Source organism: Sceloporus undulatus, chromosome 5 (assembly GCF_019175285.1).
Source record: "Sceloporus undulatus isolate JIND9_A2432 ecotype Alabama chromosome 5, SceUnd_v1.1, whole genome shotgun sequence".
Taxonomy (NCBI): Eukaryota; Metazoa; Chordata; class Lepidosauria; order Squamata; family Phrynosomatidae; genus Sceloporus; species Sceloporus undulatus.
The window spans coordinates 56188155-56257002 of NC_056526.1; the positions used below are offsets into that span (position 1 = coordinate 56188155).

At 39.2% G+C, this 68848-nt stretch overlaps 1 protein-coding gene across 2 annotated transcripts; it reads left to right on the forward strand.

The window, feature by feature from the left end:
• Positions 1-22444: 22444 nt before the first annotated feature.
• Positions 22445-54216, forward strand: TSPAN8 (tetraspanin 8). Of its 2 annotated transcripts, XM_042470650.1 has the most exons (8): positions 22449-22658; positions 33446-33508; positions 34861-34989; positions 35669-35743; positions 36179-36286; positions 47624-47740; positions 50029-50112; positions 53983-54216. In XM_042470650.1, exons 1-8 carry the CDS (start codon positions 22599-22601, stop codon positions 54034-54036), a joined length of 690 nt encoding a protein of 229 aa, XP_042326584.1. In that variant the 5' UTR covers positions 22449-22598; the 3' UTR covers positions 54037-54216. The 2 variants fall into 2 exon arrangements, with proteins under 2 accessions (XP_042326585.1, XP_042326584.1); XM_042470651.1 differs by lacking the exon at positions 50029-50112 and having other exon boundaries at positions 22445-22658.
• The last annotated feature ends 14632 nt before the right edge of the window (positions 54217-68848 follow it).

Below are 68848 nucleotides of genomic sequence, written 5' to 3' on the forward strand. Positions count from 1 at the left end.
CAGTGCATCACTCACTCTGAGGTCAGAATGAGATGCCCAGCAATAAGCACATGGCTGTGTGCTTCATTTGGACCTCAGAGCAAATGACTCACTGTGTTGGCAGTCAGACCGGGCTGCACAGAAGGAAGAACAGCCAAACAGCTGCCCAGTTTCACAACTGAGGGCTCTGGATCTTAAATTTTTAAAGGTTTTTTTTAAAATTGGGTTTTTAAAATCCATCCCAATGGTATTATGCCCAGGGTTTGGTGCTGAATTGGCTGGGCATAATCTGAACTGTTCACACCAGATTTGGGGTTGGGCCCTGTGCCATCTGGATTCCCCACCCAGAGGACAGGGTGGTGGATGTTTTGCTTGGCCCACACAGACAGGACCCTAGATGTAACTGGATCAAATGTTAAGGAAGTTCAGTTTTTTGTCAGGCAAAGTGGAATTAGTAGTTTTGAAAGCTATCTTGATGAATAGGGAAGATGAAAAGCCCTGTCGGGATGACCCAGTATTAAAATTAAAGGAGAAGACATGCAAGTGGTTGTGGTTAGTGGTTTCAATATATTTCAAAGTGCCAATGAATGGTGAGAAAAAGGAAATATGCGCATACTTTTAAAAAGGCATATGAGGAGAAAGCTCTAATAGCATTTATGAGCTACATTTACTGTGGTAGAGATAGTGTGGGGAGGATAACAGTGGGCAAGCACAGAGGAGTGTTTGTGTGTGCGTGCACACATGTTTGTGTGTTACTGGAAAAGCAGAAGACAGGAAAGAATATTAAAGGAAGAAGCAGAGGGAGATTTGGAAAGGTCATGATGATCTGATGAGTTCTTTCTTTGTACAAGTTTACAAGATTCTCCCCACAGTACAAAATGGAGGCAGAAGTTGGAGATACTGGTGATCTGTACTAAAACAGCAAAAACAATCTGAATTTTTTACAAGAGATCTCTGGCACCCACCTTTTGAAAAACTGGGTAGTAAATTTAATATCTTGTCATAATAAGTAAGATCTTGAATTTTCTCAGCTGCATTTTATAACAGTGCTGGTTTATATGTCACAATAAATGTCAGCAGGCTGAATAATGATATTACCGGTAGTACTTACCACCCCTAAGTTGGGGTCAGGGGAAGGCTAGTTACCTACAAAACTCAAGGCCAAGTGGGTACTTTTCTCATGACCAAAATCCAAACTTTATCTGCATTTTTAATCCTACAAAAATCAATGATGATACCATGACAAGTTGGTAAGTAAATATCTATAGAAAGTTACTTGACACAAGAAACTGTTATTGCCTCTCAATTTGCCTCAACAACCTTACAGAACCGGCTTGTAACACCAGCAGTTGACAAGTAATAATGCATTCCATGCAGTTCTTGGGTCAAGTTGATTGGGGACTCTGTGATCTGTAGTCCAAAAGGGTATCTTTTTCAAGGTCTATGAATTCAACAGAAAGACTGATCATAATGAGGCACAACAATCCTTTATTTTGATTTCAAGCATACCACACAACAATTTTATCAGGGTATCTCTTACCCTAGAGTTAGGACACATAATAAACAATTTTCATTACTTCTTTTCCTGCTGAATTCCTTTTCCCTCCAGTACTCAGAAGAAGGAAGTGGCAAAAACACTTCTTTATAATTTGCAATAATAAAGCAGTGCAGATTAGGCTAAATGTCTACCCCAAATTAAAAGAAATATGGACTTATATCAAACTATGAGCAATTTATTCTTGATGGTTCCTGGCAAGTCATGGCAATGGTTTGTCTAGAAATGACAGTGGTAAGAAATAAACATTTTACATCTCATTTTACCCTGGTGGCAAAGAAATTGCAGCAAGTATTTTGTATGTTCAACATTATTAACCATGTTATTACAAGGAAACCAAACCAGTCAGACTCGTTTTATAGCAATCCTTTCCCAGAGAAGTAAACCTCATACTCTGGCTTTGCAATTTAGTTGGGGAGTACACAATGCACCTGTAGGGCATATGTTAATGTATAAAACCCACACATGTTCACTTGAAAAGACACTATTAAGTTATTTAAGATCTTTTGTTTTTTCATTGCTACTATTTAATATACCCCCTTGGAAGGTTAAAAATACTTTTCCTTATTCATTTTCCCTCCTTTCCTTTCCTTTCCTTTCCTTTCCTTTCAAAGAAAAGTAAAAACTCACTTTAAAGCAAATTAAATCAAAACCTATCAAGGGTTAAATTAGGAATCTTTTCCAACTCTTTCTGGAAAGAATTCTTTAAGTGCAAGTAAAATTAACACCCAACATGGTTTGACAATAGGCAAGCAACTTATGCACTATGTTCATACCATGGCAATGTAGAAATCTTTTCATTTTACACTCCCACTATGCCTTTAACACATATGGTGGGCAGTATAGGTTGAGAGGCACCATTTTAAGCTCCCTGTGATGGATCCAGTCTCCATCCACCCACTTCCCATTTCTGGTAACAGAAATACTTAAACATTCCCAGACATGTTAAGCTACTGGACAACCCAGCACCTGCATTTCTGTAACCTTTATAGAGTGATCCAGATTCACAGAAGACATTCAGTGGATGTCTGACCATTTCATCCAAAAGAACTGATTGTAGATTTGATTTTACCTTTTCAGAGCAACCAGGTCCTGCTCTAATAAAGAATATTCTTAGATATAAACTAGGGCGGGTTACAAACCGCCTTTAGGGACGTCCTGAGGACGTCCCAGTTTGAAAAGGGGGCATCTCTTCTAGACACCCCTTACCCTATCACGGACTCAGTCCGTATAAAACGGCGGCGCCCTGTTCATACAGGCACTGCCATTTTGACGTAGCGGACGCTCTGCGTCCACATGTGGCGCACCGGAAGTGATGCCACGAGTGCGCCCTTTGGCACTCGCAGCGCCTCTTCCGGGGCCTGAGAAGGAGCGCGATTTCTGCGCTCCTTCTCTGCAGCGTTCGGGATCCACGCCGTTTAAAGGCTGCAGTTCCCGGACGCTGCAAGCGGAGGCAGAGCCAGACCGCTGCTTCTCAGTGGTCTGTTACACGCCTAGATTTCCTTTGTTCCTAATAGGACAATGGCAAAACTGTCACAACATTTCAACCACGGGGCCCTCCTTCCCTTAAATGCTGTTTTGGGAATGATAGGTTTGCCTTAGGGTTGCCATATGTTGCTATTTGCCTTCCAGTCGCCTCTGACTTATGGTAATAAAAAGTAATACAAATTTATTTATATCCTGCCCCTTTGAGGTCAATCGGGGTGGCTAACAGTAATAAAATACAATACATTATACATCAAAATCTACTTCCCTCCCCCCCTTAAAAAGTTATTAAATCAATTATAATTAAAACCAACAAATTAAAACAACATCAACACATACACATTATTACAAAACAAAACAGTAAGCTGCGGTAGCATTCTACTTAAATTTCCAGGGAGGACCTTGGGGACTCTCATGAGAAGAAGGTTCCTGAGGCCGGGATTATCTATCCAGAAAAGGCCTGCCGGAAGAGATCCATCTTGACAGCCTTTTTAAAGCTGTCTAAAGATGTCAATTGACGGATCTCATCTGGCAGGTCATTCCATAGTCTGGGGGCGACAACAGAAAAAGCCTTCTGGGAGGTAGCCGAAAGCCTAGCTCTTTGAGGTTGCAGCAAATTCCTCCCAGAGGACTGGAGTGTGCGGGGAGGATTATATGGGAAGAGGCGGTCCCTGAGATAGTTTGGACCCAAGCCATTTAGGGCTTTAAAGGAGATAACCAACACCTTGTACTGGGCCCGGAAACTAATAGGCAGCCAATGGAGGGACTTTAATACCGGAGTAATATGGTCCCTCCTCGATGTTCTTGACACTACTCTGGCCGCCATATTCTGCACTAATTGCAGTTTCCGAATCAAGCACGAGGGTAGCCCCATGTAGAGCGCATTACAGAAATCTTGACGTGAGGTTACCAGCGCGTGTACAACAGTCTTGAGATCCCTTACTTCCAGAAAAGGGCGCAGTTGGCGTATCAGCTGAAGCTGATAACAGGTGCTCTTGACTGTCGCATTTACCTGATTTGTCATCAGGAGCGACGAGTCAAGGAGCACACCCAGACTGCGAACACAGTCACTAGAGGAGAGTGTGACCCCATCCAGGACTGGAGGTTACAACCCAATTCTTGGTTTCGGGGCTGCTACCGTGAGCAGTTTCAATCTGTTTTTCCTGTTTATCTGTTATAGTGATCTTGTTACAGGGTTTTCTTGGCGAGATCTCTTCAGGGGAGGTTTGCCATTGACTTTCTTTCAGTGTAGCTTGTCCAGCCTGGGTTCTTGTATAACTGTGAGGGTTATTAATCTATATATGACAGTGATGCTATTTCTGAGTAATAGAGAAAAAGTATTTTCCAGCTTGTGCTATGTTGAAGGGTTGGAAACACAAACACACAGATTTTCCAGATCACCCCATGTTCAGCATTTGTTTAGACATTTATATTTGCTTATAGCATGCAATTTGACCCTATTGCCTTTGGTGTCTGTAGTGGACCTACTTTTGGACTTTAGCATATCATAGACTGGATTGTGTGGGATGGCCTGTGAGGAAGCACTAGATGTCCCTGTATTGTCAAAAGGGCCTGGACTCCAAGCATATGCACAGCACTGTGAATTTTATATGTCAAACTGCTGCTAACCAGACATAGTGTTATAGGCACAATAGTTTTACAGGCACAAGCACAGTGCTAGTCACTTGTCTTTTCCATTCCCTGGAGCACAGCTAAGAAGAGTGTGTGCCTTGGGGGTGGGGAGAAGTATGAAAAGATCTGCCTGGATTGAATGGGGGGATCAACAGATGGCAAATAAGCATTGCCATGTATGCAAAGAAATAATAGGTACCTGTTTTGGAACACATTGCAGCATATGGTGTACATGCACTAGGAACGCCCCTTTCATTCAATCCATAAGAGGAATACTGATTGGGCTCACCAAAATGTCACAAAATTGTGTGCATGTTAAAGGACATGGAGTCCATGTTAAATTGCAGCAGGGATGGGGGGAAATGTAGTCCTCCACTTTTTCTTAGACTGCAACTTTCATCATCAGTTATCATTGGCTGTGGCTTGCGAGAGTTGGACCTCATGGAGGTAGTTTTAAGACAGAATATAAGAGAAGGTAGCTGACATTCAGATTACACCATGCTAGGTGTCATGATAGCTTCAATTTGCACCCAGGGTTTTTCTTAAGGTTCTTTAGGTTATCATTGATCCTCCATTTATGAAATATAAATTCCAGAAATTAGTCAGATCTGTTTCCAACCTTAAGTGAAACACACAGAGTTCAATGTGTGTAGACAGTTGCAACAAAGGGAGACAAGATATTTCTGGAGATTATTTTGACTGGTGTACTAGGCTAAAAAAAATTCAAAAGGAGCTGAAGTGGGTAGCTTTGCCTAGTACTTAGAAGGGATGTATTTTCAGAGAATACAGTCCCATTTTCAGACAGTATAATGTATTTCAATGTAGGAAACCCAAGCCAGCATGGTCAATGGACAGAGTCTGGGACATGAATTCCAAACCATCTGGAATACCAAGGGTCAGAAATCACTGGCCTAGGTTGAAAGAGTTTGGGAAAGTCTGAAAGCTTATATGGCATTTCTGTACTTTTAGAAATGCTAATAAATATATCATACCACCATAAAACCCTGGATATACCCTATCTTTTCTGCTTTCAGAAGCTAAGCAAAGTCCACCATAGAATGTGCATGGGAAACTATCTGGGAGGGTGGTACCAGGAATCCCCATTTAAGGCTAAAAAAGAATCCTGGCTCAACTCTGGGAAACCATTGTCAGAGTTATGTTACTAGACTAAATGGACAGCTGGTCTGATATAAGGCAGCTTCTTATGATCCCTATAGTGTGCCTCCACCCCCCAATGATCTGCATGTCTACCATCACTTTTGGAGACCATTGGCATAGGCCCTCTGATTTAAGTCCATTGAGTTTATGTAAAAACACAGAGGCATCATATTTATTTTATGCAAAAACACAGATCCAGGAGCACTTCCTATTCCTTTAAGAGCTGCCCAAAGGCATCTGAAGCAGTGCGAGACCTCCTGGAATTTTGGCATTTAAGCAAGTCTTAATGGTAAAGGGAGTCTCTAAAGTCTTGGATCATTCACCCTTGGAATGAATGTTTTTTCCCCTCCATTACGTATTTTGCAGTTAATGGGTCTGAGGATAAAAAATACCAAATAGATAGCCTAAAATATTGATTTTAAGTGCAAGTGCACAGACTAAGCCCCTTTAGTCCTCTGACGGAAAGACACCACACTTTATAAGAATGTTGTAGAAAGCAACTGATCAGGAACAGCTGCTGCATCTCTCCTTGCTACTTTGTTTCCTGGTAGCCATCAAACACCTGTTCTGTTAACAACACCCCTTTTTGTGTTTTCTTCTGCCATCTACTGCATTGTAGCAGTACTGTGGATCAGTGAATAAGGTTAAAAGGCTACCTCAAACCAAAACCTGTTAATATTTGTTTGGTGTAGAGTTTGGGAATATTATTGGATTGTAATATGCATCAGATCTAGTCAGCATTGCCAGTGATGAGAAATGATGGGAACTGGAGTTCAACAACATGTAGAGCACCACACATTCCCCAACCTGATTTATTGCTATAGCCATACATTCATGTGCTAGCAATTCCTGCACAGTATCCTTTGTGTTCAGACTTCTGGTATGTAAAGCAGAGTTTAAAATACTTTAATGCCAAAAGGGACAGCAATTCTGTGTTTCTTAAGAGCCCTGAGGGAGATTCAGGCACAGTAAGGACCAGATGTACCATTAGCAGAGTTAGAGGAAAGAAGTGTCAGTGTGTTGAAAGAAAGAGCTTGTTGAGCCATGTGGCCTGCCCTGAACCTACTTAGCCAGCCTGCTGATTTTGGGGGTGGTGAGAGTTACCAGGGGAGAGCAACCGTTGCCCATTGCTTCAGGCAGTAGGATGTTTTGGACAGTGACAGGATAATGGAAATGATGCTATCTTCAGAATGCTATGCTTATTAGCAACTCTTACAGGTTCAAAAGCCTTTCCCCCCTCTGGTCTATGAGCTCTGAAGGTACCATTTCTTTGCAGTACAGTTACGTAACCTTTGAATCAGGTACCCAGAGTCACAGTTAGTTGACAAGACAGGAATAAGCAATGGTAGCCTTCCAAATGTTGGGGTTGGCTACAACTCCAACAATACTTCTTCATTGACTACATTGGCTGCAGGTGGTGTGGGTCAAAACACACCTGCCCAGCCTTGGAGGTTCACACCTGCCCATCTGACACAGAGGTAATTTGAGGGAGGTTGATCTCATTCAGAGAAGGAGAGAGAGATTGATTTCATGTGATTTTCCTGTGCAGCTCCTATGCAGGGAAACCTGAGAGACCCTAACTTGTCTGGATAGTGTTCTGTCTCTTGGCCCCTCCTCCAGGAAGGGGCTAAATAACTGTATGCATTTAATTTAACAGACAACAGTGCATCAACAATAAATTAGTCATACCAAAAACTGTAAAAAAAAAAATCCCTGTGTTCAGATCTTCTCCTCTCCCCTCAAGGTTTTTCAAGTGCTGACAAAACTCTCTTCCTTACAGAGAAGGATGCAAGTTAGTGATGCAACATCTAAGGATGTTGCAACATATACTGTTTCAACAGATGAAAGGAGAGATTTGGTGCATTGCAAGACTTTAACCATCTGGTGACAGCAAAAAGCTCTTGGAGCAACTTTTGCTTTCTCTAGCTTTAGCCAATAACTTTTGTAAAGCCAGATCTAAGCTGCAGAGTTTCTTGAAAATGTCTCATTCTAAATAATGATTTCATCTATTAAGAATAAGCACACTTTCTGTGATTTCGCAAATAGAGAATGCTGCAAAGTGCTCTGTTTCATAGTGTTCAGTACAAGGATACCATAAATTGACAGCAACCATTCAATTATTTAATCTTCATTCAAACAAAAAGGAAAGAATGATTTACTGTTTCCAATTCTCTTTCTCATCCCATTAGACTTGCCAGGTCTCAGGGTGTGTCCTTGAATTCCAAGGACTGTCTCTCTGGTTCTCAGGTGGGAGGAATTTCAGAGTGACAGCATCAACTTGATAATCACATAACTATCACTAGTTGTGAGTAATGGGTCTCCTTTGGCTGCATTGGTGCTGCTGCTATAGACTGTTTTTGATTCAAAGTGGAACATAGAAAAACTTGCTTTGACCAGATTACAGGCCCCATGTAGCACTTGCAAAAACAAAGGTGAGATTGCTGTTTCAATGCTGAGCTTGGAAAACATAATTTTAACAAGAAAATGTGCATTCTTTTGTTAGACTTAATGCTTATTGATTGAAATTATGTTGTTCTGAGTAACCGTAGTTGGTGCTTTAATGTAATCACCTGCAACCACCCCTTGTGATAGTAAACAGATATCTCTCTAGGACTCAGATTATGGCCCTGGTGTGCTCTTGACCTGCAACTCTATTCCCAGTGACACATATCAAGGTGACTGAGCACCCAGATGCTTACTCAGCAAAGAAGCTGAGTAAAAGAGACACAAAATCCCTAATCACCTATCTGTTCTGTAACATACTGCAAAAATTATTATGCAAAGGGATCTTGTAGTACCTTTGAGACTAATTGCTACAAGGCCCCTTTGTATACTGACATTCCAGACTAATACAACGCTGTTTCTGAATTTTACCCCCCCCCCATGCAAAAGTTATTGCTAAACATATTGTGCAATTCTACCCCAAACAGGCTCCCTTACAATGATGAATCTTGGATTCGCTTACTATTATAACACATGACAAGGCTCTGCCACTTGGTGTCTTAAGTGTCTACCAATTCTTATTTTAAACCAGGCCATGATAATAACAAGAAAATGTGATGGAATTCCAATATGGAATACACTGCCTAGAATAACAGATTAATCATGTGTCCTACAGCACTAGCAAACCATTTTGTTTAAATTTACTACCTGTTCCATCTCTTTTGGAACTTCTGTCACCTTCTGAGCTGACTGGTATTTTTTTATTTGCTTGATTCTTACACTCTCAAATATAACCACCATTTGCAGTGGGCACTTTGTTCAGTTCCCCACAATTAGTACTTTCCAATTCCAATGAACTTGTTTTGAGGAGGTTTTGAGGAATGGATGTGGGCTGCAGAGCTTGTGGTATATCTCTGAGAGATTTTCAGTGTGATAAAAGTTTTCCATCAAATGCCTTAACTTTCTACTCTCACCACAATAGTTTAGTTAAGCAGGAAACAGACATTTTTTCCAGCTGACTCAGGATTATTTTTATTTGTTGTTGCACATACCCAATCAACAGTTATATTTGGCAAAGCTGCTCTTGTCATAAATATGGAGACCATGCAAACTAAACAATCAATCACTGACTAAACAAAGTGTGTGGGGGGCGAATGTCATTTATGCAAGCTCATTTTGAATGGCAATTATTTTTCTCATTACTTGAAAATGTTCAACTTGTGAGGCTCATTCCTTCACATACGTAAACCATTGGTTGTGAAGTGTTTGTTATTTGTGTGTGTGTGGCATCTTTGGGCACAGGTTTAAGGCAGCTAATCTGTTTGTATGATAAATAGCCTGTGATTCACAAATGTGTGAACTTGGAGTGATTTTGCTGTGAGGTGACTTACGGGCCAGTTCATTCTTTTGTGAGATTGGCCAACATGATGAACAATGGGCATATATACCCATATGGTCACATCCAGTCATTGTGATGTTGCTGTCCTCATTGCATGCTGCACCATAGATTTATCAGTAGCCATAAATCCTGAAGGCTATATGTGACCTGAATATAATTATTTCAGGCATAATTAAATGTAAGTAGCTGAGGTAGAATCCTTGCACATACTTTGATAAATAGGTTCCATGTCTTCCATCAGAATATATGTGTGTGTATGGACAGGCTAAGTGCAGTCCAGTGAAACAAAGGACCAGCTTGTTCCTGCTTTAGGAAGAAAGATTAAATGGCTGCTAGGTTCTGCTGAGCCTCCATGCTCATAGGTGACTATGGAGCTGGTTCATCTAAATGTTTTTGCACTGCAACTATCATGAGCCCTAGACAGCATAACTAGTGGCAAAGAAAGCTAACAAACCCAATTCAGCAACATCTGTGGGACTATGCATCACAGTATCACTCTCCATGGTACTACAGCGGGCCCTTGGTAACACTTGGAATTTGGTTTCAGAACTGCCTGTGGATACCAAAATATTTCATTAAATGCAATGGCACAATAAGATCATGTCCCTTGTATAAAATGGCAAAATCAGTATTTGCCTTTTAGAATTTATATATTTTAAAAAATATTTTCAAACAATGGATGCTTGAATCTATAGATAAAAAAAACCAATGGATAAGGAGGACTGACTGTATATAGCTTCATTGTATTATATAGCTTCTTCAGCTGCCCCTAAACTATGAAATGACCTGCCAAAAGAGATTTGACAGCTGAATATGCTGTTTAAACTTAAATATTAAAGATCAGTCTCTTCCAGCATGCGTATCCAGATGATTCTAAATTGTAAATATTAAATGATGAATTTTAAATGTGGAATGTTTTAATATGTGATGTCGAAGGCTTTTGCAGCTACCATCCATAGTTTTTTGTGGGTTTTGGGGGCTATGTGGCCATTTTCTGGAAGAGTTTTTCTTCTCAACTAGGGCCCATTACAAACGGACCTATAGTACGGACTGGGTCCATATTAGGGTTAGAAAGGGGCATCCCTTCCAGACGGCCCTAACCCTAATACGGACTGAGTCCGTACAAAATGGCGGCACCCATTCCACACGAGGGCTGCCATCTTTATGTAGCAGACGCACTGTGTCCGCACGTTGCGCAGCACATATGATGCTGCGAGTGCGCCATTGGCGTCATATCCGCGCCGCAAAGAGAAGTGCCATTTTGGCGCTTCTTATTTGCAGCACGGAGGAGCCTCGCGGTTTGGGTGCTGGGGCTCCTCTGTGCTGCAAATGAAGGCGGTGGCAGACCACCCCTTCTGGGCAGTCTGTAACGCGCCTAAGGGTCGCACAATGTATACACCCTACTCACTTCCATGTCAGAATTCTCTGAAGATGCCAGTCACAGATGCTAGCAACGTCAGGAATAAACTCTTCCAGAACACAGCCACATAGTCCAGAAAACCCACAAAAACTGTTTTAATATGCCTATGTCTTGACTGTTCTTTTGATATGTGTTTTTAACTGATGTCATATATTTGTTGGTCTGCTGTTTTTACCTGCTTTGATCCATGGTAGTAGTAGTTGTTACTTTGCCAATTTCCCTGAGATGTGAGCCAGCTCTTTGATCCAATAGCTCCAGTGCAACAAAGTCCACTTAAATCCAGTGCCTCTGGATTTAAATCTAAATCCAGTGGGTTAATTGATTTGTCTCATTAGGAACACACTGCATCCTCAGCAGCCCTGGATCACGACAAAGGACCTGGATCACAGAAGGGCCTGCTCAGATTAATGGATGTTGGTGGAGATGGGGCTGATACTCAACCCCAGATTCTGACACATTGAAAGGTACTATGCACATGTGTATCAGAGTTCTTTCACACTACACAATTGCAGCCCTATTGCTCCATTTTAACCACCCAGGGTGCATCCTAAGGAATCCTACTGTTTGTATGCTTGCTGAGGCACTGGGGTGTTTTGGCTGAGAATTCTGAATACACCTCCCTAAACTGCACATTCCAGGATTACATAGAATGGAACAATGGCAGTTAAAAACAAATCATAGCACCATAGTATGAAAGGTTCCCAACACAAATGTGGGCTTCCTTATGCCTCATCTCATACCTTCAGTTTTTTACTACACTGGATTGTCTGTATGAGCATAAATTGGTTTAGGCATAGAAATGTAATGTCAGTGGACACCAGATTCTGGAATGTACAAAATTTGGGAGTGGGGCCTGAGGATGTAAGCTTTGTTGGAAATAAGAGGGCATCAATGCATGTGTGAAGTGGGCAGTAGATGATCACTGGGAAGAGACAGTGGGCAGAGAGCAAGTCACTGATGTTTCCCCCTTTGCCTGAGATCTGTGTTGTTTGTTTCCTTCCTACTTGTTAATGTTACTTCTCTCTCTGTCAGGGAAGAGAACCAGAATCTTGTTCCTTTTGTCTGAGAAGGAAGCAACCACAAGGGGGCATTAATCCCAGTTACTAGTTTATTTTCATATAAAAGAGCCTGTTTTAGGGATACTTGCAATCAAGGGTAGTTTAACTCCTTTTGTTAATGTCCATTCCGACTCTTGGATGGATTTCCTGAGACAATACATGTATTTTCTCTTTTTACCTTGCTGGAGTAACCAAAGTAACTGCTTCTGTTTTCTACCATAAGCTTAATTGAACTAGGTTGTTAGAATCTGCTAACATAAATACTAATTTTTCCACAACCTTGACTCTAACTCCCTTCATATACACACTCACTGAATGAGCAGGAAATCTGGCAAGACTAGTGACAGAATAGCTCAGGGAGGGGTTATTTGTCAGGACTGAAGCATGTGGAAAGGATTAAACTCCATCCTTACACACTGCAGTACTGATCGACACCTGCCCCCTTTAGGTGTATGTGTGTGTTTTCAGAAAAAAATACATGGATTGTGTGATTGCTTTACACCAAAATGAAACACATCTTTCATATATTGTCTGGTTGATCCCCAAATTCCTCCCCAAAATGAGCCTACTACTCAAAAATTGTGTGTGTGTGTGGGGGGGGGAAATGCATGATGCCTTTACTACTACTCCTTTCAAAATTTTCACAGGTTAGTTCCTGGTTTAGTTATAGTTAGAAGAGACACACTGATGTCAGCCATGACTAACTGATTGCAGTGGGTCTAAGTATGAGAGAGTCTGGATCCAACCCAATGCAAATAAGGATCTTTCTCCTACATAGTTGTAAAGAACTAAAATTGCATTTAACTTATCAATATATACATTTCTCATATGGTAATGTTTAACTCAAAATTAATCCAGTATGCAGAACACATGTAAAGATATGGTAAATTAGCTACTCAAATAAATGGACAGAGTTCCTTTATGGATTTCTAACATGGGTGGCCTGAAGCTTATGATTGCAAGGGTGAAGGCGTGGTTCTGCAGACACACCTACATTCAAAACGGAAGATGCATTAACATCAAAGACAAAAGTGGAGTTGGGACAATGAATAGACTTCTCTGTACCTGTAGTAAACCTCTTTGTACTTATGAATCATATCAAGCTGTTCAGGAAGTGATTCAGTTCTTCCACTTCTTCTTTTGCCACAGCAGTCCAGGAACCCTGGACACCATATCATCATCATCACCATCCTTGGGGCTACACCTAGCCTCAGGGTTCCACTTTGCCTCCACCAGCCCTGGCTCCAGGATGACTATTATCAGCAATAATTCAGTAAATGTTAATAATGCAATCGTCACTGCTGGGACTATCTATGTTCCTTCTTACTTCACTCTCTACAATCCCAGTCCCAACCGTGTATACGCTATATGTATTTCTGTCTAAAATTTTGGACAGCACTCTGTGCATCTATTAAAATACATGGCCTATAGTGCAAAAACAATTCTGCTACAGTTAATGTGTGAATCTCCAGCATTCCTCAGAGCTCTTTGTCATTTTGATGCAACATACTGGCTTCTGAAAACTATTTACCTCTCTCCACCTCCCTTTTCTTTTCTTTCTTTTGCTTGTTTTGTTTGTTACTCCAGTAGTAGCAGCAGAACAGAGAAACTGAGAGAGAGCCCTCCTTCATCTCATCCCACTCTCTTGCATCTTGCATCTGGCACACTGATGTGGCTAAAATCCAGTGGCAGGGCCATGGTTTTTCTGGCAGCATGGCTACATTTCCAAAGCTTCAGGGAATTCGTTATTGTGATACTGTTTCCTTATCACTTCTGTGCCAAGTGCTGAAGGACACACATTCACAGTTCATAGCACTGAGGTGTGGTTGCAGATAATACGTAGTGATTGTTTGTGTATATGTGGTCAGGGTGTGACAAAAAGTGGTTGGAACATGGGTAAATGAAGCCTCTGAGTCTTTAGCTGCAGAAAGAGAAAGATTTGACCCTAATTATAACAAAGAATATTTTGTTTAAATATCTAAGCCTTACCTTCCAAATACTGCACATACTGACCGCACAATGCAACTGTGTTTTTTCACCGAGCTGAGCTGAATACTCAGAGCCTTTAAAAAGTTACTTTTTCCAACTATAAGAGTGGATATGCTCATGGCAATTGTAGTCCAAAAAGTAGCTTTCCTCAAGTGCTTTGAAAATCCATGCACTGAAATGTGATAGAATTGAGGGAGGGAGGTAATTACAGCTACTTTTATCTCCTCCTTCTAGTTTCCCTCTTTTTAAACAACAACAACAACAACAACAACAACAACTGGATTTATAACTGTCCTTGACTTTGGGCTCCGGAATCAGGCAGGATCAAATCTTTTTCCCCAGCAGACCAGGGGGGATGTGAAAACCTGTCCATTTTGTTTGTTTGTTTGTTTGTTTGTTTTTGTGGCGGGGAGGTATTTTTCACAATCCCACTAACATTCTTTGGACTTTCTCACACAAGGTTATAAAAGCATAATTTTAACAGGATAAAAATGATCTTTGGATAGGATGTTATGTCTGCTTTGCATTCCACTTGTTAATTTAGTGTACCTTTTCACTGATGAGTAAAACCCATCAATAGTCTCTCAATCTTGCTGCTATTCCATTACTGTTTTGGTGTGATAGGTCCTTTACGCTGCAGTCATATGGTGTGAGTGGCCATGATTCTGATTTCTTCTCCCGTTCCCCCTCACAGCAACTGCAGCTACCAACACTGTACCCTTCCTTTCCCAAAACATGGGTTTGCTGTGTGAATGTGCACACAGCAGCCCTTTACTTCAGGAGCAGAGAGAAGCAGCCTTCTTTACACAGCAGTCTGCTTTGGGAGGTGGTTGGTAGCTGTAATCACTTCTCCCAGATCCATCTGAAGCACAGGCCTACTGTGTGAATGTGTACAGAACAGCCCCATGCTTGGGCCCTCACAAATGGTTTCACATGCCAGAGAGGGCATGCATGCCATAGGTGTTCCACCACAGTCCGAGGATGTCTAATTTGGTGAAGTATTCAGCCTGGTCTGTCAGAGACCTCTGGTGCCTCACCAAACTACAAATCCCAGGATTCCACAGGATAGAGTCATGGCAGTTAAAATGGTGTCACACTGCTTTAGTTCTGCAGCATGACTACAGCCTCCATGATGTCTTTGGGGGCTGCTATAGAATAAAGACATCATCAAGAGCGTGAAAAAGAAGGCCATGCTGTAAGCAGAAGTCAAATCTTGAAAAAAATCTTTTAAAAAAGAGTTACAGTTAAAATTCTATGGTTCTCCAGATGTCATTAGCTGCTTTTGCTCTTGCAGATTTAAAAAGTATTGCTTCCCATTTCCCAAAGGTTTAGTTTTTGTTACTATAAAAATTCATCTAAATGCTAACCCATGGTAAAACAGACACTAGTGGGTAACCGTTAAAGGGATGAGCATGTATTGGAGGCTTGGAGGGGAGGGGGATTCAGGGCTCCACAGGACACCTTGGAGGACCACATCCCCTTGTACTCCACACAAAAATATAGAGTTGGCTATTGGTATCTGCTGGGGTTTTGTTTCTTCATCTCATCCCACTCTCTCACATCTTGGACACCTCCTTGGACACCAAGATTCGTTAATGTTCAAGTCCCATTAAATGCAATAGATAGTAAAATTGTGTTCCTTATATAAAATGGCAAAATCAAGTTTTGCCTTTGGGAATTTTATATATTTTTAAAAAAGATTTTCAAGCTGTGGTTGCTTGACTCCATAGATAAAGAGTCTGTGGATAGGGAAGGCCAACTGAATCAAAATTATTTTGCCCCAGAATGCCCCCAAACACCATGGAGGGCAGGCCATTTTAGGCTTAGGCCCAGGATAGCCTTTAGAATCATAGAATCATAGAGTTGGAAGAGACCGCAAGGGCCATCCAGTCCAACCCCCTGCCATGCAGGAAATCCAGATCAAAGCATCCCCGACAGATGGCCATCCAGCCTCTGCTTGAAGACCTCCAAGGAAGGAGACTCCACTACACTTCGAGGGAGTTTGTTCCACTGTCGAACAGCCCTTACTCTCAGGAAGTTCCTCCTAATGTTGAGGTGGAATCTCTTTTCCTGCAGTTTGCATCCATTGCTTCGGGTCCTGTTCTCTGGAGCAGCAGAAAACAAGCTTGCTCCCTCCTCAATATGACATCCCTTCAAATATTTAAACAGGGCTATCATATCACCTCTTAATCTTCTCTTCTCCAGGCTAAACATCCCCAGCTCCCTAAGTCGTTCCTCGTAGGGCATGGTTTCCAGACCTTTCACCATTTTAGTCGCCCTCCTTTGGACACGCTCCAGTTTCTCAATGTCTTTCTTTACAATAGGAAGTGAACAGGCAGTTACCTCATGTTTACTTCTTGTTCTAGAAATGTCTTATCCTAGGGCTAAAATGGCTGTGGAGAGCAAAGCTATGACAAACAGCTTGCACTTTGCCAACCCTGCTGCAGGCACATCATTACTTCAAAACCTGCAAAAGAGCTCAAACCAGGATGTGAATAATAATAATAATAATAAAATACTCCTCCACTTTTTGTGATGCAGCTACAAAAAGTAATGCTATTCTTGTTTAGGTGCAATTGTAATGTGATGTTGTTATACCTTCATTACAGGAGAGATGAACTAAATACAGGTAACTAGATGTTTGTAACAGCCGCTTTTAAGTGCCAAAAGTAAATCTTGTATGTCAAGGAAGGTATGTCTATGCAAAGGTGGCCTTCATCTTCAGTGTTTCTTTTCTATGACTTCCCACCCCATGACTCACACTTTTTTATTGCAGGCGTAAACAATCACTTGTGAAGGAGTACAATAAGTGGATTAATATTTATTCAGGGTTTTCGTTTTGCCACTCCCATAATAGGTGAATAACTTCTTTGGTGGCTGCTATAGGAGGTCAGCATGACATAGTGGTGTGAGTATTGGACTAGGACTCTAGAAGACAGGCTTCAAAACCCCATTTAACCATGGAAATCCCCTTGACAACCCTAGGCAAGACACTCACGCTCAGTCTGGGATTATGGCAATGACAAACCTCCCTTGAATAACAAAACCTTCCAAGAAAATTCTATGATAGGATCTCCATAAACTGGAGTGAAAATGAAGACACAACAACAACAAAAATTATTGCCTTTGATGTATTTAAATTCCATAGTGGAAAAACAAATAAAAATGAGTCTGTCATTAGAAGATAATATTCTGCTCTGTAGGGATAGAAAAGAAACTTGTAACCACCATTGTTGTTTTTAAAATAACTAATACATTCGGTCTTTGAGACTATCAGGAAAAAAAATGCATGTCTTGAGTTCTTGTTATCAAGAGGAAACCACAGTATGACATTCTCTTTCCTTTTTAAATTGTAAACAAGTTAATACACATGACTAAATGAACATATTTGGGGAAAATGTGTACAAAAGTATTGGTGATGGGAAAATATGTAAAAATACATATATTAAAAAGCATAGTCCAAAATATGTATAAATGGCTGTGTGTAAAAAGGAAAAAAAAATGTCTTGCAATGCTGTATGCTACATTTCAGAGGAAGGTACTGGTAAAACCATCTCTGAGTATTCATGGCCTAGGAAAATCCTATGAAATTCATGGTACTGCCATAACTCAATAAGTGACTTGTAGTGGTGTCAAACTGCTTTATTTCTACAGTGTGTATACATCCAGAATAATAGAATCATAGAATTAAAAAGGGGCCTCTGGTCTATCAAATCTAGTGTTATCCCAAGGTCCCTTCAACCCATTTTCCTGATTTGATTTTTTACTGATTGTCTGATCATTCCTAACTTCCCCTCCCAATCTTCCCTCCTGGAAAATCCACTCTAATCCCAAATTCTGCCCTGGGATAGGTTTTGCAACATAAATATACCCACTTGGACACCAAAAATTTGGTCTTGCTTGAGGTCAGATAAACCCTTTTCATCTGCATCTTGCTTGACTCATGCCACAAACGTCAGGCAGCTTGCTGAACTATTTCCATGGTGTCTTCTCAATTGGAGTGCTACTTCTGGAAGCAGTATAGTATTGCACTCTACACCCTTTAATTCACTGCCTGCTACCACTATATCATTAGTTCTTGAATGTATGTGTGTGAGAGAGTATTTTTGTGTGGATAGTGACTTCTTTCTGATTAATAAATAAAATTAATTTGGACCTCCTACTCTGGAGTTCTATTTTGAGAACCAGTAGACACAGGCTGGATCCTCGCTTCAGTTGCGCTAATAAAATTTGCACAATGTATATTAACTGTGGGTTCCCTCTCAGGATCCTAGCATTTGGGTAATGCCAGCTTTCTGCTTAATGCAAGATCTTCAGCTAAAGCATCCCCAGCAGGTCTCTTTTTGAAGATATCCAGAGTAGGAGACACCACCACTTCCCTAGGCACTTGGTTCCATTGTTGAACTGATCTCATTATTAAGAAGTTTCTTCTAATGTTCAGTCCCCCTACTATGGGAGTAGCTAAATGAAAACTCGAACAAATATTTTAATTTATTATTTTGCAAAATAATTCAGCAAGGGTTACATTAGTGTATGGCGAGGAACAGTAAAACAACATTCAGCTGAAGGGCAATGTGTTGCCACAGGGAGTGTCACCTTTTGTCTCTTAAAAGAAAGGCTACTTTGTCTTTACACAGCACCTAATTCAGGTGTGGGTTAATCATTGAGCTGAGAAGCCTAGAAATAACTAGAAGAATCAAAATTATATGCTGTGCTGCATGCTGATGGGTGGCCTTCCTCCCAGCTCACTATGGAAAGGGTTTAGACTTTTTACGCACTTTCTCCTAAGATAATTCCTGGGGAAAGAAGGCAGGTTTTTCCAACTTTTGTTACAAACATTTGGGGAAAGCAAACAAGACAGCTACTTCCAAGCCCTTCCTGCTCAGCTCCCCTTAGGAAGCTAAGGGATCAGACCCAGCCTACCTTTGCAAAAGAGAAAAAAAGAAGAAAGCTGTCAATATGCTTCCAGTTCAAGGTGCTGGTGGTGAATTTAAAACCTTAACAGCTTAAGACCTTGATAGCTGAAGGAGTCTCTCTCACGATGTATGTCAGTCCAAGGACTAAGGTATCCTAGAGGGACTCTCTTAATGTCTCACCAGTGGAGCTAATGCAGCTCAGATGGATGTGAAACAGGGCCTTCTCTGCTGTGACACCCTAGTTGTGGAAAGGCTTTCTCCTCAATACATAATTGGAGCTGATTGTCTTCATTCTAGTGCCAAGTTAAAACACATCTTGTTATTAATTCCTTTTTGGGTCTAAAGACTGTGACAAAATTTGTAAGGATACATCACTCCTATTCTCCAACTGTCCATTTTGGAAGCTACAGTATCTATTAATTCTTTGTCATCCCATTTTATCAACTGCTTTTAAAATGCTCCAATTTCTCTCTCCTCCTCCTGTGTTCCCCCTTTGTCATCAGCTTACTTCCACTAGTGCAAACTGAGCTAAAAGTACAAAAGCAGTTTGCATTCAACAGCAGGGGAAGGAAATAGGAGGGCATGATAGCTTGCCCTTCTCAGCAAACTCATGCAAAAGCAAACTGCTGCAGCTTCCCCTGGCTTACCTGCTGTTCCTCGCCATCTTGAATACAGCTTGATGTTGTTTGGCCACATGTCTCCCAATTTTCATCTGTGAAATTTTTAATAGTTTGACAGTTTTGAAGAAATTCAGTATGGTGTAACAGTTTGTGTGTTGGACTACAACTCTGGAGACCAGGTTTGAATCTCTGCTTGGCCATGGAAACCCACTGGATGACCCTGGGCAAGTTACACTTTCTCAGCCTCAGAGGAAGGCAAAGGCAAATTGCCTCTAGACAAACCTTGCAAAGAAAAGCCTGTGATAAGTTTGTCTTAGGGTCGCCACAAATTGGAAACAACTTGAAGGCACATAACAACAAGAACAACATCAAGGCTTTGAACTTTTTAAATATGTTTTGATTGTTAAACTGTGTAATTATATTTTACACTTTTAAAATTATTCTGTTTTAAATTCTTTCTAATTGAGCCTCTTTCTTGTTGTTGTCTTTCAGTTGATCCTGACCCATGGTGGCCCTATGAATGAGAGACCTCCGAGTTTAAAAGGAGTTGAAAAAGTGAGATGATAGTGGATTAATCAGAACTGCCCCTACCAAATCTGAACAGTGGGAGGGTGTGCTGTAAGTGGGAAGAGGTGGTGCCAGCCATATTCACAACAGACTGACCTGGGGCATTTGGTATGCAACAAAATGACCTCAGGCAATGCTAAGTCTGCTGTGAATGTGGATGGGGTCCACTCATCCTGCTCTCAGCTCTCATGGCCTAGGCAGCTTCAGGTGAATGGCATGTGAGATGAAAGTTGGTTTTGCTCTGCCTAACTGGCTAGGGGGAAAAAAAGATGAATGCTGCCACACCAGCTCTAATTCCAGCAGGGGTACCACAGCATTTAGTATGTTATGCCTGACTGCTGTATACCAGATGCTCAGATTGGGACTGTGGATGGATCCCATTCTCAGCAAGTATAGGAGTGTCCTGCACTGCCCTGATATAGGACCAGGATGTAGGACTTTCTGTACAAAATGGAACATTTGGGAACTTTAGCTGTACACAACAAGGCTCATAAAAGTAGTGTTGATGTTTCTTGAGCATACTGGGCAGTGTCATTTTCTGTGCTGGCTGCATGGAAACTATCAATGGTTCTGGATTCAGTGAACTGCCCTGAGAAATACAAAAAACTGCAAGCCCCATGTTGTTTCTTCCTCTGAGCATGCTAAAGTACACCATCCTGAATCAATCAATCAATCAATCAATCAATCAATCAATCAAACCTACCTCTGCCTGTTCCCCACATCCATTTTTTTCAAGGGTAACTTTTGGTTGCTAAGGAGTAAGCCAGAGGTGAGAAACTTTAAGCTTTCCAGATGTTTTAGAACACCACCCCTACAATCCCTTATCATGCAACATGTCTGAAGAGCCTTATGGGACTTGTAGCCCAGAGTCTTTGGGCAGCCAAAGGTTATCCATGCTAGGAATATGTAGGAAGGGCTGGGGATCAGTTGATCCCATTATAGCCCTCATCCAAGCTTGGACCCAGCTCATCAAGTGGTCTGGATATCTGATTGCTCACTTCATGACAAGCATAACTCTTGCATAGCATTTCATTTAATTTCATTTTATTGAACATATGGATAAGGGGAGCAGGAGTGCACCTGTTGGGTACAAGTCACACATCTGTGAGCCAGATACCCTCTCTGTGCAAACACTCTAAATGGGGACTCCCATGTGCAAAATCCATTTATTCTCTTACACTGTACACTTGGAGGGGAAGGTCAGCATAACAACCCAATCCACTCTTCATACTTTCAGTTACATAGGAGACATTCCCTTTGTCACCAGATTTAGCTATTTTAGTGGGAAATGTATCTGGGAAATGTATCTATGTGCATAACAGGTGGTACAGGGCCCATATCTCCATCATAGTCTGACCTAAGGTGAGTCACACTAGAATGCACTACAATTGTAGACATACACTGGGGGCGGGGGGGGGGGGAATCAGAGCTTGCTGGTTCCCAGATCTAAAAAAAAAGCCTACCATTTTGGGAAATGTAAGGATAAAGAAAGTGGTCACCTGGCACCATTATACTTAGATTTCAATACAATCCATTGTTGTGGTATATCAAATAAAAAAGTACCACTCAGACCATCATCCAGTGCTCTTCTGGAAATAAATCTCTCACCAACTCATTTCTTCCATATGACAAAACTCTCCAATACATAAGAATGTCTGTGGTGCTGTTCAGCAACCATGAAGGAGGTAGTTAAAGACAGGATAAACACAGAGCACAAACATTTCATTTTCTCTCCTTGGTTTGCTTTTATGTATAAAGAGTAGCGGTGCTTCAGAGAGGAGCTGACAAGGAATGAAGACTGCAACAGAAACACAAAGACCAGGTTGTTGCTTTTAACTCCATTCCTCCCGAGAAAAGTATACATCACCATTACCGAAACTAAATGTCAGACATAATAGGAAATATTGCAAAAACACCAAATGGAGTTTAAAAGAGGAATTCTGAAAGCTGCTGTAGGTTCTTACAACACATTTACTGGTCTGAACACACCAGTTCTCTGGCATTCTGGACTATTTATTTTTAGTCACCACTTAGTTTCACCATAATTGTTTAGCTTGAGGGTGTTTTACAAACAGCTGTACAGTACACTTGTAAAGTATACTGGTACCGTAAACTGAAAGAACATGCAGAGACAGAATTGAAGATAGTTCTAACTGGTGCTTTTCAAAAGGCATGGTTAATCATTAGCTGCAGGATATGCATGGTTTGGATTGATACATATTTTCTCCTCAGAACTTCCGCTTCTGTTATCAGGGGAAAGGAAGTGGCCCTAAGCTTCCTTAAAGAGTCTGGGACAGAAATAGTTGGAAGGAAACCCTTCTGAGAGGTTTTGCTTCTATTCGGCTGTTTGGGGGCTTGGTTGGATCAAATCAGGAAAAATGGCAGGCGTGAGCAGCTGCATGAAGTACTCGATGTTCATTTTCAACTTCTTGTTCTGGGTAAGTATTGAGTTTTTGCAAATTATCATCTTACGAACTAAAGCCAGTTCAGCTATCAGCAAATCTGTTGCTTTAATAATTATATGTTTTGTAAAGGCAAAGTGAGATTTTAAGAGACAGACCTTCAAAATCAAGTTGAATAAGCACTTTGGATTTAAGTTACTTTAAGACCTCTTGAAGCATTGCGGATCAAATCCCTGTACTTAGGTATAGAAGAGACTGGGACTGGACTGCATATTGATGGGATGCTGTGTGTGGTGGGGAGGAATATGTTTCCTCCTCCCTTTTTTGCAAAGGACAAGTGGTCAGGACAGAGAAGCAGCAGGGTGTAGTCGGGTTTGACTAGGAATCTGCAAAAGCTGGGCTCAGGTCCCCACTCAACCCTCAAAATTCACGAACCTTAGGGAAGTCATGCTCTCTCCGCCTCAAAAAAAGACAATGAAAAACCTCCTCTGAATAAAACTTGGGAATAATTTAGTAATGATTTGACTGAAAATGTTCAAATTTCTCTGTAAATTTGATAGAAAGTTCATAGAATATGTAGTTGTCTAAATCAGAGGTGGGCCACTTATGTCCTTCCAGATGTTGTCTTCTATCAGTCCTATGTCCTATCATTCCTCACTACTGACTATGCTGAGTTGAATTAATACTGCTGAAGTCCAACAACATCCAGAGGGCTGTGAGTTGCCTCGCCTTGGTCGATATGCTGAAAATGTATCTGTCTGTCTTTCTTTCTCCTTGGACCTTTTACATTATATTGTAATGTTTAGCAAATTGTTCACATCTCCCCACTCTGCATAAATGTTAAATCAAGTCTGAACATTTTTAGATGGTAGGATATGGAGAATTTAAGGAAGAAATGTAGGTCATCTGGTATAAATTTTGTATTCTGCTGAAATTTGTTATGAAGAATTTGTGTTTGAGGCAAACACTGAGGTAATTAAAATGTCTGTGGTCTCTGTTTAGTTTGAAAATTGACTGAGAACTTTGTATCTATAAAGAATTATTCAACTGTTTGTTTGCAGAAATGGTTGAATTTTGCATTCACCAACATTTGAGGTTTTTTTTAAAAAAATCTCTTTCCATTGTGTTTATGAAGATGTTGGTGAACTCATATAAAAAAATAAAGTTAGCAAGATTCTTGACTACTTACACTGGCCAAATTTGCCCAGTAGAGATATATCCAGGATGCAAAGGATAATGTTGTGCTAGTATGAAGCCTGTTAGAACAAAAGTGATGGCAGTTTGCTTAGAAACAAAGCATGTAGCTAAGATCTGACAGAAAAGCCAAAAAGAAATGAAGAGATGGGGAGGTGAAGAGCAGTGATACACCAGATCCAAAGGTCCTCCAGCTGAGGGACACACCTACCGGTGGGGGTCACTAGATGGTATGTGGGGTGTGGACTACCCTGGGTGTCACAGGAGTGCCTGGTGCACTGGTGGGAAGGAGCTGCCTTCTGAGTCAGGTGGCTCTGCTGATTGGGCAGGAAAGCAAGGTTCTTCCCTTGCCTACCTGGCCAGCATCTCTACTAGACTCAGAAAAAATGATGAAGAGAGTAGGAGGGGTATTAAAAATGATCTGCTCCTGGTGTAAAATATACTAAGTATGCCACTGACACCTACTGTGATGGCACAAAGTTAGGCTAGGTCCTCGGTAGTCCTAAATCCTCTACTTAGGATGAGCAGGGTTTGAATTCAGTGCAGCCCTATGTCATCTTGGTCAGTCAGGAATGTCTTCTAAACACTCATTGTTCTCCGATGTTCTCTGCAGGGGCCTGATGGTGGAGTCTATCAATTCTGCTTTCTCTCATATTATTTTTTAAATTAAATTATTGCTATCAAATTTATAGAGAAATTTGAAATTTTTAGAAAGTTTTTGTAAAAACCAACAAAATTGTGTAGTTTGCTTAGGATATATAGATCAACTGACAAGTTTGTGGGGAAATGTGTGGTAATTTTGCCGCAAGTCCAGGTTAGCCTGAACATGCACAACACACATTCTTAGCATAGTCTTCAAATTGTCCTTTATATTTGTGGAAGCAAACCTAGATGTGTATACACTCAACAAGGAGTGTAGCCAATAGTGTCTCTTTGGTTGTCAGATAGTAGTTCTTTGGATATGATAGATTGCTAAAAAGACCAGTGAATGAGTCCTACAGCAAATCAGGCCTGAACTCTCACTAGAATCCAAGATTATTAAACTTAGGCTGTTGTACTTTGGACATAGCATCAGATAACCTGATTTATGGGGGAAAGATGATAATGCTTGCTGAAATGGAAGGCAGTAGGAAAAGCAGAAGACAGGTGGATAGACTTAAGCAAAGAGAATACAGCTCTGAGTTTCCAAGACAAGACCTGAGAAGGAAAGTTGATTATTTGGGCTCTTAGATATCTCTCTTCAGTTGCATTGTCATAAGACGAAATCAACTTGACAGCAAATAGCAACATGGTGGGGGTGTTTCCAAACCCATTTGTCTTACTTCCTTTTTGCTGTTGTGTACCTTCAAGGCATGCCCAACTTACAGTGATCCTAAGGCACACCTATCATGGGGTTTTCTTAGCTAGATTTGTTCAGAGGAGGATTGCCATTGACTTCCCTTGGATCTTGGAGTATGTGATTTGCTCAAGGTCACCCAGTGGATTTCATGGCTGAGCTGGGAATTAAACCCTGGTTTCCAAAGTTACAGTCCAACGCTCAAACCACTACACCACACTGGCCCTCCATTACCTTCTTAGGTGTACTCTTTAAAAAAGAATCATTTGGTGTGCTGGAGCCCTGGTGGCGCAGTGGTTAAATGCCTGTACTGCAGCCATTCACTCAAGACCACAAGGTTGCGAGTTCAAGACCAGCAAAAGGGCCCAAGCTCGACTCAGGCTTGCATCCTTCCGAGGTCGCTAAAATGAGTACCCAGACTGTTGGGGGCAAATTAGCTTACTTGCTAATTAGCTTACTTGCTGTTCACCGCTATGATCTTTGGAATAGCGGTATATAAATAAAACAAACAAACAAATTAAAAATTAAAAATAAAAATTAAAAATTAATGAGGTGGGGCTGAACCCCAACCAACCATGGTAGACACATTTAATGGAATTTACGCAAGTGTTGATTTATCAGATTTCCAAGTTGATATCCAAGTGACTTATCAATTTCCCAAGTTTACAAGCTGCTTCAATTGGGCTGTTCTGGTTAGCACTAATATTTGGATGTAGCTCAGTGTGTGAAATGGCCCTTATTAGCATGTTAGCAGTAAATTTCTCATTTTTCAAATGAGTTTTTTTGAAAGGAGTCAAAGGCAATGTGTGATTGGCTTATTCATACAGCTTGTTGGCCTTAATGACCTTTTGCCCTACAGATATATCAGACTAAAATTCCAGTCACCTTGACCATCCTGACCAATGGTAAGAGCTGAGGAGGATTCTGAAATTGTACCAGCCACTGAAATTGGAAAGATTACAATTCCATGTGGAAAAATATATCCAGGGGTAGCTGATTTGGCTATATGACTAAAAGCAATAGCATCCAAAACCTACTAAACAGCAAAACCTTTATTGGATCAATTAAAAATGCACAAAATACAAGTGCCATTGGCTTCTTCAACAGGCAAAAAATGTTTTAAAATCATACAGGAGAAGAAAAGCAAATGACAATGTTAGAATCACAGGCCTGTATTTTGTCAAGATGTTTTTGTTGTTATCAGTTAAGATGGTTTGGAGGAATATCAGTGCAGTGGGAGGCCACTCCTCTCTTTGGTCATGTAGGCTCTGGGGTAGAAAGAGTCATCAGATCCAGTCAACTCGATTAGCAACAACAAAAATAACTTCCCTTGAGATCCCGACTGTCCCTACCCTGTGCAAAGTTAGCTGCCCCTTAGGCAGAGAACATTGGATTTCTCAAGAAGCCTTTGTACTGTTGCATCTGGAAAAACCTTTAGGTGCTGTACAGGAAAAACCTGCCAAATGTGGTCACAGTTTAAAAAAAGTCTTTAGCTTTTTTGGAGGTAGAAACCTCAAAGAGTTAAGTCCCAACAGGATTCCAGTGTTGTGGCTAAAATGCACTATTCTCAAATCCAGAAAACATATCCAGAAGTTGCTGTTGGAGTATAATATGTCACTAACTTTCTCTCCCTTTTGTATTCCCTGAAAAATTACTCAACTATCCCTCCCTCCTGCTTTCATACAGAGGGATGAAATGGGGTGAGGGTGCAAGTTTGGCTGAGCCTTTGCTTTTCATTCACTGGTGTCTTTTCTTATTCATATCCAGATTAAACTTCTGCTAACTCTGCGTTTCTCCATAATTTCCCTCTTGTTCCATCATTACTGCTAGCCCTCTGTTCTCCTTAGGCTCTCTGTTAATCTAACATTTTAAATCCCCACTTCCTTGTGCTATTCTTGTCAGTAGTCCTTTCTCCCCCATGACCCCTTCAGCATGGGTGGTGTTTCTATAAATGAGGGCTAGGAAAAAGTTGCTTTTCAGATGTTTGTGAACTGTAGCTTCCATTAGTCACCAAAATGGGATGTGCTGCCTAGGACTGATGGGAGTTGCAGTCCTTCAACATTTGGAAGGACACCTGCACCTCAATGCTGCTACAGTCAGATAGCTGGCCAATTCTTCAGCTCACTTCCAGAAAGCATTCAAATCTCAGCTCTTTTCTCTTGTATTTCTCACTTGATGTAATATTGGTCATTACTTGTTTCCTATTACTGTCATTTCTCTTTTTAGTCTCTGGAGAAGTCCACACATCATATTAAACCAATGTGGCTATTCACATTACTTCCCAGAAAGTTTCCTCTTTCTTCCTGTGGCATGTGGTTTCTAGTCTTTCACATACGCTTCTAGTACAATAGGTTCCCACAAAGTGAACAGGATTAGGGCTGTGAGTAATCCTGTGTGATGATCCTATGAGTGTGATACCGTCTGTGTTGACCATCCCTTCTCTGCAAACCTTCACGAGGGCAAAGATGTATGATGCCTTACTAGCTTCATGTAATCCTTATTGCTGCTTTTGTGTGCCTTCATGTAACTGCTTACTTGTGGTAACCCTAATGTGAACCTATTACAAGGTTTTCTTGGCAAGATGTGTTCAGTGGGGGTTTGCAGTTGCTTTCCTCTGAGGCTGAGAGAGTGTTTCCTTGCCCAAGATCACCCATGGCTGAATGGAGATTTGAATCCTGGTCTCCAGAGTTCTAATCCAACACTCACACCTCTGCACCATGCTGGTTCTTTCCTTATATAGAATAAAAACAATCCTTTGTATATGTCCATCATATAGGTGCTCTGCTCATAGATGCTTTGACTTCTTAGGTTCACAGAGTGCATTTTCCCTGCGTCAGAAGAAAGGATCGAGTGTGTTTGCTTCATCTTACTTATTACTCTCTTCCCACAGAGTAAAAAGAGGAAATGTCTGCATGCTTGCCCACACGCACTTACTTCTTTGCTGTTTACTCAGTTTAATGAAGAGTTAGGGGGAACCTGGGAAATAGCTATCTCTCTCCTACATTTCAACAGGTTTCCTTTCTGTCCCTGCTCTCACAGGAAGATAAGGCACAAGAAAGGGAAAGAACTAAGGCTGCATTGGCACTACTGAAATCATGCAGTCTGACACTGCTTTAACTACCATGGCTCCTTCCTATGGGATCTGGGGATTTGTAGTTTGTTGTGGCACCAGTGTTTTCAGACAGAGAAGGCTAAATGTCCTCATGAAACTACAAATCCCAAAATTCCATAACATCGAGCCATGGAAGTTGAAGCGGTGTCAAGCTGCATTATTTTTGCAGTGCAGATGCAGCCACAGAGGGATCTTGTGGATGTATTTGTGATTTAAGCACCAAACCCCGGGGGGGGGGGGGGAGTTAACTTCACAAACAGGTCACCTTCCTGAGAAACAAACCAAAAAAATGGTATCTTCCCTTATTGTTGTCTTCAAGTTATTTCCGACTTATGCTAATTCTAAGGTAAATCTATCACTGGGTTTTCTTTTTAAGTTTCTTTAAAGGGGGTTTGCCATTGCCATACTCTGGAACTGAGAGTGTGTGACTTGCCAATGGTCACCCTACAAGGCTCCAAATTTACAGAAAAGGCAGCAACTATCCATCATGCCAGCTCTGGAAATGTCCAAGAGGGAATGGCAGGAAAAAAGGGAAAGGAGTTGTAGAATGAGCAAGTAAGGGGGGCAGAGGCTATGAAGAAAGAACCAGGAGATGTTCTTGCTGTGCTTTTTCATGACAGCTCACAGAGTGAGAAAGGCTGCATGCACACATATCTCCTGTGGCTAAAAAGAAATCGGCTAGAAAATATGGCTGAAGGAATGAGGTTAGATAAGACTTTTGTCAATGATGCCAGGACATCACCAGCTTGGCAATGCAGCAAAAATGGTGCAGATTTACAGTGTTGGTGGAACGCTCATCCCAAAGAAGCAACTGTAGTCAGAACAGGGTGACCACATGTCCTAACTGCAAAGGAGGACAAGGCACCACAAAACATAGAACATTTGAGAAAAAAATGTAGGATAATACAAAATAAAAGCTAAAAACACTAACATGAATGTAAATGCATGCTTCTTATTCAAGTTCAAAATGGAGGACATTTTGAAATTCCTCTTGGACACTAGATTGAAATGCAGGGCATGTCCTGGAAAAGGAGGACATCTGGTCACTCTGACAAATTTAAATTGCCACATTTTATGCTGCTAAGAGCTGGCAATGGCACAAGGACACAGTGATGGTTACTCATTACTTTAGATGTGTGTACACATTGTGAACAGAGAAATTCAATGAAAGAATACCAGTATACTACCAGGAATACTTACCATAACATTCACCCAGTTTGGATTCTCCTCTCACAACTTGTATAAAGTTCCTCCTTTTCTTACACCTGCCCTTGGTCCCTTGCTCTCTCCCTATCCCTCTCTGACTTTTTTTTGCACATCATGGGTGTATGCACATAGATACAAACAGGACTTGTTCTCTAAAAATATTTCTGTAAACTAAGTATTAGGCACTTGATAAATAATAAGCAGCAATGGTAAGGAAGAACAATGTGAATATATGGAGTACATTTTCTTCTCAGCTTTGTCTCTCTGACTATTTCAGGCAAATGCAAAGTCATAGGCCTCAGTGTTTGCATCCTGTTTCTGGATCCCAAAGGAAGCCAGATACAGAGGAAAATGCTACTTTGGATGTGTGTGTAGAGCAAAGGGACCAGTCACTTGATCAGGATACATGAAAATCCATAGGCAGCCTTGAACTGTGGCAATAACACAAAGATCTCCATTTTGGAACCACCTTGCAAAGGAAACACGGCCGTTTTGTTTCACTGCTTGGCAGGTTATTGCAGCATTTTAAAGAAAGACAGCCACTCCTTTCTTACCATGTAATAAGGAAACAGACCCTATGTTCTTAATTATAATGGAAAATAGCAAAATGTATTCATTGCTCTTTCAGATAACTTGTACTGATCAAGGCTTTTTAGCTGGCCTGCACTTTAGTATGGTTTTACAGAAATCCATCTTTGACTTAACCTTTGTCTTCTTTTGCAATGACTGGGACAAAGCAATCTCCCCAGAACAAAAAAGGACACTACATTGATGATTATGGATTTATATTTATGCTACACTGAAGCATTTTAATAGTATGTTAGAGCAAAATAAATAAATAAATAAATAAATAAATAAATAAATAATAGTAGCACTTTAGAGTAAAACTGCACTCTTTACAGGTAATTTTCTTTAGCTGTGTTTGTTGGTTGCAGACTTATTTATTTGTTTGGGATTTTTGTGGGTTTGGGAGGCACTTTGATCCCTACATCTTTACCATACCTTCCAAAGGTCCTGATTTTGACAGGGACAGTCCTGATTAATCCCCTACTATCCCACTTTTCAGCTGCTTTTAAAATGTCCCAGTGTCATTTCCTCCTCCCACTTTCTCCTTTTCTCCTTTACTTCTGTTGGTGCAAAGTGAGTTCAAAATACAAAAATAATTTGCACTCAATTAATTTGGCTGGGCAGGGGAAGTCTTGGATTTCCTGATTAGTTCAGATAAAAGCAAACTGCTGCAGTTTCTCCTAGCTTGTTTAGTATTTGTCATTGATAATCTTTGCCATTTTGACCACACTCTGATGTTGCTTGGCTACACATCTCCATTTTTGTCTGTGAAATGTTGAAGGTTATGCTTTACAAGCATCTTTGGTGGGAATACAGATGAGGGCTTTGTCTGTGGTTGGCTGAAGGTTCTTAAATTATCTTCTTAGGGAGGCTAGCCTGCCTTCCTCCTTTCTCCATTCATTGGGAGCTGATGACCTTTTTTATCAGACCTTTGGGAATTGATTGTTTTACAAGAGAAGGGCTTTCCTTGCTGTGTTGTCCTTTGAAACCAACATTCTGAATAGTTTTAATTCTATAGGCAATTTATGACTGTTTAATTATTTTTGCATGTTTATCTAGATATGTTCTACTTACAGTACTTTAAAAAAAAACACACACACACACACCTGTAAGCCACCATGAATCCCAACTTGGGAGAAAAGATAGGGCATAAAGAAACAGAACACAGGAGAATAGAATACATATTATGGAAGGTTTAGGGAAGCCTAAGGTCAGCCTAGGACTCTCTGCATGGCTGCATATGGCCTGTGGGATCTTCCATTCCCACCTCTGGTTTAAAGTGATCACATGTAATAGTGATTTGACATTATGCCAAACTGATATACAAGATGTTTCTTGCCCATCATGCTTCAGAGTGTTCAAAAGTATTTCACATTCAAAACACATGCACACTTCTTACAACACAGCTGCATAATATGATTGTTGTCATTCTGCCTGTTGAAAATTATTAATGAAGGCCCAGTGCTGTATGTCTTACTTTGAGGCAACTGTTGAGTTCATAATTGAAGTGAGACATGAAGCATGCAGTTCACTTTTCTGCTTCTGAGCTGAGTAGAATGTCTCAGGTACAGTACTAGCAGGATAGCTCTTGCCATAGCTCATCACTAGAAGTAAAGCAGTAGAGCACCATTGAATAGGAAAAGGGGGATATAGTGTGCTTGATTAACAGCATAGCAAGGATCATCATAGGCCAGGGTTGCACTTATATATAGTGCCTTAGCACAACACGAACCCTCCAATTGTCCTAGTTTGGCAAGACCAATCCCTGTTAATCTTCTGCTGTTCCACTTTTTCAGATGCTTTTTAATGACCCAGTTTTTCTCACGTCCTCCCATTTTCCTCCTTTGTCCTCAGCTTACTTCATCTGCTGTACACTGAGTTCAAAATCCAACAGTAGTTTGTATTCTGCTTAGCAGGAGAGAAAGGAAAGAGCAGAGTTCTTACCAGTACATTCATATAAGAGTTTCCCCCCAGCCTTTCCTAAAAATGCTACATAAATTCAAGGGCTCTTTGCTTAAAACAGTAGTTTGTCTATTCTTCCCCGTTAATAACTTGCCTTCTTGTTGCCTGGCCCAACATTTCAGTGACACCTGTCACTGTTTTCATCCATGAAATGTTGGAGGGTATGCACTATAGTTGCTGAGTGCATAGAAGAGCCCAGAGTGGGCCATTTGCCTGTTATAGATGCTCCAATGCTTTTGAAAAAGCCACACTTTCTTTGAGCTGAGGTAGCAGCCCCTATGCCTCTGCTGTCAACTTGTCATGCTCTCTAGTGAAGAGTATTGGGCCCTCACCTCCACATGTCAACAGAAGCTGGTATTCTCCTAGCAAAGGTAACACACTATATTCCACTCAATTCACTGAAAGCGTAGTTCCAAGCTTGGTGTTAAAAATGCATCTTGTAACCATCATCTGAGACAGAACGCATTTGTATTGCCTAACATTCTGTTCTTTGTAGAGCAGAAGATCTGGAACATAGTTTATTTATCACAGCAACATAGGTACTTCTGTGACAGGACGCTGGAGGCAAATGGAGCACAGCAGGCTAGCAGAGTGCGTAGCATGAAGTTTTCTGTGCAGGAATCAACTGATATAACTTACTCTCAACATTTCCCAGATAATAAGAGGGGCATAAATGTGTTTTTGTAACATATCTATTCTCATTACCTAAGCCTTGGTTACATATAGCTGAAGGCTTTTCTCCATCCACTGCAAGTAAATAAGCAGTTATGAGTGAGGGCAGGATAAGGTGAAGAGAGGCAGCACACTACTGTTGTGGATTCATCCATATATTCTATATAGGTCTTTCCCAACCCGGGTTCCTAGTTGTTGTTGGACTAAAATTCCCATCACCTCCTACCATCACCCACATTGGTGGAGAATGAAAGCTGTCCAACAAGCTCTGGAGACCCAAAGTAGTGAAAGATCACATCCAAGGATCAAACTAGAAAAGCTGGAGCGTGGCTTTGGTGCGACTTCTGGACTCTTAGGACACATGCATCATTGAAACACCATACCTCCACTGTGACTCGAAGCAGCTTTATTTTGGCTGTCTGTAACAGGCAGTTGTATCTTTACCTAGCAAAGATAGTTACAACTATGGGCCTGGTGTCAAACTGAAACCAGAGGACACTCTAGTCTCCATGTATACCTACTGAAGATATTTCTGGAAATCACTTTCTGGAAATGAAATATAAAAGCAAAGTACAGTACACAAGTGATGGTACTGTGCACATACAAAAAATGGGGCATCCTTGATACATAAGAAATGTTGGTGCATATGGTGTGATGATGTTGGGTGCAAGTATACAAAGTCAGAAAGTTCATTGTAATAATCTTTAAGCATTATTTCAAAGTAATTGTTTCATGTTCTTTATAAGCTGATGATCAATGTATTTTCTTAACCAGGTGTGTGGATGCATTATTCTGGGAGTCTCTATATGGCTGCGTGTAAGCAAATCAGCTCAAGCAGTAAGTCCTCTTTCACCATTTTATGATTATTGATTTTGAAACATACATTGGCTTTCATCATTACATATTTTAAGAGTACAGTGGACCCTTCTCATCTACAGGGGTTCAGTTCTTCCTCCCCACCCACTCCAGATGCCAAAAAACATTGGTGGTTGTGCCCCATACTATTCAGTTACAGTGACGTGTGTCCGTTGCATATACCATCATTGAAAATTGTGGGGGGTGGTGATCCATGGATGGTTAAATCTGCAGAACACCAGCCTTCTGATATGAAGGATCTATTGTAACTATTGTTTCCAGGAAACAGATTTTTCTATTTTTACAGATTGTATTATAGATGCCATCAGTTGGTTTTCTATTTGGATCAAGGCATGTGACCAACAACAAAAGTTAATCCAATGTGTTTAACTCCTATGTGCTTTTAAAGTTCTCATTTTAGTGTACATGCTTCCTCTTGACTAGTTCCCAAAAGAAATACTATATAAAAGAAATGTGGCAAAAATATACACCCAAGGAGAGATACATCTGTATCTGTATGGCCCCAAGGCATGGGTGCCACCAGCTACTACTGTTACATAAATAAATTTAATACAAGAAAGTCAATTATAATGTATCAGGAATTTTCTACCTTGTCCAATAGGGGTCCAAGATGCAGTTTAAGATTTACAGTGGTATTACAGCTTGTATCAGTTCATTCATCCAATGAAGGCTACATGATACATTTAAAAAGTTGTATGCAACTCATATTCTCTTTAAGTTTATATTTCATAACATAGAAGTAAATTACCTGGATTGGGACCAATCATATCTGGATAGGTGAAGTTTAACCCTTTCCCAACTGATTTCCCATTTTCCTAAATTTGCCTTCCCTCACATGTGGAGCATTAAAAAGTGGAAGGTGCCTCCAATGGCTTTTCCCTTTTACTGTGGCTGATGCTTGCCAGTGGCATTCTCTGTCTTGTATTCATTGGGGTGGGAAGTAAATTTAGCTGAGACAGGAAGATTTAAAATTTTCCACCTAGATACAGGGTTTATTTACTTTTTACTTAAAGTCCATTACTGAATACCTGAATGGGAAGCTATGGTAGTGTTAGCCATCACAGTCACCTGCTGTAACCATGCAATGCCCTAGGGTATAGTGTAACCGGTGTCTCTTGGGTTGAGCCTATATGCATCACAAATGCAATGTAACAACTCATGATATTCCAGTGATACAAAAGCTGTTGTTACCCTACATGATGACAGATTAGTGAAATGGATTTTGGGTTATTTATCTGATTTTGTTTTAAAAGAACATCCTTATATTGACTCTCATTATCTGTCTTTGAGATATTTTACTTCTGTCTTCACAGGATTTCCAAATAGACAGCACCCTGTTTTCTGGTATTGACCTTCTCATCGCTGTGGGTGCTATCATAATGGTGCTTGGTTTCCTGGGTTGTTGCGGTGCCATGAAGGAAAGCCAGTGCATGCTTCTCCTGGTAGAATTTTACTATTATATCCTTGACATTAACCTTTCCAAGCCAATGTTCAGAGACATAAAATCACTTATTAGCCACGTGGATTCCTAGTGATTCTGCACACTGTGCTGTTTCTAAGAAATCTAAAAGCAAATGGCAGGCATTGTAATATTTGCTGCTGCAAAGTTTTAATAAACGAAGAAAGTGTAAAGTTGGAATTTACTTCAAAGAAACTTGACTTGAGTGAATATATCAGTTTTTTTTTACAGACTGATACTATAGATTTCTATTTCTATTTCTTACTGAGTATTTCACATGAGTTCCATTTGTCCAACACATTGTTCCCTCCTTTGAGTCACTATCATTAGACAGATGTTCATCACAGCTGAAAAATACTACTGAATTCTTTGTTTCAGTAGAATTTCCATATGCCATACTATACACTATTTCCAGATTGACCTTCTCAATAGCATTAGTATGTCAGTCAATTTCCTATAATTGCATGTAACAGGCAATGAAGCCTCCAAGCTCCATCCAAGTACTAAGCAGGGCTGACCTTGCTTAGCTTCAAAGAGCAGGCAGGATCTGGTGCCTTTCAGGTATTAGGCAGGCTTGTATAATTGTATTCCTCTCCTACAAATGTCAAGTAACAGTCATACTCTACCTACCTGATCAGGTGATTAATTTCTCTCTCTTTCAGTTCTTCATCGGACTACTAGCAATCCTGCTTCTTCAAATTGTAGCAGGGATTTTGGGAGCAGTCTATAAATCTCAGGTACTGCATTTTTCTTTTTCCTCTTTGAATGTGTCTAGCAAAAATTAACAAAGGGGCAGTACAGATGGGAAGCTCCGTGCCACCCCTGTAAGCCGCATGTCTGTGCTTCAGCATCCCCTAGAGCGGCTTCTTTTTAGCAACGTCAGAAGCAGGAAGAGGCACCGCCATGAGGCCACTTCCAGCCAGTGATGTCTGGTTGCTGTACAGTGGTGGTGGTGGCATCATGGCGGCCCCCATATGGATGGGAGGCTGCCATGATGACAGTGCCCATATGTATTATGGTTCAGGAGTGTGCAGGTGCTGTGCCCTCCCAAACCCTAATATTGCTGCCGCCACGCCACACAGTACCCGTGTGTACTGGGCCAAAAAAACCCTGGTAATTCTGGGATTTACAGAGTAAGCTTTCCAGGCTCTAACAGAAGTACTTCTTTCCAGATTGAACAAGCACTGGACTCCACAATGAAAGTAAACCTTGATGCTCTGAAAGGTTCCTCACAAAGTGATAAAGACTTCCAGACTGCTTTTCACAATTTTGAGATACAGGTAAATCAGCCTACTTTATGGATAAGAAGTGCACTGGCTCTACCTTTTAAGAAAGGAAATTTTGGCTGGTATGTGTATTTTTCTGTGCCAATCTGTCCTCCCTCTAAACTTTGCCTTCTGAATAGTAATTTGCAGTAATCTGCACAGTGTCTACTATAGCTCTACATGTAATATCTGGATATTTAGCTAACCAACTTTTCAGCCATTCTCTTTGGGAATTGTAGTTTATTGTGATACCAGAGGTCTCTGTCACAGAATACCACAATTCCCAGAATTCTATAGTATTTAGCCATGTCAGTTAAAGTGATGTTGCACTGGAATATTTCTGTAATCCAGATGCAGTCAGGCTTTTAAGAACCTCACCAAAATGCAAATCCCAAAATTCCATAGGATCAAGCCATGACCGTTAAACTGGCATCATGCTGGTATGAAGGAGAGGAGAAGAAAAGGATATTTATTTTGTTCTGCTATGTCTCAGAACTAAAAAGAAACCTATTCTAGGGTAGGAATACAATGGTGCTGAAAGTTGTCAGAAAGTAGTCCAGGACAACAGAAATGTCATTTGGAGATACAGTAGAAATAGAGAGAGAGAGAGAGAGAGAGAGAGAGAGAGAGAGAGAGACTGTACACAGACAGACAGACAGATAAACTACAGCAACAAATACTGCAACTTCAGAATACATTGGGATAAACATTGTTTTGGCCTAATTCAGGGGTAATCCAAGTTTCTTCCACTAGGAGGGGGAAAGATCTGAATTTACTGGGTTCAGGAACTATCTCACAGTACAAGAAGTGTACATTTTATTTCATTTCATCTGAATTTCAAAAACTTTTATTCTGTCTTCTATTCCAGTGATGGCGAACCTATGGCACGCATGCCAGAGGTGGCACTCAGAGCCCTCTCTGTGGGCACACATGCTGTCACCCTAGCACAGAATTTGCCAGTTTCTTACTAGAAATCCAGAAGAACGTGGCACTTTGCAATAAATAAGTGGGGTCTGGGTTGCAGCTTGGGCACTCGGTCTGTAAAAGGTTCATACTTAATAATATATGTAGAAACACTTCTTTGGACATGGGACATTTTTATACTTCACAGTACATTCAAGTTATCATGAGGTCAAAATACCTCAAAGTTCACACAAACATTTTTTTATATATAAAAAATAGCCCTGATGCTTGCTGGTTGGAAAATGGTGGAGTGGGGAGACAGATTGGCTGATGCTTGGGCACTGGAAACCTCTAGGGCAAGAATGAGCAATCTGTGGCCTCTAAAAGTTGTTGGACTGAATTGTTGTCAACTTAGCCAGCATAACCAATGATGAGAGATTATGAGAGTTGGAATCCAACATCTGGTGGGCCTCTAGGGGAACACAGTTGTATAACTGGTAAAGTTATGTATAAGATGTGATCTGAATTATAAGCCTCCATCTGAATCCTCAGAATTGTTTACTAAATAAATGTGTCTGAGGCTTCAGAAAAATCACTCCATCTTTTCTCAACCACATAGCACAGTGAAACGGGGGCAGTGGGGGCTTCCAACATGGGTTCTTGGCTTAGTAGGACAGTTGGCAAGGAGCCATGTTGCTCCTGGCCAACCCAATTCAATATGCCTAACGTAAGAGAGAGCCAGGTTTAGCATATTAGAGCAATAAATACAGCTGATTCAGAGTCCTACAGCATCTTCTTCACTGCATTTGATCACAGGACCCAAAGTGATAGGTACTGGTCAGGGGTCCAGGGGCAAAAAGTACAATTAGACCTCCCTGGCCCTGGCTGGCTACCATCACCACCAGCATCTTGTATTTCAGAGTTGGGAGTAGAGGTGGGGCAGGTAGTGACAGGAGACCCCTATTGGATGAAAGATCTGAATCAATGCCCTTCCCACTCCAGGAGCAGCTGTGCACCTAACATCCAGGCAGGTGAACTAGTATTATACCTCCAAGGGTATGTTTCCTCTGAGCAAACTCATAGTAAAATTATCCAAATTTGTTTGGATAAAAATAAAAAAAAATCCTTGCTTTATTCTTAGACACAAAAGATAAGCATGTGTTAGTTTCCTTAATAGGAACCTGAAAAAAGTTCATAAGATAATGAGCATCTGCTGAGATGGCTTTGAAAAAAAAGATGTATGCACCGTGCACACACACACATACAAACACACACACATTCTGACAGTTTATGTCAAACATCTGCTTTAGTTTATGATTGCTTGGCTTCTTGTTTATGTGATGCCTGAAACAGCTCAATTCTGCATATTCAGTTGAAGCAAGTGACTTTCTGTCCAACACAGTTGTGAAAAAGCAGGCTTAAAACTGCTTTTAGTTCTTCCTGAGGGGAAACCCAGCCTTCAATAGCATCTATTATTCTCCGTTTATACTTATTCCATATTCTAATTAATGGTTTTCTAATACAATGTGTTCTAAAGGCTCTATTAACTTTATCTTTCCCATATATCAAATAAGCGTGCCAACCATAGGTATTCCCCTCGCTCTCCAGTTCTAATAAATTTATATTGTCTAGGGTCATCCATTCTTTAAGCCACATTAGTCCAGAGGCTTCAAAATATAGTTTAAAGTTTGGTAAATCTAAACCTCCTCTGTTTCTAGTATCTTGCATTATTTTGAGTTTGATTCGAGGTTTCCTGCCTCTCCAAATGAATTTAGACAAATCTTTGTTCCATTCCTTAAAGGGTTTCTCCATTGTGATAATAGGGAGCATTTGGAACAAAAATAAGATTTTTGGTAAAACCATCATTTTGATAGTGGCAATCCTTCCCATTAAAGATAGATTCAGATTGTTCCATTTTGCCAGATCTTGTTTGATTTTAACCCAAGTCTTCTTGTAATTATCTTCGTATAAAGAACTAGTTTTATTAGTAAATTGAAGTCCCAGATATCTAACTTTTTTCTCAACTTTGATTCCTGATTTGTTCTCCAATTGTTTTTGTTCCCATTCTTTCATATTTTTTGTTAATATTGCCGATTTCATTTTATTAATTTTGCAACCTGTCATTAATCCGAATTTTTCTAAAATTTCAATCACCGGTTCTATGCTTACAAGGGGATCCTCTACAATCATAATTAAATCGTCCGCAAATGCTCTGATCTTGTAATTTTGGTTCTTAATTCTTGTCCCCTTAATTTGATCGTTGTTTTTAATCTCTTTTAACAAGAGTTCTATAACCAATAAAAATAGAAATGGGGATAGGGGGCATCCCTGTCTAGTTCCCCTTTTTATACTTATGAATCCAGATTTTTCTCCGTTTATTTTAATTTGGGCTTTTTGATTATTGTAAATTTTCTCTACCCAATTAATAAAATTTGGTCCGGCCTGGATTTTCTTTAAGATTTCTAATAAAGTACACCAATTCACCGAATCGAAAGCTTTCTCCAGGTCTAGGAATAATAGGCCCAATTGCTTATCACTATGAGATTCATAATACTCTAAAATGTTTAACAAAATTCTCGAATTATCTCTCATATGTCTTTTAGGGAGGAATCCTCTCTGATCAGCATCAATTAAGTCTTTAAGGCAATATTTTAAACGGTTAGCTAAAATCTTAGCGAAAAGTTTATAGTCGTTGTTTAGTAAAGAGATCGGGCGGTAATTTGCAGGTTTCAAGTTATCTTTCCCTTCCTTCGGTATCATTATTATTTCCGCTTCTTTCCATGAATTTGGGAGATTTCCCTCCAGAGCTCCATTCATTATTTCCTGTAATATACCTGCCAGGTCCGTTTTAAAGGCTTTATAAAACTTTGCGGTTAACCCATCATTACCAGGAGCCTTCGCTGATTTGCTCGAATCTATCGCATCCCAGATTTCTTGTATAGAAATTGGTTGGTTCAAGTGTACTCTCTGATCTTCAGACAAGGTTATTATTTTTGATGTTTCTATATATCTTACCACCTGCTCCTGATTTGTCGGGTATTCTTCATATAAATTTCTATAATATTCAGTGAAGGCTTTTTTGATCAGTTCCTGTTGCGTTGTCACCTTCTCCCCGAACTCTATTTTGTTAATCGCTTTCTTTTCTCTTTCTTTCTTTAGTCTATATGCCAACCATTTTCCTGTCTTGTTTGCCTGTTCGAAATATTTTTGTTTGGCCAGTTTAAGCTTTTTATTTAATTCTTGGGTAGCTTCAATCTCTAATTGTTTCTGCAACATTTTGATTTCTCTTTGTATTTTCTTGTCTCTTGGGAATCTTTGGAGTTCTTCTTCTCTGTTCCGTAGTAATCCGTTCAATTCTGCCAATCTTTGCTTCTTTTGTCTCTGCAGTTTAATATTTTGTTGCGTGAAAAAACCCCTAATTACCGCTTTACCTGCGTCCCATACCATTGGCAATTGAATTTCATTATCTTTATTTTCCTTAATAAATTGTTGGAACATTTTTCTAAATTCTTCAATAACTTTTTTATCGTTCAATAAGTCCTCGTTCAAATACCAATTATTAGTCCTACTCTTATCCTTTAGGTCTAAAATTATGGGATTATGGTCTGAGATTTCTCTGTTTAACACAGTAATTTGAGAGATTTCTTTAATCAATGATTGCGAAACAAAAAACATATCTAATCTCGAAAGTGATTGATGCCTATCCGAAAAAAAAGTGTAACTCCTTTCCTTGTCATATAAATATCTCCAAGCATCTAACAAATCGTAATTCTCTAATAAATCAAAAAAAATTTTTGGTAGTCTGCCTTGGGATTCTTTTATATCTTTATGCGATGACCTATCTAATTGGGGTTGGACTACTCCATTAAAGTCACCTAAAATAATAATATTCTCATAATCTAATTCCCCCATTTTTACATTTAGCTTGTTGTAAAAGTTATTTTTGTTTTCTTGGGGTCCATATATGCTAATCAAAAGGCATTTGATCCCTTTCCACCAGATTTCAACTCCCAAGTATCGACCCTCTTTGTCCTTAAATACTTCTTTTGACTCGATGCCATTTTTAACATATATTATAATTCCTCTTTTGCTTTTGTTAAATGTTGTACAGTATTCTTTCCCTAATTTTTTGTTTTTGATTAACCTGATGTCTTTAGCCCTAATGTGAGATTCCTGGAGACAAACTATATCTGTCTTATTTTTTTCTAAAAAGAGAGAGACTCTCTTTCTCTTCTGGGGTGAGTTTAGGCCCCTGACATTCCAAGACATTATCCTCATTTTGGGTATTTTAACCTACTTCGGCCAGATCCAATTAGAATACACAAACAGCTTAACACAAATTTATTCCGTAGTTTATTAGAGCAATGGAGAGAGTATTTAATATACAGCGAATAGAATATAACCCAGTATTAAAGCCCGCTAAGTTCCAGAGACAGTAATTTAAACTAGTACCGCTACCCCTATATCAAAGTTTAGCTTAGAATATATATAAAGATATAAAATTGTCTTCAATCTAGATTTTTAAAACACAAATTGATCTATCATTATATAAATGAATGTATAAATGGATATATAAATGTATAAGTGAGTAAATGAATAAATGAGTAGATAAGTAATTAAATAGATAGGTGAGGAGGTTAGTTATCCATAAGCTTTACATTCCAGTAATTTGTCACCTTTACTTAATCACTTCCCCCTCTTCCTCTTCCCCACTTCCCTCCCCTCCTCCTTCATTTCCATCTCCGTCTTTCTCAAATTCCTTCTGGATGTCTTTTAAAAAGGTTCTTGCCTTCTCTATGGAGTTTAGCCTTATTTTCTTCTGTTTCCATGTTACTTGCACGCCCTCTATTTCTTCCCATTTAAAGAAAATTTCATACTTTTTCAACTTGTCAATTAAAAAGTTGTAGTTCTTTCTCCTTTTGAGTATCTTTCCAGGTATATCTTTTAAAATCATAATTTCGTTACCATCAATTAGTAGTTTCGTTTTATAACTCTGTTGTAGGACCAAATCCCGTGTTTGCTTGCGCACGAAATACACAACTACATCCCTGGGCAATTTTTTAAGTTTAGCAATATGGGAATTAAGTCTGTAAATTCGGTCCAGCTCCCATGGGAACTGGATCTCAGATTCGTCGATAAATTTTGCTAAAATGGGGGAGAGTTCAGTGTATAGATTTTCGTTGGCTTTCTCAGGTAAGCCGCGCAGTTTCAAACAGTTCTCCCTTTGCTTCAATTGCAATCTCAAAATTTGTTCTTGGTCCTCAAATAAATCATTTTTAACTTCTTCTATCTTCCTCTCCATTTTCCCTGTGTGCAGCTCTAAACTTTTCATTTTTCCGTTGATTTTGTTTACATCCTCATTTATTTTGTCCAGACAAGATCTCACTTCGTTCAATTCTACTTTAAGCTCGCGTTTTACCCCTTCACTGGATCTAAGTATTTCGGCATTCGTCTCTGCTTGTAACCTTCTCATTTCCTCCAGCAAAGTCTCATGTGATTCTGATAATTTTGCTGAATTTTCAAGTGAAGGCCTTCTAAGATTCATAGCTGTATGTTTCCGTGTGCCCGATGCCATCTTACAAAATAAAAGAGAGCATAAAAATTAGGATCAGAAGGGAAAAGAAGAAAAGAAGAGAGAGAAGGAAAGAAAAAAAAGGAAAGAAAAAAAAAAGGGAGGGAAAAAAAAATAATTTTTTTTTTTCACCTGAAATAGAAGTTTGTTTTGGTTGCGCTTTTGTTGATTGTAAGGCCCTTTCCCAATGTAAGCACAGAAAGGCAGGAATCTATTGGTTAGGACAGGATATTAAATAAAATTGAGTATTAAATTGATCTATTTAATTCAACAACAATAAATATATTCCTAGAGCAGTTTCAAATAAATATATTCCTAGAGCAGTTCAAATCATCTAAACAAATTTAAATTTAATCCTCACTTCAAATTGATTTTAAATTATGGTTTGCCTGTCCTAAGCTTCCCTTGAATACTCAATTACACTATAAGTACAATAGAGAAGGAGCATGGAATGACAGGGAAAAAAAAAGGCTAAGAAGGATAGTAACAACCTCAGCAACAATATGAATGTGGGGTAATGGAGTAGTGAGGTTCGTATGACCAAGTAGATAGTTGTTCCACACCTCAGAGTAAGTTTTTTCTTAGAATTATTTCAAACGACACCTCCAAGGTGCACTTAAAAATCTTAGAATGGCTACCCAATAATTTACTCCCCTCCTCACCTTTCCTCCAATAATCTTTACATCTGCACTAAAAAAAGAAACACATTAGCCAAAAAACAATGATATAGAGGAAAAGATTCAAAATATGAACTCTATTCGTTACAATGTGTTAATTGTATCAAATTGGGAATTACATGCAAATAGCTAAACCATGTAACATTAACACTTTATTCCTTAGTGCCCTAAGTTGAGCTTAAAGATCAGCAGATTGTTCTAAATGTCTTTCCTTTTAAACTCAAACTCACCTTCCTCTCTCTCCCTCTACCTCCCCCCTGTTGAATTAATGCTTCCAGCAAACCCTTAATACTCAAACAGACGCCATCTTCTCTCCCTCTCCTCTCCCTCCCCTGTACATGCGCCGCGTTTTAGGTCTTTTTCTGGTTCTTACAGTTAATTTCTGTGAGTCTTTATAATCTTTATGAAGATCAGTTTAAACCAGGAGAGGGTCCAAACTTATTCCAGTTCTCTTTCTGGATTGCTACAGTTCCCTTCTCCTTTCCAATGCGTGCGCGATGAATTCGGCTTCCTCTCCTCCCTTCTCAGCCGGCTCGCTCTCTTTCCTCTCCTCTCACGCCAGCGCCATTCACCTCCCCAGCTGAATCTCCTAGGTTTGCAAGCAGGGCTCTGATAACCGGCGAGTCTCTTCCAGCTACAGCTCTCACAGCACCTGTAAGTAGAATCAAGTTTGGAGGGAGGGGGGAAGGAGAAAACAAACACCAAGGGAAAAGAGCAGGAAAGGAGAAGAGAATATAGCAAACAAACCAAGGAGAGGAGGAGTAAGAAAGAGAGAGGAGAAAGATAGGGACCAAGGGATCCGTGACTTGGTTCCCTCTTGCAGCAACTCAGCTACCAGGGACGATTCGTCCTGTCTCGCTCGCCAACTTTGTAGCACGTTTAAAAGTCAGCTCACTTCTTCACTTTCTCTCATCGGTCACACAAGCTTTAAGGATTGGATCCCGGTGCAGAAATGTATATTGAGGTAGGTTTCTTTTCTTCGTTCTCTGTTAATAATTTCGCTTGTTGTGAGGTGGTGGCGGCGCCTCCGTCTTCAAGCCGCGGCTTGAGACGCCTCTGCCCGCGGACGTGGCTGCTCGCTCCCCCTCGCGTCTTCCAACTCCTAAGGCTTCCACAATTCGCGCTTTCTTATGTGTTTGGAGTTGGGTAGGGGGTATCTGCTGAGCCCCTCTGTTTCTCCCTTCTCAAGGAAGATGTTTGGGTAGCGGTACCTAACCCCAGCTACCCCCGATTCCGCGGGCCGTAAGCCTTCTCCGGAGCCTCACCTGGAGAAGTCTTTTCACGCCGCCATTACCACCGGAAGCCTTTTATAGAAAGGAAATGATTATGAACTCAAATTGGTATAGATATAGAGATCTATTGGAGAGCAGTGAAGGTAAAATGTGTTTAAAATCTCTAGAGAAGCTTAAGGAGGAAGGCTGGCAAATTAATTGGTTTGCATATAATCAGATTGTTATGAGATATAAACAGGATATGAGAGAACAAAAGGTAACAAGTTCCCAAGGAAATTTAGAACTGGGGAAATTATTATTAGAAGACCATGAGAAAGCAGTTGGAAAGATTTACAAATTGTTGTTGTCCTACGAAACGGAACAAGAAGTAGTGAAAGAAGACATGATCAAGTGGGCACGGGAAATAGGTCATCCAATTGAAATGCTGCAATGGGAAAGAGTATGGAAAAACAACTATGAACTCACAGTTTCTCAAAGTTTAAGAGAAAACTTCTATAAATTATTTTTTCATTGGTATATAACGCCAGTAAAAATTGCAAAAATCTACAAGGTCAAAAACAATCTATGCTGGAAGTGTAAGAAAGATATTGGAACTTTTTACCACTGCTGGTGGACGTGTAAAAAAGCTAAAAAATTTTGGAGTATGATAAATAACCAAATTGGGAATATGTTGGGGGAAAAGATACAATTGAAACCGGAGACTTATCTGTTAGGTATTTTTGATGATCAGATCAAGGGTCCTGATAAGAAAATTCTTTACTACCTAACAGCCACTGCTAGAATATGCTTTGCTCAGAAATGGAAAAATGATAAGATCCCAGGGTTAGAGGATTGGATAAGTAAAGTGTATGAAGCTATTTTAATGGATAATTTAACTCAAACGATAAGAGATAATGGTATAGAACAGGTTAGGGAAGAATGGGGAAAGGTGACTCAGTTTTTAGAGAGGCAATGGGGCGAAATAGCGGTGATCTCCTTTAAATCTATGAATGCTCAGGCTCGCTAGGTGATGTATATATATATTTGAAGAATTTTGATAGATAAGGGAAATCGGATCCACTTGTGACAACGTTAGTACCAGAAAGTCATATGTTATGTAAATTTAGTATAGGTAGGAGGAAGTCAAAATGGAAAGAATGTTAGGATGAAGTGAGGGAGAGAGTGGTTTGTATGTATTTAATGAAGAGTAATAAGGGGATGTTAGGGAAGAACTAGAAGGTTAAGTAGGTGAGGAAGGTATGTGTAGGTAGATTAGAGTGGATAGATAAGATAGGACTGGGAGAGGGTATGTGTGAGAAGTGAATAGAGGGAAGGAAGAAGAGAAGTGGTAGTAGATCAATAGAAAGGAAAAGGAGTGAAGTGAGTTTGAAGGTTACTCTTCATTTGGAATAATATAACAGATTACAATATTATTGCATAAGTTGGATATATATGAATGAGGTGTGTTTGGAGTAAGTTTGTAGGCGTTGATATTTAGGTATGTATTGTGTATGGTTCATATGTATGTTTTTGTCATTGTTTTGAATGTTGTTGTAATTGTGTACAATTATGTATTCTTTTAATAATAAAAAATAAAAATTTAAAAAAAAACTGCTTTTAGTTAAGCTGTGACTGTGCTGGTTGGTATTCTTTCTGTTTGGAAAGAAAATATTGTGAATTAGGAAACAATGGACATGATAAAACAGAGGTTGGAAATGTTACTTTTATGAACTACAGCTTCCCAAATCCCACAGGAAGCATGAATATGAGGTGTTGTTGTTCAAAAGGTAAGGTTTTCAGGCTCTGCATAGGCATAAGGGTCTACCCACATGTGTTAGCCGTAATGTTGTAGGTTAAAAATACCCATTAAAATTCTAGGTGGATGAAACATTGTTATCATCATTTGAGTACACAGGGAGATGTTTAAATATTCTCTCCCCAGCAGTGATCTTAGTAAGACCTCTCCCCACTTAGAAGTGAGCAGTGGAAATACCTTCAGTAAGTGGCAATAAAGGGCCCTGACCTTCCTACAGTGTGCAGAGTGGAGAAGGAGGCCATGGGAAAGAGTTAAATCTCATCCACACACAGACATAGGAGTTTATCACACAGGGGAAATAGGATTTAAAAGCTGGAAAAAAAATCTGCAAAAGTAGGTTGATTTTCAAACACATTGTTGTTAAAGTGGTGTTAACCTGAACGGAAAGTAGACACTCCTTTTTACTTTCATGATTTTCCCAAAGGAAAAAGGAGCTGCTTTTGTCTACTTTCTGTCTACTTTCTGTTTGGGTTAACACTTTAACAACAACGTCAATTGAAAATCAACTGGCTTTCACGGATTTTTTCCCAATTTAAACCCCCATTTCTACACGGGATTTCCCCTATGTGATAAACTCCATACTGTCATAGCAATGACAACCCTTAACCATGTTGCCTGTAGTCATAATGTTTAGAAATTGACAACATGATTACTAATCAAGTAATCAAGTTGGTCACATAAGTCACATAACATCTAGTTAGACCTTGAGGTATTTCATAATGTCTGCATTATATGCTCCTAACCTACAAAAACTTGCACAAACAAAACAGTTAAATTCACTAACATCCCTGCACAACATATGTAATGTTTGAGGCAAAACCCACAGATAATAATTCATTTTAAAGACTTTCATTTGCTTTCCCTCTAAAGTGTTAAGATTTCTCATTATGTCCTTTTTGCAAAAGAGTAACCAAATAATTTAGCCGCTTGTCCTGAGAGATCAGATTCTTTGATTATTTGCTTCAAAAAAGAAAAGAAAAAAGTTTTATATTTTTCTATAAGAGAAATACAAATTTGCTGAATCTGAATCAGACAATGAGGGATATCTTCCAAATTCACTTATTAACTTCAGAATACAGGTATTATTCTTTTGGATGACAAGACAGGCAGAGAGGACAAAATTCTGTAGGCTTGATTTAACTACATTTTTTTTAATATTCTCCTCTCTTTCAGTACAAATGTTGTGGTTTGGAAAATGGGAAGTCAGACTGGGGAGGAAACTCAATTGGCTGTGCATGTGACAAGGCAGATGAAGCAACAGATGTCTGCAAAAATAATCTGTATACCAAGGTATGAAGGATTATATTATGTGTCACTTTGTTTGCATTGTTTGAATTTTTACAGAGACATGGAAAAATACATATGAGTATTGTTATTTTAGTTTTCTGAAACACTGGTCACTTTCTGTCACCCAAAAGGTGAGAGTTTATTTTTCTGTAATATTTCTTGTAGACTTACTTGTTTTACCCAGTTAAAGAGTCAGATATGTGATATGGCTAATGATCCTAAGAGGCCATTATATAACATGTACATTTTTCATAAACTGAATGTTTCAGTTCTATCATATAAACAATGGTTATTACAACAGGCAGTTCTGTTAACTGCTGCTATTTATACCAAGTTATGCATTACATTGCAGAATTAAATCCAAATATAGCATGCCATTACCCTTCTGCTGTGACATGAAATGAATTGCCCAGTAACTGATGCACTAATGGAGGCTGGTGAATATTTTTAACCAGTTCAAGAAACGTCAGATAATAAAGTTGGCCCTCTCTATCCACAGATTCCACAGCTTGAAAATATTTTAAAAATATATAAATTCCAAAAAGCAAACCTTGATTTTGCCATTTTATATAAGGGATGGTATTTTACTATGCCATTGTATTTAATGGGCTTGAGCATTCATGGATGTTGATATCCACTTGGGATTCTGGAACCAAACCCCAGTGGATACCAAGGGCCGACTGTTATTTTCAAACATATGCATGGTTTCTTATTTACCACTGATATTTATAAATTTAGCCAAACATAATTTGTCAGTTCATTTTATTTATATCATGCATTTTGTCCAATTCCAGAGTGGCATGCAAAAAATTGCAAGTTATCCCAGGCATTCATCTAACTCAGGCGTTTTTAGCTCCCCAAAGAGCTTCTTATTTTGATTTTAGCTCTTCCAGAAAATGGACTGAACCAATATGGGCAGTGGGTAGATTGCTTATCCATCAGTAGAGGGAGAAGGAAAACAATTGTGCATTTTATCAATATAGGTTGAGCATCCCTTATCCGGAATTCCAAAATCCGCAATACTCCAAAATCCAAAGTTGTCCAGACAGCCAGGTGAAATAGTGACACCTTTGCTTTCTAATGGTTCAGTGTACACACAAACTTTTGTTTCATGCACAAAATTATTAAAAAATATTATATATAAAATTACCTTCAGGCTATGTTTATAAGGTGTATAGAAACATAAATGCATTTCATGTTTAGACCTTGGTCCCATCAAAGGTAAAGATGAAAACCAGGACAAATGAGGTCAAGCAATATCAAAGTGTGGTCAAAATAGCTAAAGCTATTAATGGGGAAGAGCACATGGTTTAGGAGAAGCAGCAGCAAATTGCTTTTGCCTGAGCCTACTGGGAAAGGCAAGATCCTACCTTGTCACTTCTCCTCCTTTCTGCCATTCTGTATTTGCAGAAAGGTATTTTCTTATTTTCAACAAAACTGTTGTCTTCCAGTGTTCTTGATAAAGAATATAGAAAGTCAATCAGTATCAGTAGTCAAATAGGGAAGAAGAGCCAAGATGATAAAGCAGACACATGGAGGCAAATACATGAAGGAAAGGTCTCTAGTAGAATTTCTTTTTTGAAGCTTCTAGATATATTGTATATGGAAGACAGTTGACCTGAAGAAGTAGTCAGACTTTGGCGGGAGGCTACTGGGTAAAAAAATTCTATACTGGCCAGCAAGGGACTGATGAGATAAATAACATTTATTGGCTGCATGCAGATTTGCAACTTTTGATTCCATTAGTTGGTACATTTATTTAATTAATTTATATTCTGCCTTCCTCCCAGTATGGGACCCAAGGCAGTATGAAAATTGTAAATGACTTGCAATAGGGGCCCAGACAGACCGCCCGAAAAGGGTGGCCTGCCAGTGGCCTATTTTCCTCTGGAGGGAAGCCGCAGCCGCCAAACTGCGCGGCTTTCCTACGGAGGAAAAATAACCCGGAAAAACTGGGTTCTTTTTGAGCCGCAGGGACAGCATAACAACTTGCCACTGGTGTACTCATTATGTAAATGCTGCATGGTAATGTGTGAATGCCATGCAGTGCTTATGTAACAATGGTGGTGCCCGTGTACACAGGGCACCACCAGTGCTACACCACCTGCACATACTAGGGTTTGGGAGCACGAGATTGGTGTGCACTCCCTAAATTTAGATTTTTTATGACTTTATGCCAGTCTGTAATGCGCCTTAGTGAGTTTAGCTCATTCCCTTTGACTTTCATATAAAATGACTACGAATTACAAACCTACTACTTGTATTAATTTTGGTCATTTCCTGTCTTTCAGTCTTGCAAAGATGTCATGATTGATTTCCTCAAGAACAATATGATCATAGTTATGGGAGTAGCATTTGGACTGGCATTTGTTGAGGTACATAAACCATTATTGATGTTTCTGCTTCATCCTTTCTACACGGAACTCAGGGTGGAAATCCAGTTTATCCTTTGTGCTGTTCATTATGTAGAATGATAATGACTGGCCAAAGTCAACCAGCAAGTAGGGACAAATATTGCCTTGCATGACCAGAACGGTCTTTATCTAAGTGAATGCATGTTAAATATGTATGAGTGCTGAAGCATCTGTTGCTGTCACCATAGCTGTGGCTCCCTCTTTCTCTTGCTTTCAAAGACACTCCCAACTTGATCTGAGGTAGGAGAACTCCAGCTCCTCTACAAAGCTTATAGTATGTTATATCTGATGGAAATTGACGCTTAGTGGAGGAGCTGGTGCCATGTTTGCTCCTGTCCCAAACAAGCTGGGAGAGCAAGGGAGGAGAGATATGGGAGGTGCAGAGATGGTAGACAGATCTGGAGCTGCAGTTGATTTGACATCTTTTGACAACCTACTCATGCCTGTGACTAACTCAACGGTTATTCACATGATGAAAATAATCCAGGATGAATTTGGGATGAATCTTTGTTGTTCACATGCATCCTGAATGCACTCAATTAGTTTTTTTGGGATGGTCTGCCAAAACCCCCATTTACCACAGATAATTAATATCGGGCCTTTTCCTGAGTTTTTACAAAATATTGACATTGTTGGCTGTGTGAACAATGATGCAAATAACCCTGAACAGATCCGGGATAAAACTCTCCATGCCTTTAATGTGTTTCAAATACATTCACATCATTCACAGCCCACACAGTCAAGAAAGTACTGCCTCTTCCCCAGCAGAACCGCTGTCACTGGGAAGTAAAGAGGAAAGAGAGAGGAAGTGGAGAGAGACAAAAGAGATGATGACCCATCTCTGTCCAGCTGAGGAATGCCAGTGGGTGCATGGAAAAGGGAAGGGTGCCTGCACATGTGAGCAACTGAACTTGCAGAGATGCAGAGTGATGCGGTTCCCAGAAAGTTGCGATTCCATGATGTGAATAACAAACCCAGAATGGATGAGTGAAAAGATCCTCTCACTTGTCCTGATCAGACAGGACTGCAATAGTGTTGCAACTGAATAAAGCATACTCCCCAAAAAGCTTAAGAGCCAGGCAGGTACATATAGGGAAATATGGCCCATCAGATAGCTTGTGCCTAAAAGAACTCTCAAAATGCCTGAGAGAATGTAAAGGTACACCAAAGACCATTATGCAAGAGCCAAGTGAGCCTTTCTGGAGATGGCATTACCCAGATGCTACCACTGAAAAGACCTCTTGTTATAACCACATGTGTTGCCTTATATGCCAAGAACACTTACAGGACACTCTTAGATAATGACCTCAGGTCCAGGTAAGTAACTACAGGAGGAGATGTTCCCTTAGATAACCAAACCCCAAGCCATATAAATGCTTTAATGGTCCTTGTTGAATGATCACTATAGGAATCAGTTCTGCTGGAGAAGTGAATTTCAGCTGAGCTAAAAGAGGAGGCTTGATGCCTCACCTCGCCTTCTGATGCTGGTAAAAGGAATGTAACACACCCATAGGTAGCCATGATGTAAGTTATTTTAAAAAAGCATCATGGAATATATATATATATATATATATATATATATATATATATATATCTCCATGCTTAGATTGTCATTACAATGAGGATCTCTTTATGTTGAAGGTATTGTCACTTCAATCACTGTTGTAACATTTCATCTGAAACCGGAATAATCTTTAAAAGACTGTTAATAGGAAAGAATAACAAATGTTGAATAAATGATCCAACAGCAAATCAAGTGATAACAGTGTGATAATTAGCAATGTGGGAAATTTATGGGCTGAGAGAGGAGGCTGAATTTCTAGGGCTCCATAAACAGGATGATTGTGTGCTGACCTTTTTTTTTTTTTTTAATCTGCACTTGCACTGAATCTTAAAATGTTCTTGCACATGGGTTTGTGTACTTAAAGGAAAGCCCAAGTTTTACACTTGTAAAAATAAAAATATAAAGTTTATTGTAACTGTCTTTTAGAACAGATTTTTTCACCCCAACACAGTTTACAATAGTTATTAAAACAATACAAGAAGATCATACAAAAACTGTGTGTGTAAAATATTTATATGGCATCATATATCATGGGCTTTCAGGGCAACATGCAAGTACAACCAGTTTAAGCCACCTCTTAAGTTCAGAGGAGACCCAGCATAGTGTAGTGTAGTGGTCTGAATAGTGGACTAGGACTCTGGGAGACCAGAGTTCAAATCCACTTGGCCATGGAAACCCACTGGGTGATGCTGTCATACTCTGTTAGCCTCAAAGGAAGGCAAAGGAAACCTCCCCTGGACAAATCTTGCAAAAAACAAAACCCAACCTCATGATAGATTCATCTTGGGGTCAGCATAAGTAAGAAATGACTTGAAGGTATGCAACCACCATAGGTTCAGAAGTCAGTTTCTATTAGGCCTTCTATTAGGAAGAGTAAAGGAGTTGCCTTAGGAAGGAAATTATAGGTGATATAGAAAGGATGGCAGTGACTTGTTTTTCTTATACTGGAAGAGGACAGAGGTGTTTGTTTCATCTAGTTCTGCCCTTCAGCTGTAAGCCATTCTGCTACCATCAGGTGAGGTGGAGAGTTCTGAGCTGCAGAACTTGAGTGATTATGCTTAGTGGATTAAGCTAAAGACTTGTAGATGGAGGAGATCTCTACCTGTATATATGTGCAGTATTTTTCATGCCATTTTAATTCTTCATGGAACCTTAAAAATGAATTCTTTCATAGAAAAATCCCACATAGCACTCAGTTCAGACAGAATTTAAACCAAGACCTATCTGATTCAACTCTTTCTAGTTCGGTTCTGTTACTAGTCAGTGGCAAATAACTGTCACATGGACAGTTAAGTCCTGAACAACAGGTCTCTGGTGTTATAATAGTTCTGCAAAAGTTCAAGAAAATCATTCCATTGTTTAAGAAGCCCTACATGGCTTGGGCCTGAGCTACTTGAGGGACCACATCTCCCCATATAATCCACCCCACACACTCAGAACAACTGGGAAGAACTTGTTGGAAATTCCACCTTCTAAATATGTTATTACTTCCCAGATGGCCTTCTCAGTAGCGACCCCACAAATCTGGAATAGTCTTCCCGACAAGCTCCGTCTTATCACCCCCCTGGAAACATTTCAAAAGAGGCTTAAAACCTTCCTCTTCTGTCAAGCCTTCCCCCCTGGAAAATGAAGCCGTGTACTCTGATCCCATTGACTCTCTACCTCACCCTATTGATTGATTGAATGATTGTTTTTAGATTGTACATTGTATTCAGTGCTCTTGGTTTTATTTATTTTATGATGTTTTTGTAATTGGTTTTAAACTCTGTGTAAACTGCTTTGATCTTTTTGGAAAAGCGGTATATAAATAAAATTTATTATTATTATTAAGAAGTCATAATAAATCCACAATTGATTTCTTTTGAACAAAAAGACTTCGATATGGGACAGCTCTATCTTTTCCAGAAGAGAAAATGAAAAACCTTTCTCTGCTGGTGGAAAATTTGATTCCTACTCCCTGCTCTAAGTAAACAGCATAAAGCAGTAACAAGAACCCCATAGAAGGACATGTCTTCACCCTTAAAGCAATCCATCTTTTACAATAAATTTAAGTTTCCCATAGTGTGGTATATATGGGTTTAATTAAAATCCCACTATTTGAGAGTCATACTTCTAAAAATTACTTTGGAAGCAATCTTCAGCATAGCAGATCTCATCTGTACGTAAATCCAAGAAGTTTGCAAACAAAATGTTCTTGCTGTGCATCGACTGTATGTGGGGGATATTGAAAGCTGCCAAATAATACCATAAACATCTTTCTTTTCCAGGTTCTTGGTCTGGTGTTTTCAATGAGCCTTTACTGCCAAATCCAGAGAAAATGAAACCATGGAAGTGTCAGAAATATGTGACCAGCCAAAGGAGAAACCTTTGTAGATTGAGAGATTGGTGTTTGGTTTGGCACCCTAAAACAAATCCCAGAAGCAGCTGTGATGATAACAGCCGAAGCACCGATGGATAAAGATTTATTCGTGCATTATGAAATAAAAATCTGTTTAAAATTAGGGAAACTAATGATCCATTGCTGTCTGTTTTTAAATGCAACACATACCTTTTGTGTATACTTTTTGTCAGCTTTTTTATTTGAAGTTTTCCTCTCAACAAAACAGAGCATTTAACGTGTCACACATTGTGCTGACACAGTGTAGTGTTTTCCAGACTTCTGATAACTGTTATATACAGATACTGGTTTCCTCCCTGACTTCAAATTGGATGCACATTTGATTGTGATAACTGGAAAAAAATACTTTTAATGTATATTAAAGTAAAGTTCTCCCCTCCAAAGTAAGTATAAATACACAGACACATGTTTCTCCATTTCACAGAACTGGACATACCTTCTGAAACATGTGTCCCTGGAGCAATCCTCATCCTTCTACTTTTTTAAAAATTAGGAGTGGTGGGCAATTTATTTAATAGGCTGCCTTTCTAAAGTCAAGATAGTAAAACCATTCAGTTTTGATCTCCCCCTGTCTATTTTTTTAAAATGTCAAGGTTTTTAAAATCTCAAACTCAAGGTTTTGAATATAATGAAATTTCCAAATCTTACTAAATGTAAATGTTGGAGCCAAGGTAAATGTACTGAGGGGTTGCAGTATGTTGCTGTAGTTCTTAGGGGTTTTTTAAAATTATTATTTTAAATCCAAAAGACGTCTCTATAGTCCCAGACTATTCTCTGGAAATTCCCAACACCAGCAGTAACATTTCATTCCCACCTTGCAGTGCACTTTTAAAAATATTATAAATAAAATTGGGGGGAAATGTTCCTTCTTCTTTTTATTTTTAATTTTTTCCCTTATAGCACATCACTCAAATGGAACTTTTGCAGTATAACACTAAGACAAAATTAAAAAGAAAGGAGGGAAAGCTTGGCCCTTCAAACCATAAAATCACCTCAGAAAACCATGCCATATCTAAAAAGAAAAGTTTGGAAGAGTTATAGTGCGGATCCAGAAAATAACTACAAGCAGCACTCCCCAAAAGGAACAAGCTAATATAAAGGAAACAACCACCAGCAAAACCTGAAGAACTATATGACAAAAATGCATTCTTTTTTAGATCATTCTGGAATAGCCCAATACATTTCTTTTTGAAACTGAACTGAATGAAAATGCTAATCTATCTACTCTGCCCATATTCTGAGGGCTATTATTAGACTGTTGCATGTTTCATATTGAAGAAAGCAGGTAGTACCATGAGGAGAGGACTAAAACATGACACTTTGGCGGGTTACAGACCGCCTAGAAGGGGCAGTCTCCCGTTGCGGCCATTTGCAGTGTCCGGGAGCCGCAGCGTCCAAACCGTTCAGCTCCTGGACGCTGGAAAGGAAGGAGTGCGGAAATTGCACTCCTTCCTGGGCCCCGGAAGAGACGCCACGAGGCGCTAGTTGCGCACTTGCGGCATCACTTCTGGGGCACAACGTGCAGACGCAGAGCGTCCGCTACATCAAAATGGCGGTGCCCGTATGAATAGGGCGCCGCCATTTGTTACAGACTAAATCTGTAATAGGAGTAGGGGCGTCTAGAAGAGATGCCCCTTTTTCAAACTGCATGGCGGTCTGTAACCCGCCAAAGTCCACATTGCATGTTTTACTACTACACAATCTGACTTGTCTACTCAGAAGTAAGCCTCGTTGAATTCAGCTGGATTTTTTTCTCAGCTTTAAGCGTAAACTTATGTATGCAGTTCTATGCTCATGCTTACCTGGGTCCAAGAGTGACCCCTTTTAATTGCATGGGAAAATCCTTTTAGTAACGGCAGCTGTCAGTCTGGCAATGCATTCCTTACAGAAGAATGGGAGCTAGTGACCCTTTTCATACTTGAGTTGTATAAAAGTTAATGAAAGAAAGCAAAACCTTCTCTTTCAAAGACTGCATAAAATGGCAAAATATTGTTATAAAATGACCACTTTGTTTCAATAAGACTCCAGACTAGAGCCTGCAAAATATACATATTTTGGCATAGTGGTTTTAGCGTTGGTTTATGACTCTGGAGAGCAGAGTTTGATTCCCAGTTTGGCCATGAAACCCATTGGTTGATCTTGAGCAAGTCACATGCTTTCACCCTCAAGTGAAGGCAATGGCAAATGTCCTCTGAACAAATTTTGCCAGGAAAATCCCATATTAGGTTCACCTGAGGGTTGCTATAAGTTATGAATGACTTCAAGGCATCCAACAGCAAACAACCTCAGATCTCATTGGCTATGTTGGCTGGAGGAATCTGGGAGTTGTCATCAAAAAGAAAAACTTTCCCGAGCTTGGCTCCAAGGGAATTAAAGGAACAGCATTTTATTCTGCCCTATTTTTCCTTGTTTTTATGCTTGTATGCATTTTGCTATCTGAGGTATAATGAGGCCTGTCGTTCAGAAAGATTTTTAATAATTTTTTTAAACTCAAACATTTTGGTTCTGAAGTTGGACAATTCAAAATTGAAGGTCTCAAGAACTCATTGCACTTTTAAGGATTTTGCCCAAACCCTCAATAGCCAATATATTGGTAATTCAACTGGGTAAAAAATGATTATGCAATTTCTGCCTACTCAGAAATGGACAGGAAAAATGACACCACTACAATTCTGTGGGATCCTTAGATAATGCAGAGAAATGGGTCCTGTGAAAGTGTTCCGTTCTCATGTTAGAAATGCTAGGAAAAGGTGGAAAGGACTTCTATAGATTACAATTTATTAGATCATCTTTAATTTCTATTAAGATGCTGTCATTTTCTGGGGCTCTGCTGTTAATACTATGGCCCATCAAGGAATTATGGTTGTTTTATGGCCAAAGAATGTGCTTGAAATTTATATCTCTTGAACAGAGCTTGGAAAAGTGTTTTTGCTTTTAACAATTGCAAGAATCTCTCTGGCAACAGAGCCTCTGGATCTGGATACAGCCAGTTAACCTTCAGCGTGTTCCATCTTATTAGTCACTGCATTATTACCATTGCTACTGCTTCCTGGCAAATGCATATAAGTCATGACATGAACACTGACCTCCTATCTCATCTGATCATTTCCCCATATGCATGTCTGCTCCACATGGACAAATACAAGGCCATGAGATATAGACCCTTTGTCATGCCACTGACATTGCAACCAGAAATAGGGTTAGGGTTGAGAGAGAGGCAGAAAATTCTACCTTCCATGTTAAGTTCACAGTCCAAATAAGTGGTTATTAGAATACTCAGAATATTCTGCTCAAATTATTTGGCTACCAGTAAATGCTGATCCCTTCCCAACCCCTTTATAAAGGACCCAAGACCAATCAACCTATTTTTGGTATGTGAAGTAAGATGTCCTTGATAGTAAAGACACAATAACAGCAAAGCAAATAACTAACAATTTGCTACCCTTTCGTGACAGCCCAAACCTGCTGCCTGAGATGGCAATTCCCTAATTCTATTTAGGACCAGAGCTCTAGTTTTCAAGAACAGTTCATATGCCAAAACCTGAAGCACTGTTGAACATATTTGCTCATAGTTAAATAAATTTTATCATATCTGAACCATTTGCTTTAGAAGAAGGTTTATAAAATTATTTGGAAATTGGTGCTGAGACTTTTTTTTTGGGGGGGGGGGGGGCTGAAAAACTTTTTTAAAACAGATGATCTTTAACTATTATAAGTCATTTACTGCATATATTGGCTTTTTGTGCATATTTATATTCCAGAAAAATGAAGTAATATCTATCCCAGACCATGTAAGTAAGAAAATTTAGGATGATTTGAAACCATAAATATTAATAGAATTATAGAATTTTAAAAAATCATAGAGCTGGAAGAGACCACAAGAGCCAACTAGTCCAACTCTTGTCTACAGGAATACACAGCCAAAGCATTTCTGATGGATAGCCATCCAGCCTCTGTTTAAAAACCTCCAAAAAAGGAGACTCCACCATAATCCGAGGTAGCCTATTCCAGTATTGAACAGCTCTTAATGTCAGGAAGTTCTTCCTAATGTTTAGATGGAATCTCTGTTCCCGTAGTCTGAATCCATTGTTCTGTGCCCTTGTCTCTGGAACAATAGAAAACACACTTGCTGCAATATGATACCTTTTCAAATATTTAAACATGGTTATCAAGGCACTTCTTAACCTTTTCTTCCCCAGGCTACACATATCCAGCTCCCTAAACTGCTCCTCATAGGGCATAGTTTCCAGACCTTTTACCATTTTGGTTACCCTCTTCTGGACATGTTTCACCTTGTCAAAAACCTTCTTAAATTGAGGTGCTCATAAATAGACAGAATATTTCAGGTGTGGTCTGACCAAAGCAGAATAGAGTGGTATTATTACTTCTCTCAATCTAGACACTACACTCCTATTGATGCAACCTAGAATCACATTGGCTTTTTTAGCTGTTGCATACACTGTCAACTCATGTTCAGCTTGTGGCCTACTAAGACTCCCAAATCCCTTTCACATGTAGTCAAGCCAGGTGTCATCCATCCTGTATCTAAGCCTTTCATTTTTTTTCTGCCTACCTATAGTACTGTATCTTACATTTCTCCTTTTTGAAATTCATTTTATTAATTTTGGCTTAACTCTCTAATCTATTGCCATCATTTTGAATTCTGATCCTGTCCTCAGATATTTCAACTACTCCTCCTAATTTAGTGTCATCTGCACATTTGATAAGCATGCCCCCTGTTCCATTATCCAAGTCATTGATAAAGATGTTGAACAGCATTGGACCCAGAACAGAATCTTGTGGTAGCCCACTGGTCAATTCTTTCCAGGATGAAGAGGAGCCATTGGTGAGCACCTTTTGGATTTATCAGTCAACCAAGTCCAAATCCACCCAACAGCAGCATTGTGTAATTCACATTTTACTAGCTTGTTTGCAAGAATATTATGAGGGACCTTGTCAAAGGCCTCACTGAAATTAAGATATGCTACCACCTATAGTTTCAAAAAATATTAATGCATATCATATAACAAACAAAAAAATCAAGCTAACTGTCTCTCTTGGAAGATTGAAAACACATTTTCCTGATCACTGACTTCTCTCTAGCAGCATGAAATCTATGACAATTGTTCTTCTCCATTCCACTCAGTGTTGTTGGGGTTATTGCATCTAGAAAAGTTTATTAAAATCAACGGGCAGTTACTTTCATCCAAAAGTTAGTCCTTTGGGAGTCCTTGAAAAGAAGCCAGCTTGAACTCTGAGAGACTGCTTTTGAACATTTTCATTCCTTACTTTTTCTGTCCAGGCATTCCGTAGTCAGTAGACTGAACCAAAGCCAAAACTTATAAATTCATTTATGCTTCATGTTTCAAATGTCAATTTAATAACACTAACAAGTTGTCATTCAAAATGCTGATCATTATATTTTTCACTTTTTACTGCCATTTGATATCCCTTAATTAATGCAAAACAGGTAAGTATTGCTAGAGTTTGGGACAATGATGTAAAAATTTAATTTAAAAGTTATCTGCACTATTAAGGCAGCTCTCATCCAAGATATATTCACATGCTATTTTTTAAGACACAGTATAACTCCAAAAAGTAATTATTTGGCTAATATTTTGCTGAAGTTAATAACAAATCAATAAAAACGTTGAAATTTACCTTTCACTAGTTCAGGGATGATGTGTGTTATTAACAGGAAGAAAACTAGCCATGCATGTGAGATACAGATTTTTCTAAGTACCAAAGTACCAAATCAAATGAATCAGGACAGAACAAGTGAAGCAGCAATTTCCAATTTATTCATTACAATCGTGCAAGAAGGGGTGTCTCTGGCAAGTAGGCACACCGTCTGAGGTTTTACACAGTATTTATAAGACATTTTCTGTTACAATATTTCTATCTCATTTTTTTATTGGCTAGATCTAGACATGTGATCAATTTTAAGACCACCTTTCCAAGTATGTAAAAACTCCACCCATAACATATCTCATCATACGTCTCATGACCATTTAAATTAGCCATTATAGATTCATAGGTGTGTTCTATTATTCATCACCCCCTATTACGCATGGTCAGTTAGAAATTTTTGTGAACTTTAAGTCACCCTTTTATAAAAAAAAAAGTATTCTTGTCAATTAGTGAGAATAAAACTCCCGTATCTCTTGATTTATTTCTCCCTTGTCACATTGTCCTAGATTTACAGGTGCAGACAAAAGTTTTTCCTTTGAAGCTTCTTTGTCTAATTTAACTGTTATATTTGCAATGCAAGTCTATTTCATTATATATATATATATACACAGAACACTTAGCCATTTTGATAATCTTAATAGAGACAAAAAATACTATTTAAAATAACTAAGTCCAGCATATTTTATAAGCGTATCTTATTATCAACAACATAACCCCCCTTTATTCTTGTAAAACAATATATTTAATAAATAACAGTGTTATAAAAAGTTTATCTAAAAACTCTTTCTTTTACTAACTTATATATTTTTATAAAATTCCCTTTCAGTTAAAGGCCTCAGCTGACCTTTACTCAATCCTATTAGAATAGATATATTGATTATAATATTATACATATATATATATATATATGTGGTTCCATATTATATATATGTAATTTAATTATAGCATACATTTATATAGTCTAACACAATTTCTATTCTATTCATGTGTTTCTAACTCTTTTATTAAATCTTATGTTTGATTCAAATCCATTTATCTCAATGCAGAAACAATCTGGTTTGACAGCACTAACCACTATGACTCAATACTATGGAATTATAGTATAGTTTGTTGTGGCATCAGAGCAAAGCTAAACTTTACAAATTCCGCAGAATTCCATAGCACTGAGGCATGGCAGTTAAAGTGGTGTCTAACCAAAAAGGTTTTTGCAGTGCAGATGCAACCCATCTTGCTTGAATCTGTCCTTATGCTAAGTGTAAAATGTGTCCTTCTTATCACTAACTAGCTATTTAACAGGTAAAGACAAAATGGGTATTACTAACACAAGATCAATTTCTTTCCATTCCCCAGGAAACAGGATACAAGGGATTGTAGTTACCACAAGACCATTGCAGTAATTTCCTATGCAGGAAATTGTTGGTTATATGGCATGAATTCATATGTTTTGAAACTATAGGTGGTAGCATATCTTGATGTCAGTGAGGCCTTTGACAAGGTCCCTCCTAATATTCTTGCAAACAAGCTAGTAAAATGTATTCATTCCCAGGCTCTAAACTCCCTCCTGAGGAAGAGTGGTCACCTGTTTGTGCTCCTTCTGCTGTCAGGAAAAAAACATTAGCTTGTCTGAGAGATCATCCACCAGTGTCAACTACCCCATCCACTCCATCTGCTGCCCAGTAGCTGTTTGGAACATTTAATCTAGCTGCTCAGCAAAAGCCTGTCTGACATGGGATACCCTACCAGGAGCACTTCTGCTATCAGCATAACCTGTGGCCTCACAGGAGTATGCAATCCCACCACAATGGAAAGATATTGCCAACTACAGCAGTTAGGATGGTCTGCTGTTGAAGGGGTTTTAACTGGTTGGAGCTGTTTCTGATGTGTTTTTAATTGTGCTTTAATTATATTGCATGTTTTAATCACACTTGTTTTATTTGAATTTTGCTAGCACTGGCCTCACTGAGTCCCCCCCTTACAGCAAAAAGATAATAAACAAATTAAAAAGTCACAATGGGAATCCATATTTGGTTCCCTAAAATTCTAGAGAACTTGCTCAGGTATGGCTCACATTAGCACCAGTGTTTCTCTGAGCTTGGAAAAGTTACTGGCCTTGTTGGCTGGATGATTCTAAAAGCTGCTGCCCATAAAGTAACCTTCCCAAACTGTGGTCTCTCCCAGTTTGTTTATTAGTATTTGTTGAACTACATCTGAATATGTGAACTTTCCCTATTAAAACAAATTGCATCGCATGTAATGCCAAGAAATATGACAAATTCTGTCTATGACTTAAGATCAACGGTACCTCATTCACACATGCAGATCATTATTTGATGCTGAAGTCATTGAGCGGCCCATATTCATGTGTGATTCAGTTCTACCTACATTTATCATCTCTTCCACTCTCTTTCTGTTGAGCAGCAGTTCTGACAGCCAGTTCTATTTTACAGCAATGAAGATGTTCATAATCTTCTGCTTGTTCAAAATATCCTGACTCTGCTTTTCCACCTTGGAGTATGCACAAAGTTTGGATATGCTGCCAAATAGGAATCCCTTAGAGATCTGTCTTTCCTCGTCAAATTCTTTCAAGTGATGTTACAAATTGTTCTTTGGAGCGAGTTAGACCTAAGGATCCTGTCATATTGGCTGGAATTAGACAATGACACATAAATCTCACCAGCTTGTATATAAAGTAGAACAAGCATGATCTTCATTTGGGTCTCACCTCTTTTGGCAAAGGCAAAATGCAGGCTGCATCCTTGCCTTTCTTCTCTTGATAGTCTAATACTGTAATGATTTGCATCCATGATCTTGGCTATAGTAAATAACTAATTTCTTGGCCTTACATGTTTCCCATCTGTTTGATTTGACTGGTTTACAGGGGAGCTCAACACGACCTTGGCTATAATGACTGCAGTATAAAAACACAACAGTACATAGATTTATCTTTCCACTGAGGGTTTCCTGTCAAAGATCAATTTTAGCTGTTCCAGACATTAACAAGAAGCAGGGGATGTGGTTGCCGAAACTGGCCTCTCGGCACTTTAAAGGCAAGCTAATTGGTAATGAACTTTTGATAGGCACACTGAAATTTCTTTGTAAAGTTGCTTTGATACATTTGTTCTATTAAGATGCTGACATCTCCATTTTGATAGACTGGCTTTCTTTTGTGGAGTGTAACATAATTAATGCCATTCATTTATCTTGCTACTGTAGGATGATCCTTGTGAAGCTGATTTTTGTCACATGTACTACGATTTATCTATGATCACGAGAACAGAAAGCTGCTATCAGACCAACTGCATCAGAGTAATGATCCATGTATCTCACTATTCTGTCTCCAGGAATGCCAGCACTGTGTAGTGTCTAATTAACAGTACCTCAGTTGTATGTATAATTGTTTGATAGCTTGATTCCTATTGCTAGATCCAACTAAAGAAGACCTTCTGAATATACTGTAGAATAGTGAGTCAACACTTACACGAATCTCACTGAGTTAATCGACCCACACTACTGAACAGCTAATAGGGTTCAGGTGAATATGTACTATCCTGCAGATATGAAAGAATAGCAACCTTTGCTACATATACCTCTTTTTGTTTGCTTACTTGCTCGTTTGCTTGGTTTATAATGTGAACTCTCCATGATAGTGCAGATATTGCAAATGTAGCCACACACCTTATTCTAGTTGAAAGAGACAGGTTGCAACTCATATTGCACTGACACATGCTACTCTTCAGGCAGGAATACAGACTGACCTTTATCTAGTATATCCAGATCTCAGGACCTGGCACAAAGTCCCCAGGTTTCATGGGACATCCCCAGGAGATGAGGGTGCAAATTCTCCAGTTTTGTTGGGCTCAGCTCTGGGCCAAGTAAAAAGACTGTGTGCAAATCTCCAGCTCAATTGCTACAGTTTGTAAAGCTTAATTAATTTGTTGCTTCAACTTGCAAATACTCTCTGTATTTACTTAGTAAGCTTCCTTCTTCCCTTCCAATCTTTGTAGCACCAAAGTAACATGTAGTTAACATGATTACTTGTAATGTGTTACTTCCAAGATCTCCTTTTTCAAATGCTCCCATGAAACAAAAGTGAGCCTTTCTTTATTTTCTCATCACACCTTTTGTCAAATTTTGCTGTTCTCCTAGGCTTTGCTCAGAGGTGTCTTGTTGGGGACAAAAGGTGAAGCTGAAAGAGGTCCTACAGACACCACACAATATACACAACACATAATAGCAATTTTTCTAAGCTGTCAAGAAACTGAAAAGGTCTGTAATCCTATGTGGAGTTTCCTGGGAAGGAATACTCTTGAAATAGTTTGGCTTACTTCCAAGTAAAAGCATGAGGCTACTCTGCAATGGTATGCCACTTTCCATGTACAGTCCTCTTCCTCACCCCTTAAAGAATGAGATATAAATGGCCTCAAACTGTGGGTTTGGTTCTTTCTATTGCTGCAGCTGGCTCAGCTGCTTTTGAGGTAGAATCTGATAATACTTAGTACCCACATCAGCAACATCTTCGTAGTCTATGCATCTAGCCATCTTAAGTATTTTCTATAGGGAATAGCACAATACCACTGATGTCAGTAAGTATACGATTGGCAAAGCTCTAAGGGTAACCACAATCCATTCCTTTGACAGACAAATAACCAATTGAATATTTTCTTGGATTCATATCAACTAAATATTATAGCAACATAATCAAAACAGAGAAGCTCCACGGCTATATATTCAATTCAGACCAAAGGCTGTTTTGGCAAATGATCATCCTGAATTCAAAACTGGAGACCATTATTTTAGGTTCTTCGTGTTGTTGTTGTCAATTCAGCTTCATCCTGACTCATGGTGACTCTGTGGATGAGATATCTCCAAGACTTCCTGTCTTCTATTGCTCTGCTTAGGTCCTGTAATTTCATACCTGTGACCTCCTTGATAGATCCTGTCCATCTAGCATGTGGCCTTCCTCACTTTCTACTTCGCTTCACCTTTTCTAACATTATTGTCATTTCCAAGGAGTCGTCCTTTCTCTTGATGTGGCCAAAGTACTACAGCCTCAATTTAATCATCTTGGCTTCCGGGGAGATTTCAGGCTTGGACAATTCAAGGACCTATTTGTTTGTCCTTTGGCTATCCATGTATTCTCAGCACTCTTCTTCAGCACATCTCAAATGAACTGATTTTCCTCTTATTTGCTTTCTTCATTGTCCCACTTTTGCATGTGATGGGGAATACAGTGGCTTGTATGATTCTACTTTAGTGCTCTGTGAACATTAGCAACAATAGCAAAGACATTCCTACTTTAGATTTGCTATAGGTGAGTCCAAGTGTTCATAATCTACTCCATTTAAAGTTTCTCAAATGATGGATGACGGTTCAGGGAAAAGGAAATGGGTGGCACATCACTGAATATCCTCAAGGAGTCATTGAATATGGTGCTGCAGTATTATTTACGAGTCACTGCATACAATACAGTGGGCCCTTGGTATCTGCTGGGCTTTGGTTACAGGACTCCCTGTGGATACCAAAATCTGTGGATGCTCAAGTTCCATAAAATACAATGGACAGTAAAATTGTGTTCCTTATATAATATGGCAAAATCATGGTTTGCTTTTCAGAACTTATATATTTTTTTAATATTCTCAAGACGTGGATGCTTGAATCTGTGGATAAGGAAACTGTGGATATGGAAGGTTGACTGTACTACAGTATTGTTGTCTTGCAACTTTACATTCTTGTTAACTTTGTCAGCTCAATTCCCATCTTCTTTACCATAGCCTGAATGGCTGGAGCTACAGTAATGATAAGATCACCATGACACCTCTGCCCCCCTCCCTCATTTAACTAGAGCTTTAGGAGATATTTCTTAATGATTGCAGCAGCCTGACAATGAAAGCAATGAATGGATAGGTTGATCAATTTCATTGTCTGACTGCTGCGATCATTAAGAAATGCCTCCCAAAGTTCATCTGAAATCTATCTCTCTGCACCTTAGTCTTGTTCGTGCTCTCAGCCTTTCTTCACACATCCTGGAAACGCAAGAGTAATGTGGAGAAAATATTTTGTAACAAAGAGACACTTTTGACATACAATTTGGAGCCAAACAAATTATGTGTTAGTTACATGAGAGAAAGGAGAAGAGTCATTGTGATCTTATCTTAGCAGTTGAATACCCAGAGCTTTGAAAAGTTACCTTTGGGGACTACCGAATTGGGAATTCTGAGAGCTTTAGTCCAAAAAGTTGCTTTACCAAGTTCTGGGATCTTGTGGGTTGGTAGGTTAGCTTCATTAACCTGCTGCATTTCTTTTGTAATTTCAGAGCTGCACCTAAGTATCCGAGATTTCTTTGTGCTTTCTTTTTATATATTTATTTTTTATTTTAACAGTACTGAAGTACTCAAAGGAAATATCTGGTTTGATTTAACATCAGCCAGCCAAAAAAGACAAAAAAGAAAACACAGAATTAATTTTGATATGATAGTAAACCAGTTTGATTGCACCTATACTGATACAGTCATTGTATCATTTACAATCTCTAAAAATAAATTGTTTTCTATAAAAACATTACAAGATCCTATTAGGCCTTGCATTTATGACTTTGGTACCCTATATGCTGCCGGGAAGCAGTAAATCCCTTTGGAACTCAGTGTATGGTTTGTACTGATTTTCTATTAAGTTTTTAAAAAATGTTCGCCATGTAAAAGGTAAACGTGACCCATCTGTTTCATACACAGCACTACAGTTTCACTGATTAAAAATACCTGGGCTCACTCCAAAGTTGTCGTCATAATGGCTGTATGACTGCTATAAGCCAACCCCTGCAAAGACTCAGATCTGAAAGTTCAAAGCCTTTTTAGCTTGAGTGTACTTGTAAAAGGCAGGGAAAAGGGGAGGATGCCATTTGTGTTCTGAATAATACCTTGTAATTTTTCCAGATTTCCACCCTCCCATTAATATCACCTGAATATGATATGTATGCAATGCAACAATGGTGCAAGAGGAGATGGAGTACCCTTCCTCTATGTGTGTGTTGTGTTATTTTATTTTATTTTATTTTGGCCTGCAATTCCCAAACCATCTGGTTAACAGGTACAGTATTGTGTTTGTAGTGTGACACATGAAATGAAAAAGTCAGATCTTTTAAAAACCACAATAAATTTCCCAAATGGCTTTGTGTGAAATGTTAAAAAGCAGAAGATAAAGGTTTTAGGTTACACTGCCTTTAATTTAAAAAAGGTATAAGTAAAGCCAGGTGGGCTACTTACATGTACCTAACCTGTCAGCTTTCTGAATCTGTGAACATTACACCAGGATACAGATGGAAATTGGAAATCATCAATCATTCTTATGGGAACTTTGTCAATTCAAAGCACACACATGAGATGAACCAGTTGCTAGAATCCTTTGAAGGTGAGACACTTAAGCCAGGAAAGAACAGATGTTCTAAGGTGACAATAGGACCTATATCAAATGGACTATTCTATATAAGCATCATCACAATTTGAGAAGTGACTTACAGGATTGATGGACCATGCCAAAACATAATTTCATCATGATATACATCCTATCAAGAAAGAAGCTTTAGTACAAGATACATATGAGGTCTACATATGACACCAGATGTGAATTCTGGCAATCCCAGATGGTTTTTGTGAAAATAAAAAGACATATATAATATTTAATTTATAATACTTCACTTTCCTAATGTATACTGTGGAAAACTGACAGTCATGACATTGTCACCATTCAGTTATATAAAGCTTTCTGATATACAGTATTTATTTGCATATACTGTAGGTGGAAGACCAGACTGAGGATACCTTAATTTCAATTCAATACACAGTTAGGCAAGTGTATAAAATTGTCGGTTTTGTGTGAGGAGGGAAATGATGGACAGGGATTATGTCACCAATGCTATGATGGACAGTCTCAGTAGGTTTTATTTAAATTATTATCATTATTATTAGTATTAGTAGTAGTAGTAGTAGTAGTAGTAGTAGATTTATTTATATCTCACTTCTCCCCCCCAAATTTTGGACACAATATTATGGTTAAAAAAAAAAAAAGGGTGGGGGAAGTAATAACTGAAGGAAATAGGCAACATTATATCATAAGGCTATGTGGAATTGAGGAGTAATAACACTGAGAGTTCAGAATATTTTTATTTTAGAATATGCATATATGACAAAACGAAGCAAGGGAGTTTTGGTTGGATGTATTACTATTCTTTGTTATTGCAATTGGATATCTGGGAATAGATGCAATTTGAATTTGACAAAAATACTTGTACTGTGTAAACATCAATGTATGTGAGCTGGTTTTAATCAATAAAAATTATATAAAAAAACAAAAAAACAAAAAACAACACAATACAATTAAAAACATACAAAATGGGCATTAAAGTAGAATTAAACTAGTACAGTATTAAATCACATAACTCATTAAAAGAATAAAATGCAATTTAAAAGATAAAAGTGCTTGAAACCAGGACACATTAAACCAGCTTAAAATACTAAAACACTAAAATAATCAAAATAAAATGATATACAGACCCATACATCTTCTAATCCATCACCACCGAACTGTCTGCAAAGGCCTGACTGCACAAAAATGTATTAACATGCTGTCATAAGAAGAGCAAGGATGGGGCCATCCTAGTCTCACTGGGAAGGGTTTTCCAAAGTCTGGGAGCAACCACCAAAAAGGTCCTTTCCCCACCAAAGGAGCTTGAAATGGTGATGAGACAGAGAGGAGGTCCTCACAAGATTATCTGAAAACCCTAATGGGCTCATACAGGGAGATACAGTCCTTCAAATACCCTGGACCCATGCTGTATAGGGTTTTATAGGTGAAAACCAACTTTGAATTGTGCCTGGAAATGGACTTGCTGCCAGTGAAACTGCTGCAACAAGGGAGTTTATGCCCCCTGTTGCCAGCCCTAGTTAACAACCTTTTTGGGCCAACTGAAGTTCTTGAGTACTTTTCAAAGGCAACTCCACATAGATCACATTACAGTAATCCAAACAGTACAGTAACGGCATATACAACCA

Coding starts and splice junctions, on each gene's coding strand:
- TSPAN8 (XM_042470650.1), top strand. CDS start 22,599: ATGGCAGGCGTGAGCAGCTGCATGAAGTACTCGATGTTCATTTTCAAC. Junction 35,744..36,178: donor GAGCAGTCTATAAATCTCAG/GTACTGCATTTT, acceptor ACTTCTTTCCAG/ATTGAACAAGCACTGGACTC. Junction 47,741..50,028: donor AAAATAATCTGTATACCAAG/GTATGAAGGATT, acceptor CCTGTCTTTCAG/TCTTGCAAAGATGTCATGAT.